General features: G+C 30.4%; 7 protein-coding genes and 2 long non-coding RNA genes across 16 annotated transcripts; 4 read left to right on the top strand and 5 right to left on the bottom strand.

Annotated features, from left to right (window-relative positions):
- Nucleotides 2,210–5,358, top strand: LOC109352593 (laccase-17-like). The gene is made up of 6 exons (XM_019594694.1): nt 2,210–2,409; nt 2,492–2,643; nt 2,734–2,978; nt 3,093–3,221; nt 3,551–4,519; nt 4,970–5,358. Exons 1-6 carry the CDS (start codon nt 2,281–2,283, stop codon nt 5,098–5,100), a joined length of 1,755 nt encoding a protein of 584 aa, XP_019450239.1. The 5' UTR covers nt 2,210–2,280; the 3' UTR covers nt 5,101–5,358.
- LOC109352759 (laccase-2-like) lies at nt 7,387–10,892 on the bottom strand. The gene is made up of 6 exons (XM_019594952.1): nt 10,776–10,892; nt 10,529–10,680; nt 10,168–10,412; nt 9,821–9,949; nt 8,415–9,371; nt 7,387–7,759 (listed from the first exon to the last, which is right to left on the bottom strand). The coding sequence occupies exons 1-6, from the start codon at nt 10,890–10,892 to the stop codon at nt 7,629–7,631; spliced, it is 1,731 nt and encodes a 576-aa protein (XP_019450497.1). The 3' UTR covers nt 7,387–7,628.
- LOC109352591 lies at nt 25,063–37,455 on the bottom strand. The gene is made up of 3 exons (XR_002108381.1): nt 37,372–37,455; nt 35,328–35,333; nt 25,063–25,077 (listed from the first exon to the last, which is right to left on the bottom strand). It is a non-coding gene; the product is annotated as an uncharacterized LOC109352591 (long non-coding RNA).
- On the top strand, nt 31,701–34,605 carry LOC109352590 (suppressor of disruption of TFIIS-like). Of its 2 annotated transcripts, none has more exons than XM_019594692.1 (9): nt 31,701–31,800; nt 32,581–32,655; nt 32,744–32,809; nt 33,061–33,158; nt 33,258–33,295; nt 33,389–33,476; nt 33,568–33,906; nt 34,191–34,256; nt 34,361–34,605. In XM_019594692.1, the coding sequence occupies exons 2-9, from the start codon at nt 32,595–32,597 to the stop codon at nt 34,511–34,513; spliced, it is 909 nt and encodes a 302-aa protein (XP_019450237.1). In that variant the 5' UTR covers nt 31,701–31,800; nt 32,581–32,594; the 3' UTR covers nt 34,514–34,605. The 2 variants fall into 2 exon arrangements, with proteins under 2 accessions (XP_019450237.1, XP_019450238.1); XM_019594693.1 differs by having other exon boundaries at nt 31,715–31,719.
- Nucleotides 32,224–32,574, bottom strand: LOC109352592. Its single transcript, XR_002108382.1, has 2 exons — nt 32,410–32,574; nt 32,224–32,360 (listed from the first exon to the last, which is right to left on the bottom strand). It is a non-coding gene; the product is annotated as an uncharacterized LOC109352592 (long non-coding RNA).
- On the top strand, nt 37,118–39,909 carry LOC109352589 (uncharacterized protein At5g02240-like). The gene is made up of 8 exons (XM_019594691.1): nt 37,118–37,439; nt 38,243–38,514; nt 38,600–38,636; nt 38,738–38,835; nt 39,005–39,066; nt 39,410–39,533; nt 39,637–39,820; nt 39,862–39,909. Exons 1-7 carry the CDS (start codon nt 37,172–37,174, stop codon nt 39,754–39,756), a joined length of 981 nt encoding a protein of 326 aa, XP_019450236.1. The 5' UTR covers nt 37,118–37,171; the 3' UTR covers nt 39,757–39,820; nt 39,862–39,909.
- On the top strand, nt 42,002–45,277 carry LOC109352587 (pentatricopeptide repeat-containing protein At1g12300, mitochondrial-like). 3 transcript variants are annotated; one of them, XR_002108379.1, is made up of 4 exons: nt 42,002–43,702; nt 43,797–44,348; nt 44,499–45,015; nt 45,055–45,277. XR_002108379.1 is itself a non-coding variant. In XM_019594688.1 (2 exons), exon 1 carries the CDS (start codon nt 42,102–42,104, stop codon nt 43,695–43,697), a length of 1,596 nt encoding a protein of 531 aa, XP_019450233.1. In that variant the 5' UTR covers nt 42,002–42,101; the 3' UTR covers nt 43,698–43,702; nt 43,797–44,491. The 3 variants fall into 3 exon arrangements, 1 of the variants encoding a protein (XP_019450233.1); XR_002108380.1 differs by having other exon boundaries at nt 43,797–43,937; nt 45,055–45,276; XM_019594688.1 differs by lacking the exons at nt 44,499–45,015; nt 45,055–45,277 and having other exon boundaries at nt 43,797–44,491.
- LOC109352585 (telomere repeat-binding protein 4-like) lies at nt 45,793–51,157 on the bottom strand. 5 transcript variants are annotated; one of them, XM_019594684.1, is made up of 14 exons: nt 50,918–51,154; nt 50,648–50,683; nt 50,440–50,565; nt 50,210–50,295; nt 49,506–49,603; nt 49,129–49,406; nt 48,728–49,020; nt 48,368–48,541; nt 48,192–48,254; nt 48,012–48,091; nt 47,623–47,861; nt 47,207–47,521; nt 47,050–47,113; nt 45,793–46,327 (listed from the first exon to the last, which is right to left on the bottom strand). In XM_019594684.1, exons 5-14 carry the CDS (start codon nt 49,584–49,586, stop codon nt 46,178–46,180), a joined length of 1,737 nt encoding a protein of 578 aa, XP_019450229.1. In that variant the 5' UTR covers nt 49,587–49,603; nt 50,210–50,295; nt 50,440–50,565; nt 50,648–50,683; nt 50,918–51,154; the 3' UTR covers nt 45,793–46,177. The 5 variants fall into 5 exon arrangements, with proteins under 5 accessions (XP_019450229.1, XP_019450231.1, XP_019450232.1 ...); XM_019594686.1 differs by having other exon boundaries at nt 50,500–50,565; nt 50,918–51,148; XM_019594687.1 differs by lacking the exon at nt 50,440–50,565 and having other exon boundaries at nt 50,918–51,148.
- LOC109352588 (oxysterol-binding protein-related protein 3B-like) lies at nt 55,571–60,045 on the bottom strand. The gene is made up of 10 exons (XM_019594690.1): nt 59,824–60,045; nt 59,291–59,378; nt 58,611–58,727; nt 58,420–58,492; nt 58,222–58,340; nt 57,987–58,108; nt 57,614–57,790; nt 56,639–56,783; nt 56,266–56,444; nt 55,571–55,977 (listed from the first exon to the last, which is right to left on the bottom strand). Exons 1-10 carry the CDS (start codon nt 59,937–59,939, stop codon nt 55,734–55,736), a joined length of 1,380 nt encoding a protein of 459 aa, XP_019450235.1. The 5' UTR covers nt 59,940–60,045; the 3' UTR covers nt 55,571–55,733.

The following is a 71,696-nucleotide window of genomic DNA, read 5'->3' as shown; positions in this document are numbered from 1 at the left end:
TTAGGGCGGCTGGACACATTTTCATGCACTGCCCGCCAATAAGTGCGGGCGGGCAGGCCCCGTGGGCTTTGCCCAAATTGTCAATAATATCTATCTCAAACAACGTCTCATTCCTGTTTGAGCCAATAAGAATGTTACTTTTTATTTTTAATTTTTTATTCATGTGACAATATCTGATTGACGTGAAATAAAGAGTGAAATAGCATTGAAAATTGAAAATATGTTACCTCTGTCCCTAAACTGATGAACCAATGTTTTATATCACAATAATATAATATTGTTTTACCATAAGTCCATAACTTCCAAGTTTTGCATGTTGTGAAATGTAAGAGATTTATATAATGAGTGAAAGTTACATAAGTCTTTATCTTCAACCCTAATATATATCAAATTGCATGCATATCTTCAATATAAAATTGTTTTAGTATCTGAAGCATCTTTAGTGATGCAAAGTTGCTGGTGTCTATTTTTTTTATACATTTCATCATGAAAATATTAATGCATTCAACTCATGCAAAATAAATTGTTTGATATCCTCTATCTTTATTTACTTAGTTTGATCCTATAAATTCTTTTTTGTTTTTTTTGTTATAATTTTCTTTTGTTTTACTTGGTTTGTATGTTGTGAATAAAGTTAGTCATTTTTTAGGAACGAATAAAGTATTATATAACCTTGCATGTTGAATTTCAAAACTTTAGTTTTTACATTTTAATCCGAACACAACAAAATATTAAACTTATGTTTATAAATAAAAGGAAACATTAGCATATTACTAAATAGATTTGTGATTTTTGTGAAGTAGCATAAGGTGTAACATCAAAAGCTGTTAAGTGTTTGCATTAGTATGAAATTAACAACCGACACATCTAACGAAACAATGTGGTTACAAACATTCAACTTTTCCAATTCTTCCTTTATTAGTAAGTTTTAATGGTAGGAGCCTGAAGTTTACGTCTCAACAAAATTCATCTAACCCAGTTTGTAATAATCAATCCCTTTCGGATATTAGGATTATCTATCATCATTCATTTGTATTACTTATATATTTATATTATCGATACAAACATTTTTATTCTGGATCATCACTACTGATAGTTTTCTCCGGAAAAGAATCATCTTCAATAATAAAAAGACAAATTATTAATTTCGTCATTATATTTAAAAGTAAAAATGTCATCACATTAATATAAAGATTAAAACTATCAACTGTCACATCATATAATTTTTTCCATTTTTTATGTACTTCTCTCTCTATTACGAGAGGATTCTGACTCGTTTTGTACAAGTTTTATTGGTTAAACAAAATTTACTTTGATAATCCATGCCTTAAAAATAATTAATCTTGAATTTTCAGCTGGGCACCCTTTAATATAATTTGAGCAAATTGTCCTTGGATCTCTTACGGTTAAAGATCTCATTAAATATCAATTTTTTTGTTATTATCCAATCTTTATCACATGTATCATTGTCAACCTTTAATTTTGACTAGGAAATGTTGATTACATTGATCAAAGAATGAGTTCATGTTGTATCATAAATTATGTTTATTAATAAAATATTAATTTTTAAATATTTCTTAATTGTTTCGTCCGGGTTGGCTTTCTCATGCCTCTAAAAATTAAAGTAAACTCCATTTAATATGCCCTCTTTGTTACATGTTATAATAGTCTCATTCACATATACTCAAATTACCTACGAGTGATTCTACCACCCTTCTATATTATTCTAATATATTGATTATTAATCTTATCTTATTGTCTGGCATGTCTATTCATTTAATACAATATTTTCATCTTTATTACATTAAATTTATTCTCTTATTAACATTTTATTTCCGACATCCAATTTCATATAGTATTACATGTCTTATTGCATCAAAGTAAAATTTCCTCATATATCATTGACTAATTGACCATTAAAAAAATCTATTGAGTTGGGCAATCTAATCATTACTTACTTGTCCAACAAGGGTCATTTTGGTAAAATAAAGTTAGAGAGTTAAGAAAATTACATTATTATCTAGCTTGAAATGTACTCTATACTCTAAGCATTACCAGCAACAAGCTAGTGTGGTGTGATTCAAATTTGGAACTTTGTTTCTGAAGGAATTAAATGTCTTTAATATTTCATTTTCAATCACCTAATTAACTAATCACACTAATTCAATTTCTACTATATAAACTGCTTCATTTTCCATTATATCCATCCAAAGAAAATAACAACTATAATTGTCTAGTGCAAAATCTTAAGAAGATTTTAAGAAGAAAAAAAAAAGGAAAATGGGTTTTGCTTATCTTAGCATTCCAAGTTTCTTGAGTGCTATTTTTCTTGTGTTATGTGCTGTGTCAATATTGCCAGATATAACACATGCAAAACATGCTAGAGTAACAAGACATTACAAGTTTAATGTATGTTTGTTGCATTTTATTGTCATGTTTTTTTTAAGACAAGTTTAATGTATGTTCATTGCATGTTTTTTCTTCTATGCAGATCAAATTGAAAAATGTCACAAGACTTTGCCAAACAAAGAGCGTTGTGACTGTCAATGGACAATTTCCGGGTCCTAGAGTCATAGCACGAGAAGGCGATCGACTCGTAATTAAAGTGGTTAACCATGTTCAGTACAATGTTTCCATTCATTGGTAATATTGTACTATAAGGCCTCACGGTTCAATTTGTTTCAATCGTTAAATTGTAGCACGTTTTTTTTAACGTCTGCTTCGTTTTCTCAGGCATGGAATTCGGCAACTGAAAAGCGGTTGGGCAGACGGACCTGCATATATCACACAATGTCCGATTCAGACAGGCCAAAGTTATGTATACAATTTCACAGTCATAGGCCAAAGAGGAACATTGTGGTGGCATGCACATATTTCTTGGCTTAGAGCAACACTTTATGGTCCTATTGTAATTCTTCCGAAAAGACATGTTCCTTATCCATTCCCTCAACCTCACAAAGAAGTCCCTATCACATTGGGTATGTTGAGAGCCTTTAAACTATGTCACATTTTATTATGCCCTTAAATATTAGAATGTACACATTTTCCTTCTAAACTTGCATGCTATAACTTCAGCATTGGATAAAATGCAGGGGAATGGTGGAAAGCCGATACGGAAGCGGTTATAAACCAAGCAACACAAACAGGCTTGGCGCCGAATACCTCAGATGCTCACACTATCAATGGTCTTCCAGGTCTTCTCTACAACTGCTCTGCCAAAGGTATGGACATAGTACTACATAAAAGAAAACTTGAATGCGTTTTTTATCTCCTAACTTAATTGCGAAGCTCGTCTCCCCGACTTTTTTCGGATAGTTTTGGTCCTCGAACTATTTCAGTTACGCAATGTTAGTCCTTTTGTCATGTTTCTATCCAAAAAACTGCGGACAAGCATAAGCATTGTCGATTGTTAGGACTTTTAGTCACGACAATTCCTAAGGATTAATCTCACAACAATGGCAGATCGATAGTAAAGAAATTGTCAACCCTTAACCATATATGATTATTGCTTAGCTGCATTTCATTAAGTTAACATTTTCTATTTCTATAGATACCTTCAAGCTCAAGGTGAAGCCGGGAAAGACGTACCTGCTTCGTCTAATCAATGCTGCACTTAATGATGAGATTTTCTTTAGCATTGCCAATCACACCCTCACTGTGGTTGAAGCTGATGCTGTTTATGTAAAGCCTTTCAGAACAAACATTGTTCTGATCACACCTGGTCAAACAACTAATGTCCTTCTGAAAACCAAATCCAAGGCTCCAAATGCTACCTTTGTCATAGCTGCAAGGCCTTTTGCTACAGGTCCGGCTACTTTCGACAATACCACAACCACCGGCTTGCTCGAGTACAAGACAACATCATCACCAACAAACACTAAATTAAGTAACAAACTTCCTCTCCTTAGACCTGTGCTTCCGAAATTCAATGACACGGCCTTCGCAGCTAATTTCAACAACAGAATCCGTAGCTTGGCCAACGCGAAATTCCCAGCCAAGGTTCCGAAAACTGTCGATAAGCACTTCTTCTTCACAGTTGGCTTAGGACTTAGTACATGCTCAAAAAATCAATCATGCCAAGGGCCTAATAACACAAGGGTAGCAGCTGCAATAAACAATGTATCATTTGTGATGCCTAACATTGCATTACTCCAATCACATTTCTTCAACAAATCCAAAGGAGTTTACACTACTGATTTCCCTACAAACCCACCTTTCAAATTCAACTACACTGGCACTGCACCTAGCAACATTATAGTAACAAGTGGAACTAAACTATTGGTGTTACCTTACAAGACAAGTGTTGAGGTTGTCCTTCAAGATACTAGCATTATTGGTGCTGAAAGTCATCCACTTCATCTTCATGGATTTAACTTCTTTATTGTGGGACAAGGTGTTGGAAACTTTGACCCTAAGAAAGACCCTTCAAAGTTCAATCTTGTTGATCCTGCTGAGAGGAACACTGCTAGTGTACCTTCTGGAGGGTGGGTTGCTATTCGTTTCATTGCAGATAACCCAGGTGAGTACTATACAATTAACAAGAGTTTATGTTCATTGTTACTTCATATATATATATTTCATAATTCACATTGGATTGCAAATATTTTAAGATTGGTTTGATAATGATTATAAGTTTTGTCTAGTGAAAGATTAACTTCATAAACTTATTGAAAAATACATGCAAAAATGATAAGTCCTACTATAGAATAAAATTGGTTTCTTTCTATCTTATAACATGACCCTTTTAAGTTACATTTAGGATTATTTTCTATCTTCACTCCAATTGAGAATTAACAAATCCAAATGTGTTGATTTCATATTATTAGTATAAGTAACATTATTCGAAAAAGATATGTGTATTGACAATGTAAGAGTTTTTTACGTTATCATTGTATTATATATCATTCATATTTAATCAAATATTACGGTAAATGATATATTGATGCGTATAAATTTTTACACCCGATAGGAGTTTGGTTTATGCATTGCCACCTTGAAGTGCATACAAGTTGGGGTTTGAAAATGGCATGGATAGTCCAAGATGGAAAACAGCATAATCAGAAGCTGCCACCTCCACCCTTTGATCTTCCCAAATGTTAAGAGATTGGTCCAAAAATGTTATTTTTTTAGTTCTGTTCTCATGCTGTTTTTTTAAGTTAGTGATATTTCTTAGGTGCTTTGTTCCAAAAAAACATTGGGCACTTTGATTTTAATGATTGTTTCAGAACCAACTAGGAAAAATTATGAGAGAGTTTTGTTTAGGTTACAGTATTCAATTATCTATTTGAATGTATGGTTAAAAAAAGTATTATATGCTTGAATGTAATACAGTATTCTTTTGCAAGAAACAGTATTTTGAGAAAGTCTATGGTTCTTTTTTTCAAGGGAACATGTGTATTTTTCTTTGGCAGTTATTAGAAATATTTAAAACATCAAATAAAGCTTCTAAGTCAGTTCCAAGTCTGTTTACGAGTGGAGGATAATGGAAAGAAAGGAAAGACTCGAGAGTTATGAATTATATTTGTGAGACTTTGAAATCTTCTATTTTCATTTCTTTCTCTCCAAAAGTTAACTTACAAACAAACCTATACTGTATATAAACCTGGTCACTGCACAAAAAGAACAATAAAATTAACTAAAATTTGGTTGGGTTAAAGATTATGCTTATGAAGTTTTTGCACTAAACCACATCAATTTTAGACGTGATGAATGACTAAGATTGCTATACCTCAATTAATTAACAAAATATTAAAATTTGATCTAGATTCACATTTTGGTTGAGAAGCCCAACCCAATTATAAAAAGGGTTCAAGTTCGGCTTAGAGATAAACAAATATAATAATAACTAGAGAATCTAATGTAATTTTTACAATAAAAAAGGTATAAGTGTAATTAAGTCTAATCTTAAGAGAACTAAGTGTAATTTTCCACACAAAAAATGTTTACTTAGTTTAACTTAAGTAACTTTTACAACCCTATTTTCTCTATTGGTTTTTGTTAAGTTGACAATGTTTTACTTGCTAAATTGAAAACCCTCCTTTGAGAAATTTTAATATGTTTTATAATGAGTAAAACATGAAATTAGGTCCACTAATGTATATATAGAGATAGAGAGAGAGAGGTGAAAATGGAATATTTCTAGTTGTACATGCTATTATTCTTTTGCATTAACATTTGTAAGCATTCTTTTCAGCTTCTAAATGGGGCAACAAAACATTTTGAGGTCAACTATATGATTGAACGATGTCATAATGTTTTATTATAAATAATATTTATTGGCAAAATCTTTCATTATCATTTAATCAATGGTAAGAACAAATTTAATCAATGGTAGGAACTAGTTTACAAATATCAGTACCTTAATTTTTCTTACTTTCATTTGACTCCTATTTATCAGTATTGTGAAATTTCTATTCAATTAAAGAATAATGAATGATTTAGTCAGAGTTTCTGCTCATAGTATAAGATGGAATTTAGGGATGTATAGGACTCGGCTCTACCCGCTCATCCAGTTTGACTTGGTTATGATCCGTCCAAATAGGGCTGGGTCTCATGGGTCAAATGTCGAGTTCAGGTTCAAAAATTAGACTTAGACAATATTTAGGGTCAGATAGAGAAAAAGCATGGCCCAACTTAACTGATCTCGTGGTCACTTACTTATCATGTTTGCATGTGTTTGTTTCTATTCAATTGTGTACATAATAAAGACATCCATTGTGTTGAAAGTATCATTGATTTTCTAAAGTTTTTATCATATATACATGATTAACAATATATATACATATATTATTTCATATGTCAAATCACATATTCATAATAATAATATGTAAAATATTGACAAGACTGTATAAGAAAAAGATACATTCTATTTAATCGGGTATAGTTCGGGTTCAAATGTTGTCTCAATTCATATTTGCGGTCGAGTTAGCTTCGGGTCTAGAGCCGGATCCAAGTTCAAAAAAATGACCTACCAATATTTAAGGTCGGGTAAGGGACAAACCTTTCCCGATCCATGCTGACCCCTAAGACAGATAAATAAAACAAAATAATTTATGAAATCTCTAGTTCAACTGTCCCTATTGTAGAATAGTTGTACCATACCATAATTTTCATTATGCATCTTTTTCAATTTAATAATGCCATAATTAGTATGAATTCTTGAATGTAAAACATTGATTAGTTCTTAAGTTTTAACAAATCATCATTTTACTTCTTATATATAAGTTGAAGATAAATGTGTTACTTAGACTTTGAATATAAGCAAAAACAGTGAGTAAAAGAAGGAATCATGATTCATGAGAGAAACTAATCAGAGATTAAGTAACAGACACTGCTTTTATTATTCAACCAAACCAACCAACCAAACATGAAAATAACATTAAGACTATCACAACTTATTCATTTTCCCTTAACGCATCAAAAAATGTCACAACTATTTCATTATTAACAAAAAATCTAGTAGTCGATATTTTTCGACTGACTTTACCTAACCATCACTCGACCCGGGGTCGATCAAACTGGTATAATGGTATAGTCGATCAAAAACAATATAGAAAGGGAAGCATTTCCAATATAACTAAGGAAATGAAGCAAAGCCAATGCATATGGACCCAAAGGGTCAATCAAAGTCAGCATTTTGGAAGATCAGAAGGTGGTGGTTGCAGCTTCTGGTTAGGACCAGGTCCATCTAATACTAGCCATGCCATTCTCAAACCCCAACTTGTATGAATGTCTAGGTGACAGTGCATGAACCACACCCCTGTTGCAACCACAAGAGTCATTGATGTGTGACAAACTAGTTCACAAACTAATGCATCATGAATGATAATGTCTCTTTATCTGCTATAACTATTTGTTACAAAAGGGACATTTTTGTTATAGAAAGTGACTAATCTGATTAGATTACTAAGTTTTAGACAAGAACCTTATACATATTATATTATATCTATCTAACTTTGGACTATTAAAAAATTATATGAAAGCTTAAAGTATAGCAGATTATTATTAATGACTCAGTTTTTGTCTCACATGCATGTTACTACACATATTGTTGTTTACATTAGCAATGATATACTACTTTTTTTACACACCTACTTTTATTGATCAATATTCATAATCATCTATGTCTTTTACTTTGAAAACAATGATGTATTAAATATTGATCATGAGGTTTACATAGTAGATATGAAAAAATATTAGTCAAAAAGTTGTGTGTGATGATCATTTTTCTATTCACGTATACTTAGTTGTGGGTTCGAGTCTCATCCACAACAAACTTAAAAAAGTAGTCATAAGGTGGTCTAATGATTAGGATGAAGGGTATAAGGAATTGAGTGTAGGAGATTGAGATTTCGAGTCTCGCCACAACAAAAATACTAATATTATTAACATTTGCCGATAAAAAAAATATATACCTGGGTTGTCAGCACGGAAGCGAATGACAATCCAGCCACCAGCAGGAACACCAGCAGTGTTCCTCTGAACAGGATCAACCACATTAAACTTTGCAGGGTCTTTGTTCTTATCATAGTTTCCAAAACCTTGTCCAACAACAAAGAAATCATAGCCATGAAGATGCAAAGGGTGGCTTTCAGTTCCAAGAATACTAGTACTCTGCAATACCAACTCAACACTAGTATTGAACTTCAACACCACCAACTTAGTACCATTGTTAACATTAGTATTATTAGGTGGTGTTCCTGTGTAGTTGAAAGTTCTCAAAGGAAAACTAGGAAAATCAGTGTTGAAAACATTTTTAGACCACTTTCCAGAATAATAATCTTGCATAATAGAAACTGATGGAAGTGTAAAAGATATGTTATTCACTGAGGCTGCAAATTTTGTAGTGTTACTTGGTCCTTGGCATGTTGTGTTTTTTGGACAAGGATTAGTTCCTAGTCCTACAGTGAAGAAAAAACTCTTATCCACTTTCTTTGGTACATTTATAGGGAATTTATCACTACCCAAGCTTCTAAATTTTCCTGTGAAATTTGCTACAAAGTTTGTAGCATTTATTGGTGGAAAAGTGGGTTTTAGAAGAGTTAAGTTTCTAATATGAGAATGGTGTTTATAGTGAAGTATACCAGATGTAGTGGAATTATCAAAGGTACCTTGGCCTGAAAAATAAGGCCTAGCAGCTATAAGAAAAGTGGCATTAGGGTAATATGGTTTGGTTTTGAGTAAAACATTTGTTGTTTGTCCTGGTGCTATGAGAAGTGTTTCTGTTTCAAATGGTTTGGTGTATGATGCATCAGCTTCAACAATAGTTAGAGTGTGATTTGCAATGCTGAAAAAGAGTTCTTCGTTGAGTGCAGCATTGATTAATCTCAGTAGATATGTTTTGCCTGGTTTCACCTTTAGCTTGAATGTATCTGCAAAATTCATGTATGAATATTAGTTGTTTATGGTATATGTGATATAGTGAATTCGATGTGCCGTATATAAGATAAATGAGAGAATTATGTAACGATCGACTCTTTAGAAGTACATGTAGTGGTGTATGATTGATTGATATTATGAAAAATATACTATACCAATGCAATAAATATTAAGTTGTTATTATATGTTGCATGATTTGTAGTAGTGTAAAGTGTACTTTTTTTTATACTACTAAGATATTTTATCACATCCTTTGGGGTAAGGAACTAATCTTTTTCAGAATATACGATTATCTTTTTTAATAAACATTGCTCTCAGGAATCGAACTCTTGAGTTTTGATCATTCAGAAAATCTAGTAAAACATTATGCCACTAAACTAATACCTTGTTGTATAGTGTTTTTTTTTATATGAGTGAAAATGGGGTGAATAAAATATGATACCTTTATTGGAGCAATTATAAAAAGGCCCTGGAAGACCATTTATGGTGTATGCATCTGAAACATTGGGTCCCCCTCCTACCTTCAAGGCCTGACTTATAACAGCTTCTGGATCAACATTGAACCATTCCCCTGAAATCCCACAACATTATCTATCATTCATCTGTATTACTGATTTTGAAGAGTCAAAGTCAATGACGATTATACATAAATAGTGGATGATGCAATGATAATGTATAAAACTCATATATTGTCGGTGGATACAACTTTTTCTCTACAAGACCTAAAGTTATTAAAAGAATTATGCATGGTCTTAGCTACTATTAGCTACTAAATATTAATTATTATACCTAAAATAATGGGGATTTCCTTATATGGTTTCTGAAATGGATATGGGTCATTGTGCTTAGGTAGAATTATGATGGGTCCATAAATGGTTGCTCTTAGCCATGATATATGAGCATGCCAAAGCAAAGTCCCTCTTTGTCCTATGATTGTGAAATTGTATGTGTATGATTGATTTGTTTGTATAGGACATTGTGTCACATATGCTGGTCCATCAGCCCAACCACTTCTTATTTGACGAATTCCGTGCCTGAAAAAAAAAAATACAGTGATAATATAAAAAATTCTTACATTATCGGTTTATACATTTTTTCTCTATATTAAAATGTACATACAAATGAATAACACAAGGGCATAGATACATACCAATGAATGGTTACATTGTTTGAGACATGGTTAACCACCTTAACTAGTACCCTATCACCTTCCCTTGCTACTAAGGGAGGTCCTGGGAATTTTCCATTCACACTAAGAATGTTCCTTGTGTGGCACAATCTTGTGACTTTAAGGTACTCAACCTTAAAAAGTAAAGAAGTAGAAAAATTATGAGTGAAAAAGAAAATGAAAATTTTATGAAGAAATAAAGTTTATGGAGCAAGAGTTTGTAATGTACATTGAATGTATAGTGCCTTGTTATGCTCATTGCCAACTCAGGAAATAAACTTAGTATAACCCATAAACCAAACATAAGAATTCTCATAGATGCAAATGAAAGAAAGTGAATTTTCATTTTCTTGTCTTAGTTCTTGTTTTGAAAAAATGGGTCTTATTTATAAGGAGAAAATGAGAGAATATTATACCAAAATAAGAAAATAGAATGAAGCATTATGATCCATTTTTGTGGTGGTAATGTAACCATGTCTTATAGACATGGCATTAGGTTTAGTTGAATTTTAGAGTGGATATGAAGTAATAAATGAGAGGTTCTAAGTATCACACTTACCCTTTAAACATATTCTTTTTTCCTACAAATAAAAAGTTCATACATAGTGTTGTCTCAAAGACAATATGATTGATTACATGCTAAAGGATACAATTTCACATCATTGTTGCTAAACAGTCAATTTTGTTCTAGATTAATACTAAATTATTATAAAATAATGTTATTTTGATAATAAAATTATGGCAATTTTAAGTTATCCTTTAAAAGGATAAGACTCTATTTTACTACAACACCATAATTGATATAAAAGGAGGACATTGGTCTAGTGCTATAAGATCTATTAAATCCATAAATATTACATTAGACAAAAGGTTAAAGTTTTAATTTTTGTGAGCGATACATATTAAGAATGACAATAGATATTAATTTCTTATTCATAAGATGAGAAATATCATTATAGAATGGAAATAATATTGTAGATATCAAATGGGATAGCATTCAAAAGTTTAAAATGTACCTTGATCTATGACTGATTGCTTTTAATATGAGTTATGTTTATGTGGTAGTGCTTCTTTCATGTGATTTTCTAAAAAAAGGTGGGTCAAAATCATTTACTTGTACCAAGTTACGCTAATGGTAATGAATGTCCTAAATTACTAATTAAAAATTAGAAGTAGAAATATAATATTAAGAGGAAAGTATGTATAGAAATTTGTCACTATATTATCAATCATTTATTTTCATTTATTATTCACTACTAAATATAAAAGTAATACAAATGAATAGTGAATGATATACTAACTGAGCATATGTCTTTACACTGTTAATACATAAATATTACACTATAAATATAATTATTATGAGGATTTTAATTCCTATATGTATCAAAGTTTCCCTAATCAACAATTTAAGTCACTAGTCTTAATTATAAGACATCCTTAACAGAATTATATGTAGCAATATGAGTAATTAATTTACTTGATTTTGAAAAAATAATATAGCATTACAAATTTTCCTTTCTAAGACTCAAATCTATATCCATAGACCAAATCACTCTGGTTCTCTTTGGTTGTGGACCACCAAATCACATTTTTTTTGTACGTTTAATAATAAAAAACTAATATTTTTTAAAGTATGTAACTAATCTCAACAAATATCGCCACCCGGAATCGAAACTTAACAATTCAACAGAGAACTTTAATGGTGTTGTATTCTATCACAACTAAAATTTGCATTAATCAACATATTCGTTCTGCTATGTGTATCACTTTTGTAACTGAGAAAAAAGATTTTAGAACAAAAATAGAGAATCATCATTCCTCAGCAACAGCATCAATCAAAGTGGTGTAGCAATATTACACTAAAAAATCAAAAGTGAAACTTTAATTTGCTAAATTATAAACCAAAACTCAACTTTTCTCACACCCTTTCGTTCCTTATGCTTGAATCATCAAACACCATAGTTTGTTGATTGGAAACACATGGGTGAGCATAATAAGACTCTCAATTCTCATGACTAAAAATTCAGTCTTACCCGTAATCGGAGACATTCTTTCCGATATATGAACATAAGACCTCGTAATCACTAAGCATTAACTTTACAATTTTGCCAATCAAAAAAATACCAAACAAATTACATTCTTCCATTACATTCCAATTCCATATAAATTTCATTTTCATAATTCCAGTGAGTAATTCACCTCGTAATGTTAATTTTTGGAGCATAAAAGCAAGTACAATGTTACATACTTACATTTTTAAACTACAACTACAAGAGCGTGTACAAAAGAAACCATAATAGAATCAAAATTGTAAAACAAGAATCTTAAAAGACCAAAACATAAATAAAAGACCACAACATAGTATAATGAGAGAAATAAATATACACAATCTTATTCTCAAAAACCGATATAAATGATGATACCAATTACCAAATATGGAACTAGGAGAGTACACATTGACATAAAACATATGTCATAATTCTGTATAACAAATTTATTTCACAAATTATTAACTAAAATAACATACTAAAAACGAATGCTTACCAATAACACTATATATAAATTATTCTTATTATAACAATATAAAATATATAAAATGAAAACTCTCTTTCACTCCTAAAAACTAAAAATCAAATTTATTTCCTTAACCTAAACTTGTTGCTACTTTATTACGCACATGCTTCTTTTCTAGCAGGAATAGCAAAAAAGGTATCTAGATCAGGTGGGTTGAAGTAACCTTCCTTTGGCGGAGAGCGTCTCTTTCCGGCGACCGGCTTCTTCCTAGGCGGCGGCGGAGGGCAAATAAACACCGCTGGAATCTGATTCTGTAACAACCTTGGTGTTCTGCACTCATCTTCCCACTCTCTAGAATCACCCATAGCACTAACCAAATCAAAATTTAACTGTATATTCAGATACCCTTTTGAACGTTCTCTCTAAAAATCCAAACTTTTTCTAACTTTCTTTTGATTCATGAACTATGAGTTTTTTCCCACAAAGGTCTCTATATATAATAAAGGATTAAAAAAATTGAGATTCTAAAATGGAATTTTCAAATTTTTGAAATTTTGAAAAAAGGGGGGATGAGTTGGGATCGTGTGTAACGAGGAGTGGTTTCAATTGGTGACAGCTGTACAAAACGACACGTGTCTGTTCATGAATGGATAGTATGCCACGCTGGCCACGTTTCAACGCGTTTTCTTTTGCGTTCAAATTAGGCGGCGCGGTGAGAGAGTCGGTGTTTCCGCGGGAAAGAACAATTTTTTCCGAAAATGATATATCATCCTACAATTCCTTTCACGAGTTCTCGTATCCACGAGAAAGTGAGATATGTCGAAATAATATTTACTTTTTAATGATTGATTACTTTATCATCGACTATATTTTAATAAGAGAATACATCATTACAGAATAAAATTTGGTCTTTGGGGAAGAGTTGAGAATGAGGTGAGTCACTGACAAGAGCAGAGGTGGGGCCAGGTGGGAATTTAATGGTGATTGATGGGGCTGTCGTTTGGAGAAACGTGACAGGAATGTGAGTTTAGTAGTGGTGATAATGATAGGGTGGGGCCTAGTGAGTATGGGTTTTGATTTGTCTTGTAGTTGTGAAATGGGCTCATATTTGTTTTGTCCGTGTAGTGCACGTCTTTCTTTCTCAGACACTCAACTCATTAATTATATTTTCGGAGATTTTTTATCAATAAGATGTTGGTCTAATAAATATTTGATCAAACTAAATTCTTAAATTAATGTCAAATATTCAATTTATGTAAGCGTTATTTATTAAGAGGAATAACCAAACATTTCAAAATAGATTAATTTCTTAATATATAATGAAGGAAATACCCTGATTAAACTAAATATAAGAACATTATTATGCTCGTACATTATTGGAATGGAATATTTAAGAATGATTCTTAGCTTTTAATTATCCATAAAAGGTGGTAGGAGAAATTGTTTGATGAGGAGTATAAGAATTTATTACTTTAACAATCAAAGATAAGGTGAAAAAAAGACTAAAAATAATCTGATTAAATACAAGAAAAATTAAGTTGTTCGATTTGGATTGTTGAAATAACACTATTATTCATTATAACCCACCTGCATTGTCTTCACTTGTAAATGTCATACATAGATGCAAAAAAAAAAAAATCAAGTTTTAAAATCACACGAGACCATGAGTTATATTTTTCTTTTTGGCCTAAGTGGTTTCTATCATCAATATTTGTCAAATTTTATTAGTGTCCAACCAAATTTGCCAACAAAAAATTATAGCCTCTAACGGTTGTTTCTCTCATCCACAAACCTTGTTATATTAAAAAAAACATGAGAATTGATAGTTATCATATGTGAACAATAACTAAGTGGACAATGATATAAAGCTTGGTCGACTTATGAAGCATTAGGGAGCAATCAAAACTGAATTTATGGTATCTAACCAAAATCAACTTTATATATATATATATATATATATATATATATAAATACATGTTTTGAGCAGGTTCAGGTTACATAAAACTTGATAGCTTCGAGAATGGTAGTATTATTTTCAACTTCGCTTAATTGGATTTCGAATTCTAAATTTCAGGTTTGGACAATGACAAACCAAGCCCCAATCTACATTGTTTCCATTTCTCCGAAACAAGCATTACATTGACTAAAGAGATGCATCATTAATTCATTGCAAAATATATCAATAATTTTAAGAATATATTGCCTCAAATACAAAAAAGAAAAGAGTAATTCCAAATTCAGATTCTATATGTAAAATTTTATAAATGATCAATTTATTATATCTAATATATAATTAATTAAGAGTAAATTACATTAACATCTATTGGAGTTTGACTTAATTATATTTTTCGCCTCTTTTTTATATAAAATATTATATTCATCTCTCATCTCTCTTATAGAGGTATTCAATGCAATATATGTATATAAATAAATTAGAAGTGACTTGTTTGAGTAAAAAAAGGAATGATTATTTGTATAATTTCACTAAGGAAATATTAAATTTACTATGTATTTTAATGATAATATATACCCAACTTAATGAAATTCAAAACTAAGTACATAGAGATAGTAGCTTTAATAATACAGTATAAAATATATATTTTCAAATTAACTAATTAAGCACATAAAAAACATAAAATATAAAAGAGTGAGTAGCATTCAATCATTTAAATAAAAGTTAAATCATGAACTTTCATTCAATATTTGACCTTTTGCAATTAAATTGATGATTGTTCACCAGCTTTGTGCCTAGATAATATCTATTTTATATATATATATATATATATATATATATATAAAATAGATATTATCTAGGCACAAAGCTGGTGAACAATCATCAATTTAATTGCAAAAGGTCAAATATTGAATGAAAGTTCATGATTTAACTTTTATTTAAATGATTGAATGCTACTCACTCTTTTATATTTTATGTTTTTTATGTGCTTAATTAGTTAATTTGAAAATAATATATATATATTTATTTATTTATTTATTTATATTTAAATCAAACAAGTAGATCACATCAGCTATTAACTCATAAAAGGATATTACTAAAAAGTAAGCACGTAAATATGCTTATTGTAAATCTGTAAATTATAAGACCCAAAAAAATGTGAATGTTGTTGTGGATATGTATGGAAAAACATAATTTAGATTTTTTTTTTGCAATTTATATGAAAATTTTAATTAAATACTTATTTGCAAAAGGATATTTCTTAAGTTTTGCCCCTGAACTTGTTAATTTACTAATTGTACCGCACATATATAGTGACATCAACTTTGGATTGTAAATTTGGGTTTTAAACCTAAACTTTAGGTAATCTAGCATTGCCAACCCTACTCACTATAAGCCATAATAACCTTCATTTAAAATTAGTTAGATCCTCTGTTTCAAAAAGTTGTTATTCTCATGTTTCTATCTAATAGTATTCTACAAAATAATATAAAATATTAATTTATTTTTTTAAATTAAATGATGTATTTTAATTGGCTTGGAACACCAATGGAAACAGGAGATCTCGATCCCATTTTAAAGGCTTATAAGGAAGATAAGACTTCTAAACAAGTAACTGAAAGTCACAGCTAAACTAATTTATGGCAAAATTAATTTGGTTAAACTAATCTTGAGATGCTTTTTATCTTCTAGCTATGTCACTACAATATTTAATAATGTTGCAAAAATTGTAAACTAATGGATACAGATTCATATGACAACTGTGCTTACTACTAATAGCACAATTGTATGCTAAAGACATTATAAATTCTCAACAAAATGTCACTGGAAAGTATAAAGTGGGTAATATTTATCATAAAACGACAAGAGTACTTGATGCAAATAACACAATTATATGGTAGCAATGTTGTATAGTTTATGGGAAAGGTGCATATTTATGTGGACACTTTATGTACCATTGTTAATGATTAATTCAACGTTGTAATGTCACTTGGAATTACAAATAATCTCATATATATATATATATATATTTATTGTATCACTTTATGTATCACTACTTATGATTGATTGAAAAATATATTTAAATTAAAAAATAATAATTAAATATTTTTCTCACCAATAATTACAAGTAGTAATGCATAAAGTAACACACTTTTTTGGGATAGAAGATGTCCTCCTAGAATAACAACTATATGCCAATAAGATTCAAAAGTTGTTGGGATAGGTGCATATGATCTTAAGTAATGAGTATCATAATCCTTATTCATAGGACATAAGTCTCCTATTATTTATCTCATTACATTGTAAATGATTTAGATATAAGTTGAATTATTTATCTAATTATCAATTGATTTTGAGATAAAATTTTAATATTTACAAATATCACGATCATGTAATATTGTTTATTGATATTATTTGTAAAATTTTAAATTTAAAACCCATGTAAAATTATTTATGCATTTATTAGATAAGAAGAATGACATCATTATAATTAAACTATTACTGAAATGAAAGTGTGGGAATTAGACTTTATCAATCTACCCCTTTACATTGATATACTCATACGTGTATTATATGAAATAACAATCTTTTCTCAAACATCATTGGAATGAATAACAAAGAACTAGAGTTATCTCCCCTATTTGAATTTTTATTTGAAAAAACAAAAAAAAAAATCAAAATATACAAAAATAAGTAATTATGTTCTTAATTATTAGTTTCATTCGAAAAACAAAAATTGAAGGAAACTTATATCTTTTAAAAAATAAGAATGTAATATTTAAAAACTATTTTAATCAACTTGCTACTTTTACATCGTTTAGAAAATGAAAGCAACTTCGAATAACTCATATACCAATTTTACATTTCAAAATTTTAATAAAATATGTAATTACCCCAAACTAAAAATATTTATTATCTGTGTGATTTATAAGTTATTCCTACATTTGATTATTATAAGAATGTAAAACTATTTTCATATTATATATTTTTAATGATGTATAGTGTCAAAAGGAAAGAATATTATAAACTTGTCCAGCTTAATTTAGAAAGAAAAAATATTGAAAACAACCAGAAAATATTAACATAAATAAAATATTACATGTCGAGTTATAATTAATCCAATTTTTTAATTAAAATTATCTATATGTTTAATTAATTCAACTATTAATTATTTAATTAGTAAATAACTAAATAAATAGAGTATTTACTTTTGAGCCAATTTTCAAAATTTAATTTTATTGAACGTACAGCTCTACTTCAATAAGCTATATATATAACAACTACAAGTTTTTAGCTACATTTGCAACTTTAAATTATAAACTTACACCTACAAACTTATAATTATAAGTTACAAGCTTACAACTATAAATTAGTTTTGTGTAAGATGCATAAGTTTCATTTTCTGCCAAGATATTAAATATTGTTGCATGGATCAGTATTGATTAGTTTTCTTTCTGGTCCATGTTAATGGTTATCTTCTCAACTCATTTTACTCATTATTTTCATAATCTTTTCATAAGATATACTTCATTTTTATATACTACTAATTGTTTTTTATCGTTTGATCTTATTGGAGTTTTGTAAGATATACTTCATTTTCATAAGATATACTTCATTTTCTCTTTCAATAGGACTATTTATTAAGGAACAGTATTAAAATAATATAAGATTATATTGTAATCTTATAATATATCTAAAAAATTAAGAAAATAAACAATTTTACTGATATGAACAATTTAGTTAAAAAGTATATGGTATTATATGTTATATGTTGATTTCTTATTTTTCATCACTTGATAATTATAAATTATACAACCTAATAAATACAACATTTGTTCTGCTCCATTGATATCTTCTGTATAATTGTTAAGATGAATTATTATGCTACATACATGATTTTCCGGTAGAACCCACACTTATTCTTTTGTGTGTGAATTAATTAGATTATATGATGAAAATAGATCTTGATATAAGATTGAAATGATGTAAGCCATTTTCTATATATCAATATATATGGTATCTGATTGTTGAGAGAAGGTCACATAACAAAAAATTGTTCAATTTTTTCATTTATAGATAAAAAAACTAATTTATTTCAGATGTATGATTGTCTCTCCTAACAATTGTTGTTTACATGAACTAAATTCTTGACATTTTAGTCTTTTTAGAGACTTAGCAGAACCTTATACTATTATATCAACACGTTCGGGGTAAAACTTGGTAGATTTTAATACACTTAGAATATAATAGGTTAAACCACATACGAGTTAAATATTTTATAATATAAATGTTACTTTTTACAACATAAAACTTAATTATTAAATATTAGGTTCAAGGTGAAGTATTAAAACCATTTTTGACGAGTACAATACAATTTGATTAGTATTGTCCATTTTTGACAGCTATTTGTAACTATGCATTATATTCTTAAATAAAGAATTATTATTATGAATCATATGGTCTTTGATTCTTATTATAATGTTAAAAATATTATCCGTATCACTCATTACATATCATTACTTATCGTGAGGGATTGGAAACTAGACTTTAAGTGTTAGAAACTAAGTATAAAATTTTAGGACTTGTATTGAGTATTCAAATTGTTATCCTTCACAGTATTCAAATTGTTATCCTTCACAAATGGTTTTGGTAATTCATTTAGGCTTTGTTTGGGAATCAGGAGGGAAAGGGAAGGAGAGAGATCAGAGGGTTAGGAAGGGAGAGGAAAGAAAGGGAAAATGAAGGAAATCTTCTCCCTTGTTTGGAAATATGAAAGTCAGATGAAATAAGATGAAAAATAATAAAATACACTTGTAAGATGTCTCCCAACACTGTGTCAGATATCGTAATAAACAACGGTCATACAACAGCACAATTTTGAACGACAGTGTTGAAAATGAGGCGGAAGAACATCAACATCGCATAATAAAGCAGACGCTGCCAATTTGTGTAACTTCAACAACGTATTCTTGACAAAGCGTGGTTGAACATCAGTAATATTAGCGCTAGCTTGAATGATTTATGTTTAACAACACATTTGATAAAAAACGTTGTTGATGTTAATATATGCAACAACGCATACTTAAGGAAGCGCCGTTGAAGATGACATAGTAATCGCGTTTGCTTAATTATACATTGTTGATGTTTTACGACGTTTTAAGCGTCTGAGATATTAATGGTGGAGTAGTTATGCGTCTCTTTGTTTCTTCAAATATTAATAGTTTAGTGGTTATGCATCTCTTGGTTGTTGAAATATTAATGGTTCAGTGGTTATGCGTCTCTTCGTTTGTTGAAATATTAATGGTTGCTCATCTATAAATATTATGGTTCATTCAATGTTCTATTTCATCAGTAAGAGTGTATGTTTCTATAGAAGTATGTTCAAAATGTTAAAAGTTCTAAAGTTGTATTTCTGTTTCAGAATCATATCAAGGAGGTCTTTAACATCTTTTGATTTGACAAACCCAAATTTCAGAAGGAAAATGACTGTTATACAAAATTTATGTTAGATGGAGATTTAATTTGTAAATTATTTAGTTCGTTGACCTCTTTCAATTTTTCCAGTTCATTTATTTCCCTCATTAAAATCTTTTGATTTTCAAAATGGGCCCAGATTTGAGAAAGAAAGTGACTGTTATACTAGATTTGCGTGAGATGAAGATTTGTGTAGAGGAGTCGATGAAAAAATTATTTCCTTCATTTAAATCTTGTCAAGGGAGTCTTTAACATATTTTGATTTTCCAAAAGGGTCCAGATTTTAAAAGAAAATCAATGAACTGTTATACAAGATCTGTGTAGAGGAGTCGAGGAAAAAATTGTGGAGAAAATTTATTTCTTTTTCATTGTATTCTTGATCTACCAAATTATTTTGGATGTTAATTTTTATTTTTGTTAATTATTTTCTTTAATACTTTTGTTATTCCTTATTAATAAACACAATAAACAAATTAACGATACTTAATAAATACAAAAACAAATTAACAAAATGTAATGTTTAATTTTTTTTCCAGTTTTGTATTAATAAATACAATTATATAGTAATCTACTTCATGGCAACTTCATGATAATTAACGTAAATTCATGTTGTATAAATATTTTCCAGTTATGTAAAATGTTAATTTAACAACGCATAACTACGAATACGCTGTTAATTTGTAACATAAGTTTAGTTTAACAACACATAATTACGATTGAGCTGTCAATTAGATTTTATTCAACAACACATAATTAATATAGCGTTGTCAATTAGATTTTATTCAACAATGCTACATCTTAGTAGCGATGTTGATGTGTTAATGAAAATAAGTAGTAAAAGTTGGACACATAATAACAACACAATCTTTAATATGTGTTGTTGAATATGTCAATACAACAGTGCTACTTTTAATATGCATTGTTGAAGATGTCTATTCAACAGTGATACATTTAATATGCGCTGTTAAATTGGTAATATCTAAAACATGTATTGTTTCCTCTACGCTCTCAAACTTAATCGAAAAGAAATCCTCATGCTCTCAACAAACCCTCATACTCTCATAAACTAAAAAACTTCATCAATAACTTCCCAAAGTGGTGATCATTGTTCTCACAATGGTGACGAAGCTACACCGACTCCATAAGACAAGTAAATCGTTGCTAAAAAACGACGTCCACGTGGAATGACTTCCACGAAGAATGTCATTCGGTCAAGAAGTAAGGATGTTAAGATAGAAGTTCAATGAAACTCTAAAGGTCAACCATTAAACTCGAAGGGTGGCAACACATTGGTATTGTTGTTAGGCAGAATGTGAAGCTAACATACAACAAATAGAGTGATGTAGGGAATACCGTGAAGAAACGTATTTGAAATTAAATAACAATAAGTTTATTTTTTCAGTTTTTGTGTTTTTGTGTTTTCATGCAATGTACGTATATGTGTTACGTTTCTATGCAATGTATGTATATACATGTGTTCTCATGCAATTTATAATGTATATGTGTTTTTATTTCAGTCAACTTTTGATGTTGGTGAGGAGCATAAGAATTATATCCTTAAATCGGCTGGCAAAACTCTCCGACAATTCCAAACTGATGCCAGAAAATTACTCAGAGATGTTGATGGCAATGTCAACCTAAAACCTCCAACTAAATATGCAAATATCATTGATAAAGAGTATTATAAGACTTTTGTCACCCTACGCACACAAGATGAGTCTTTCTTGATAAAATCATATTCTTTGTATTGACTTTTGTATATGATTGTTGATATTAATATTGTTTATTGTTTCAGAAATTAAGTAATGAAAACCGCAAGAGGGCATCCAAGCCTTTATGTCCATACTGAGCTTCTCGAGCGGGGTATAGAGGAATCGAGGAAAAAATTGTAAGTAGTGTTAATTTGTACATTATTGGTTATGTTTTGTATACATATATATCTAATTACATTATTATTGGTTATGTTTTGTTAGTTGAAGAACAAAATTATTATATCTTTCACATCGTTTTCTTCAGATTGCGCTGTGAAACACTTACCTTCTTTATATTTGAATGAGAAGTTCTTCCATATTGTTTCCTTAAGGTTGCGATGTTGATTAGGTATCATTGACAATGCCATCTTCGCTATGCGCTGTTGATTTTATATCATTGACAATGTCATCGTCATTATGCACTGTTGAAGATACTATCTGACGCTAAAAAAATAAAATGTTCCCGCATTCTCACACATTCATCAGCAATTCCAACACTCATTTACTCAGTAGCGAAACATATTCACTCTCAAAATCGACCTCGAAAATCATTCAACCTCAAAATTATTCACTCATTCAACACCGAATTCAAAAATTCTTCACCCGTTTAACATCAAAATCATCATTCACGCATTCAACACCGAATTGAAAGTGAGTTTTTCATATAGTTATTTGCTTTTTTAATTACATTATATTTAGCTTGTATTGAGTTATAAATATTTTCCTTATAAAGTGATTTTGAGTGAAAGTGATTTCACTCATTTAACTTGTATTCAATTGAGGTTTCCGACTCATTTAGCTTACATTATGAGTTGAGGTTCCGATCATAATAATGCATTTGCTATGCTTGGTGAGCTTAACTCCAAGCCTTAGGGATTTATGCTCATTATATTTTTTTGTTAATAGAAAATGGATCGAAAATGGATGAGTGTCAATCGATTGACGAAGGAGTATGAAGAATGAGTGAAATCATTTGTTAGGTTTGCAATTAAGAATGATGAAAACCCTAATAGAATTGTATGTTTTTGCTTAAGATGTAGCTACTCAAACCGAATTACTCCAAATGAGTTAAAATTTCATTTAGTGTATCACGATATTGATCAAAGTTACACATGTTGGACAAGACACAGTGAGACGATAGACATTATGGATTATGATGATGAGATGCATATGAAAGACAACTACACAAATACATATGAAGACGTCGTTTCGAGGAAATGACAAACATTATCGAAGAGGATCTTCAGGATTGTGCTGAGATGTTTCAACGGTTGATAAGTGATGCTGAGAAACCATTATATGATGGTTGTACTAAATTCACAAGATTGGCAGCGGTGTAAAAGTTGTATAAGTTGAAAACTATTAATGGATGGACTGATAAGAGTTTCACCGATTTGCTCACACTTCTGAAGGATATGTTGCCGGAAGATAATGTGCTCCCTTCTCAAACCTATGATGCAAAACAAATGTTACGCTCCATAGGCATGGACTATAGTATGATACATGCTTATGAAAATGATTGCATCTTATTTTTTCATGAGTATGCTTCATTAAAGTTTTGTCCTAAATGTAATGCATCACGATATAAGATGGAAGACTCAATTCCCAAAAAGGTTGTATGTTATTTTCCCATCAAAGCAAGATTCAAGTGTATATTTAGCAATGTCAAAGATGCAAAGAAGTTGATATGGCATGATGAAGAAAAGATTAAAGATGACAAGCTTTGGCATCCTGCAGATTCTCCTCAATGGAGAAAGTTTGATCACGGCTATCCTAATTTTGGTCAAGAATCAAGAAATCAACGTCTTGCATTGTCAACAGATGGAATTAACCCACATAGTGCTCAAAGTTGCTCCCACGGTACATGGCCAATGATGTTGGTGATATACAACCTACTTCATTCTCTATGCATGAAGCACAAATATGTGATGTTATCTATGTTAATTTCTGGACCTAAACAACCAGGAAATGACATAGACATATATTTGGCTCCATTAATTGAAGACTTGAAGTAAATATGGGAGACATACATAAATGTATATGATGCGTATAGGGAAGAAAGCTTCAACTTGAAGGCTTTGTTGTTCGGCACAATCAGTGATTTCCCTGCATATGGTAATTTGTCTGGATATAGTACCAAAGGACATTTTGCAAGTCCTGTATGTGAAGACAATACTCATTCAATGAGGTTGGAACACTATAAAAAAGAATGCCTTCCTTGGCCACCATAGATTTTTGCCTTCAGATCATCACTATCGACGATGGAGAAAAGAAACAATGAAAAAGGTCGTGCTCCTTTGTCGTTGACATGTAAGCAATTATTTCAAAAGCTAAAGAGTTTGAATACTAACTTTGATAAACCTTTTGCAAAAGAAATTGTCACAAGTGAGTGGAAAAAAAGGTCAATCTTCTTTAAATTTTTGAATTGCCATATATGTAAGACATTTCCTCGATGTTATGCATATTGAAAAATGTGTTTGAAAGTCTCATTAGTAACTTACTCAATGTCCCTGGTAAGACCAAAGATGGCTTGAATGCAAGGTTGGACTTGGTTAGTATGAGAATAAGAAAGGAATTGGGGCCGTTAATGAAGGGAAAACATACATTTCTACCTCTAACAACTTATACTTTATCGAGGAAGAAGAAAATTGAATTTTGTAAATTTATTCATGGTGTTAAAGTTTCAGAAGAGTACTCTTCCAACATTTAAAACCTTGTATCAATGAAAGACCTCAAGTTAAAAGGTCTTAAATCTCATGATTGTCATGTACTTATGGAGTATTTCTTGCCTATTGGAATACGGTCAATTCTACCTAAAAAAGTTCGAGGAACCATAACTAGGTTATGCTTCTTCTTCAAGGCAATTTGTAGCAAAATGATTGACCCTGAGAAATTATCCGCATTGAAAAGACAAGTTATTTTGACTTTGTGTGAGCTTGAAATGTATTTCCCACCTTCTTTTTTATATAATGGTTCATCTGAGCATTCATCTTGTTCGAGAGACACAACTATGTGACCATTCCTATATGAGATGGATGTACCCCTTTGAGCATTATATGAAGACATTAGGGTATGTGAAGAACCGATCAAGACCAGAGAGTTGTATTGTCGAGCGATATGTTGTTGAAGAAACTCTTAATTTTTGTATCGGATACCTTACAAATGGTGATTTCATGGGCATTCCAAAGCCTCGATATGCAAAAAAAAAAAACATTGGGTGAATGTATTAATGGGAATGACATATTGACTATAACAAGAACCAAATTGGAGCAAGCGCACTTATATTTTTTACATAATGTCGACGAGGTTGAGCCATATGTTGAAACACACAAGGAGATGTTAAGGAAGTGTTACCCAAGTAAGAATGAAAATTGGATTTCCAAAGAGCATAATCGATTTTTCATAAAGTGGCTAAAAAATCACATTGATGAGGAGTTGCATATAAATGCACATTCTGTTTCCGAAAGATTGAAATGGTTAGCCAATGGTCCAAGCCTTCATGTCTTATCCTACACTGTTTACCTAATTAATAGGTTCACATTTTATACGAAAAAACAAGATGATCAAAGTAAAATGCAAAATAGTGGTGTAACTCTTGTTGCTCAAACTTTACACATGTCAAGTGCAAAAGATAGAAACCCAATATATGCGAACATGTCATACTTTGGAGTGATTGAACACATATGAGAATTGGATTACACAATGTTTTGGATGACATTTTTTATTGTATATGGGTTGATAACAATAATGGCTTCCGAGTTGATGAGTTAGGGTTCATGCAAGTGGATCTTAATAGACCATAATATAAAGATGATCCATTTATTCTAGCATCACAAGCTCCACAAGTATTCTATGTTAGTGACTCAGCTGATATGAAATGATTCATTGTTCTTTTAACTAACAAAATAATCGTCAATAATATTGATGACTAAGAATATGAAGATCATCCTTTTTTGGGACATATCAGTCGCGTGAGAGCGGACCAACTACAAATGATAATTTATATACAAGAGATGATCACGATGAAAGGCATTTGATAAATCAATATGCTCCTCCAAACAAGGATGACCATACAAGACAAAAACAATCAAAGAAAATGAAAAAGTAGATGCAAGTAGTCTTTGTATTATTATAGCTTAATTTTGATTGTTTGTAATTTGTATAATATTGTTTCTTTGTAATTTGTGTAATTTTTTATTTGTAATTATGTATTCTGTCAAAGCATAATTGACATGATATTCATTGTTTGTATTTTATATTGTATTGATGTTTAATAAAACAAACTTCTGACCTGTATTAATGTGTCTATGTTATTTAGAATGTATAAATGTATGTGTTGTTGAGAATGTCTATTATTCTAATAAATGTATATGCAAGTATTAATTTATACAAATCAACAACGAATTATAGGGGAAGCTCTGACATGTGTTGTTGTAAAGGATAACTACAACAACGCTTTTTATAGAAAGCATTGTTGTACATTATTAACACAGCAGTGTTATGTGTATGATGCATTGTTGTTTGTATTAAGGTGTTGTTTGAGAAATTTTATGAATAATACAACAACGCTTTTCTGTTATTAAGCTGTTAAATATATGAACTTCAACAGCGCAACAATAAACGCTATTAATAAGACCTATAAAATGTGTTGTTTATGTAAGACCTATATGACAACGCTTTGTGGATGATGCGCTGTTGTACTGATGCAGTATATGATAATACTTTTTGTGTGTTGTGTTGTGGTATATAATCAATACAGCAATATTTGTGAAGTGCTGTTAATGATGACCATATACTACCGCGATCAAACAGAAAGCGCATGAAAGTGCTATTATACATCTAAAATAAACGCTGTTGAATAGCAACTCTGGCGTAATGCAAGTTTTCTCATTCTCTTTTTCCATCTAAAAATCAACTCGCAAATAGACTCATAAAATGTTCCTCCTACTTATGGTTATCATCCGTTCATCACCTACCCTAGTGGTCATTTTCCAATTTTGTAGTTTATGAGAATTGCCCACAGAAAAAGAAGTAAGGTGCTTTTGGTTCACATGTTTCATATATTTGATGGTGATATGTGAATTGTTGTGATCCCTAGTAATTGAGAGGAAAGTATCGTGTAAAACAATCTAAAAAATAATATATAATTATAATTATATCATTTTATTTGTATTTATAATGATATTTTTATTCTAAAAAATAATTGTAAAAATAGTATTTCTCTCTCCGTTAACAGATAAGGTCCCTATTCTACAAGTTGGTGGTAAATAGAACAATACACCACTATAACAATCAAGTTGCATCACTAGCTAGGTTTCATTAGAAGGCTGAATTAAATGAGTGGTATGTTTTTCTTTTTATACTATAAAGTGTATCCTTTTATCTTATAAGTAATGAACTAATCTGTTTTAGGATATATGATTGACCCTTCCAACAAGTGTCACTCTTATAAACTAAACTATTAACATTTTGGTCTTTCTAAAAATCTAGCAGAAATTTACACGATTAAATCAAAATGAGTGGTGTGTGACATTGTGACAGATGTATATAGAGTATGGACCAGTAATGAAGATTAAAGGTGTAATAAGTGTTGTCCACATTGATATAAGTCAAGAGCTGGGGTGTGCTCTTAGCCTCAAATTTTATCCGGAGGTGGTGTGAGCTTAAAATGGCACAAACTTTGATTAAAGATATAATATATTAATATGTATGTTCTTCATGGAGGCTAGTTCAATATCAATCAATGTCACAATTATTTGACACAATCAATTAAACTTTTCCTTTGTGGGGGTGTAACATTTATGTTCAATCTAAAGTTTTATATATAACCAATAAATTATTCACGTGGAGTAAGATGTGCTAAAAATATAAATATATCGTCATGACAAACACAAATTCCTTACATTGGGTTGAATTTATATTATTAAACTAAAATGATGATACATGTGAATGAAGTTCAAATATTAAATTTCAATTCTCATTATTTTTTAATAATAGACATTTTTCATAGTCTCTCATCTGTTGAGTGAATCACATGTCAGTTTTTTAAATACAAAATTAAATTTGGATCAGTATTTTTTCTATTTGATTTTTTAGGAAAATATTTGTAGTTATCATAATTGGAAATATTTTTCACAACTAATAATATTTACTAGTGTTGTGAGAACTGTACCATATTAGGTGGTCTGACCGGTTCACTAACCGAACTTGATAACAACTCTGGTTTGCAGTCTTAATCGAATTAGAGTTTGACCACTTTGAACCGGGAAAATTCTGGTCTGACTGTGTTAAACCGTGTTAAACTAGAATAACTCGGGGAAGTAAACTGGACGGTTTACTTCAAATTAAAAAAATGGAACACTACTCTAATCATTTTCTTTTACTCCAGTCTAATAAAACATTGAGAGATATTATTTTAATATAACTATACATAATTATTAATTATATAAAATTTTATAATTTATATATAAGTATACATTTATTGATAAAAATATTAATTATATAAAATCATTCGGTCTGATCTGACCGTTTAAAATGATTAAACCTTATACGAAACCTTTTTCATGTTTGACGTCTAGTTCTAGTTTCACAACATTGATATTTATTACTCATTTATTTTGGAGGATTTTGTAAATAACAATTATTATAATTACATCAACTAATTGATCTAATTACCTACTAATACAAAATTTTACATTTAATTACTTTTCAATTCCGACAAATTTTTCTAAAATTATAATATTATGAACTTTAGATTAAGGGAGTGATCTGTTTACACCCAAGTTCCATTTATACTAATTGCACTAAATCTCAGCCGTTCATTTTCTTAAATCTAATGGACCAAACAAGTGAGTGCAATAAGTTATTTAAAATTTCTCTTTTTCTCTCTCATCATTTATTGCACTCATCCATTTAATCTGTTAGATTTAAGAAAATAGAGGGCTAAGATTTAGTGTAATTAGTGTAAACGAAATTTGGGAATAAACGGCTCTTAGAATTGTGTTTGAAGTTATCTATCATTTCCATATATACATTTATTGATAGAATGAAATTTTTTATTTTACTTGAATTATTTTATGTTTAACACAACTAACTTACAAGCTAGGTAAAAGCTTATAATCAGCTATATAACTGATACATATGTCCACCCTACAAATAAGGCTATCATTTATTCCCTACACCCAAAAATTATATAATAAGCTTTTTATTATAAAAAGCTCAATGATTGCATTGTACTTTATTTCCTTCCCCTAATAATGAATGATATAATGACTATAAATATGTACACTAACAATCATAAAATAATTATATATAATAAAATATGGTTTTTTTTGTGTGTGTCTCGTATAGTTTCTATTGATGGAAGTAATATTAATTATTGTGCTAAGATCATGGTAAGCAGATTTAATTCAATTGCACAAGATCTGAAAAATAATTTTTATTCAAGATTATGCCACATTCATATCTGTACATCCTCTCAATCATTGATGGGTTTAATATAAAATTTTATGGATGATTATATGGTCAATGATATCGACATTTTGATCAAATTTTTTAATGTGTTGATGTTGGATTATTACTATAATAATCACCATTAATTGCATGCTATTATATATTATAGTTTTTGTAGGTCATCTACGTGGGTGCATTGCATTGTGTTGTAGGACTTGTCCCATAAATAATGGCTGCTTAGATTATATACATATTAGATATACCATAGAACTTTGGATTTTGGCTTATTTTTAAGTATTACTAACAAGACCAAGGAAATAATAACAATAATTATGTATAATGATTTGTGATGCTCCTAATCCATTAGCAACAATCATGGAAGAGAAAATGATAAAAAAATGGGACTTTTAGCCCCTAAGGTTTGGTTAACTTGTGAGAGTACTAGAAAGTGCACCATGCAAATATAATAATAAAATAATTACCTATTAAAAAAATTAAGAAGCTAAATAGAGAAATATATGTACAATCTGAATTTATGGATTTCTTCTATGTTAGAAATAAGAATGAATGTTTACCATGGTAAAAAGAATAATGTAAACTTCAAGGTACAACCTATGAGTGTGTCTTTCTATATATTAAAAAAAGTATGTATGTATAAAGTTTCAACATTTCATAGTTCTTTTATATAAAAAAAGTATATTCTTTTCTTTTGGTACATTCTTACCATTGTGATCTACTATTCTTACGTTAGTGACTTCTATATATCATTTATCATCAAGATTTATTTTATTATTATATTCACTAGAATGAGTTGAAATAATACTCCAAAACAAATGCTATGGAATGGGTTATATTACACTTGAATGACAGTTTAATTACCAATAAGATGTTTGGTATAGTGATATATAGTTCTGCTAGATTTCTAGGATGACCAAAAGATTAAAAGTTCGATTCCTATGAGCGGCATTTATTTGGATGAACAGTCAAACATTCCAAAAGAGATTGATTCCTGAGGAAATACACTTTGGTAGTAAAAAAACGAGAGTTTAATATATTCTCTTAGTTTGATGGGCAAGGAAGATTTGTATATTAATTATTAGTTGGCCATAATGTCTTTTTTTTCTGTTCACTAATAAATCAACAGATAAGTGATGATTTATATAAATATATGAGAACGGGTGATTTATATAAGATAGATTTTCTTTTTGTAATCTTAATTATTGGACTTTTTTATAGGCTTTAATTATTGGATTTAATATATACCCATTATTAAACATTGATAAGATTTGTTAAAAACTAAATACATGAGTTTTTTCTTTAAATGCACTATTGTAGTAACTCTTACTACATCCACAATGCTAGTGTGGAAGAGTCTTGATTATGGTTGGGGGACAAAATATAATGTGAGGTCTTTTAATTAAGACATTCACTTATTAATTCTTGTATGAGGAAAAAAATGTATGTATTAGTATTATATGAGTATTACATACTATTAATACATCATCAATTATACATATTTAATTATTATCGATTTTTTTAAAAATGTATATACATTTTTGCAACATAAATATTACACTCTTCTTGTATTCCCCTAATAATAAAATAATATTTGGTTGAGTTTTTTATTTTATTTTGGTGAATTTTATATTTCCAAGTAATTATAACTACACTAATATTTATTTTTATGCAATTTTAATTTATAATATTCTTGCATATAAATATATATTTTGAAAATATGAAATTTAAATTATTAATAAAATACATAAATAATATCTGCAATGAAAAAAAACTAAATTTTAAAAAATGAATTTATTATATTTGAAATTTAAAAACACAAATGAATAAATTAAATTTATGTAATAATTGTTAAGAGTCTTAACTCTTAATTCCTACGAATAGGAAGAATGTCATGTAAAATGTGAATGATTTGAAATTGAAATAAGTCTGGAAAAAATAATATTGATTTTACTGAAATACCCTGCTGCATAAGAAACCATTTGTTATATATACTCTTCTTTGGCTCTATGGTTCTTCCTCCCTCTCCACCTTGAATCCTTCAATACCATTCATTCTATTCTACAAAATTATCAATCTTTATACTTTTTGTGGTAAGCCAATGATTTTAGTTGTTCCTTTAATCTATTAGTATTAATTATCATTTTGGTGTGTTTTCTTTGCCAAGAATCCTTCTAAATCATGGTTCCTTAATGATTCAACAAAAAAAACCATGTAAACATTGAGTTTGTGATTTCAGTTTTGCTTTTTGAATTCTCAAAATTCATTAAGTACTGAAGAAATGTTTATTTCCTTATAATAAACATTTTGCAACATTTATCCCTTTATAATATGAGGCTTCAAAAATATGCATGGTTTTTATAAATATGTGTTGATTTTTATAAATATACAGTTCAATCAAGAAACTTTGCTAAATAAGTGATTCTATGATTCCAAAAGTTGAAGCATTTTGCAAAAGGATTTCCCTTGTCTAATGAACTATGTTCAAAGGACTATAATGAACTATGAGTGATTCTCTAGTTTTAATAATTGAATGCAACTTTTGAACTTTCTCTTATTTCTTTAAGATATGTGTCCCAAAGGGTCACTATTTCACCAATTATTTTTCTCAAATTCAATCTATTCCACTTGTTGTGGATTGTCCACTCATAATCTAAACAAAACCTTATCCCAAATTGATTGGATTAGCACCTTTGTTTTACTTTAAGATTCTTTAGCTTCTTTTGGTGCTAATCTGAGTCAAATAAGACATTTTTTTTATTTCAATCATGTATAGGTTGAGAACTACAATAAATTTTTCATATAAATTTTGGTTGGTTCATGTTGTCATGGAACATAGTTTTCACTTGCTTTTGTTGTCTTGTTTTCTTAAGGTTTTGTGCCTGAAATGGAGAATGAAAATCACTTCAGACAGGCCCAGAGACCAAAATATGATTGCCTTCTTTTTGGTGAGTTTTCTAGACAAATTATCATCAATTAAATCCCAAATTTGAAACTTAATTTAGATATGATTCTAACTATGATATTTTGATGCAGATTTAGATGATACTTTGTATCCATTAAGCACTGGCTTTCATAAAGTATGCACCCAAAATATTAGAGGTGAGAGTGTAGGAAAAGAGATCGGTCATTTCAGATCATGTCTTATATGTTATTATATGTTAATAAAAATTTGTTATGTCTAATAAAAATTTTAAATTTTCACTATTACGGTTGTTTTTGCTTTATTTTCATTGGTACGAGATAACAAATGAGACTCGATCTGAGACAACAAATCTATGTTTCTTTTTTTTGCCAATGGTTATTTGTTTATGGTTTTTTGACTTGTGTTACTTGGTACCATTGGTCTATAGAGTATATGGAGGAGAAGCTTGGTATAGAGAAAAGCAAAATTGATGAATTGTCCAACCTTCTCTACAAGAATTATGGAACAACTATGGCTGGTTTAAGGGTATGTTTTCCTTCATATTTATTTCTACTTTTAATTTATCAAAATGGGTTTTCATTGTTGAATTCAGAATACTGATTTTATGTTTCATTGTGAATTCAGGGAATCGGATATGACTTTGACTATGATTATTATCATAGGTACATATCTTTATTTTTATTTACTTATTTTTTCTTATCCTAAAGTTTACTTTGAAGTAGTGACATTTATTTTTCAACTTTTTTGTATTACAGTTTTGTTCATGGAAGATTACCTTATGAGAATCTAAAACCAGACCCAGTTTTGAGGAACCTCTTGCAAAGCCTACCTTATAGGAAGCTTGTAAGTTATTTATAATGAAATGGAACCAATATAATACAAAAATAATTGACCATAATCTTATGAAACCTCTTTGATTTTTTTTTCTATATAGATTTTCACAAATGCAGACAAAGTTCATGCAGTTAAGGCACTAAACAAGCTTGGATTAGAGGATTGTTTTGAAGGAATCATATGCTTTGAGACTCTTAATCCCATAAACAAGAGCACTGTTTCTGATGATGAAGATGATATTGAATTTATTGGTTCTAGCAAAACCAATGATCCAAACACATATAATGGTGCTAGTAGATCCAAAATATTTGACATCATAGGGCATTTTGCTCAACCTAATCCTCGTGCAGTTTTGCCAAAGACACCAATTATCTGTAAACCTTCGAAAAATGCCATTGAATTTGCTCTAAAGATCGCCGATCTTAACCCTCAGAGAACAGTAAGAAAAAAATCGAACTATCAAACTCGGAATAAAATCACTTATAACATTATCTATGCTAATTCCATAGGTTACTCCTATGATTAGTCGAAAAAATAAAGTTAATAAATATTTATCTCGAAAAAAAAATTTATTTTATCGACCAATCAACTAAATCAACATAAGAGTTGACAAACACATATGGTTGTGTTACAAATGATGTTACATACGATTCAACCTATGAATTAATTTTTGTTGGCCCAAATTTTCTTACATCTTAATTTGTATATATTTGTCATTTTCAGATGTTCTTTGAGGATAGTGTCAGAAACATACAAGCTGGAAAGTGTGTAGGACTTCACACTGTGCTGGTAATAAAATCATTGGCTAATTTTGTTGTGTAATATGAAATGATTATTACCTTATGGAAATTAATAATTAATAATTAATATTATTGATTGGTATATAAATTCAGGTAGGTACATCTCAGAAAGTTAAAGGTGCAGATTATGCCTTAGAAAATATCCACAACCTTAGAGAAGCAGTGCCTGAATTATGGGAAGCTGATATTATATCTGATGTTTCTTATACTTCCAAACTTTCTGTGGAGACATTTGTGACTGCTTAGGACTTAGGATTGTGTATAAGGAACCCATCAATAGTTGTTCAAACAAAATTCAAGGAAAAGGAAAATAAATTGTCATTTAAGTGTCATTTTCGTAGTTTATTTGTACAACTAATGATATTTTTTCACCTTATGAGTAATCAATCATTCTCTTTTTTCAGAGTCTTTTTTTGTATTATTAAGGGTATCATCTCACCTATCGATAAGAAACTAATCTCTTTTAGAGTGTATATGATTGCCTCTTCCAACAAGTGTCGCTCATAAGAATCGAATCTTTAACCTTTTTTCATCATCCTAGGATTCGGGACCTTACATCATTAGATCAATACATTGTTGATGTCTTTATAAGAGTTTTAACACAAATGGTTAATTTTTTATCAAATGTATTCTTAACTATCATTCTAGATAGAGAAAAATTAATATAATTGAAAGAAGTATAATAGAAAAAATTAATAACAATTTTATTAAAAAAGAAGTGATTATGTAGATTTATATAAAATAAGCTAGGACAAGTGATTATGAAGCACTTGCTCCAATGCTATTAATATGAACTTGTTAATTACATAACAAATTGATAACAAGGATTGAGTTTGGGAATCACAATCTAAATTGATTATCTTATAAATTTGTCAATTGAGTGTGGTATATAAGGTGCCAAAATAGATGAATTCCATGTATTTTGAGTAAGATTGTAACATATAATAAAAAAAACAATCTAACTAATCCAATAACAATTCACTAAAAATGCATTAAAAATTCCTATCCATCCATGTCCTATTTAATAAAAACAATCTAATTCATCCATTATTCCATTTACTAATTTCTAATTGATGGAATTCAACCTATCCATTTAAAAAAATATTATACTGAAATTTTGTTTAGCCTTTTTATTGATATCTCTTAAAGGTATTATAAAAATGTTTTCATGAAAGCTTTTTACTTGAAAATGCTAAAAAAAACGTTTATAATGCAAAAGTTTAATGATAATGCATTTATAATGAGTAGACATATCTTTTCATATACTTTATATCATTCCATGTGTGAAAGTGTGAGATAGGTTAAAAATAAAATAATTAATGATATTTATTAAATATCTAAAACATTATGATGTTTTTTCTGAATATTATAATGACTATCATAAGGAAGAGAAGTAGTTTTGTGATAGAAAAATGAATGTGATGGTTAAGAATAATTTTTTAAAGTGGGTATGAACATTCCTATTTATCATTTTTGAATAAATTCTCATATTGTGCATGTTTTAACATGGGACCACATCACATACATTTATCAATAATTAAAATATAAAAAAACCATTAAACAAAATAAAAAGAAATTTAATATAAAAGTTGAAGACAAAAAATTAATTTTTTGATATATTAAATGAAGTTAAACAAATTATATTATCACAAATTTAACTTTTTGAGTCATTATATCATAATTTATTAAAACAAAATACGTATGTCATGCTTAAAAAAATTTGATAGGACCATAGACATTACCACTTTTGCCCTCACTTCCTAACTCAATAGATTGTGTTAGTAAAAATTAAAGCTATTACAGTTGTCATGTCATGCTCTGAGATAGAAGTGTCAAAATTGGTGAGTTGGGGTGGGCCAGCATGCTAAAACCCGAAAATTTATAAGGCATAAGTATTATATTATGTATTTTTATTGTATTCGAGATTTTTAGTTCAGACCAGTTAGACTATACTAAAATCAGATTGGACCTAGACTTATCCGGACAGATTTCTACTATCCGTTTTTTCTTATTCTTTTTTCATTTTAAGCACAATATCAAAATATGTATCAAATCAAATGAGAAGAAACATTAAATCATATACATTCTACATTTTCTTCTTTAATTGTGTATTTAATTAGATTATATTTTAAAACAAAAACATATTAAAAACAATAAATTACAACAACACTAAAATACAACATAATTGTTTAACATAAAATTTTTGCACAACCAAATTTAACACGTACTAGTTCACAATAAAAGTATTGATAATAAGCTTATGAGCATTCAAAGAATCTTCATATGAAAAATAAAGAATAATTATCATATATTATGATGATGATTATACTTCAATATATAGAACTTCTTCTAAACTTGAGTATATGCTACCATTATATTACTTTTGATAGTGTGTAAATGTATATATATTAAAGTGAAATCATAAATTTTATTGTGTTAGAATGTGATACTCCAATAGAAATTAAAGGCTTAATAAACAAATTATACTAAAAATCATATAAGTGGATTTGATTTCACATCTTAACTCAAACATAATGCATTAGATGAGTTTGTTTGAATCAGGTATAACAAGTGTGTTAAAAAATTATACATTAATTTTATAAAAAAAGATAAATATTTTAAAATTTAAATAAAAAATAATTTTTAATATTACGTGGATCGACCCACCACAAACTGCAACCCACTTCAAGCAGATTTGTATTGTAATTTCATAAATATAAATTAAATTTAAAACTTTTTAGCTCGGTCGAGTTTAGCCCGATCTGAACTAACCCAAACGCGTCCATCCAGGTATCCCATTTTCACAGCTATTTATGTGATAAGGCAAAGGATAAGAAAACATGTACCTTAAACTATTGAAGTGAAAGTCACAAGTATCTTCCCCAATTCTACCATCACTCACAAATGGTTATGGCTACACGTGCTCCATTTATGACCTCTACCATTCCCTCTCCCAACCAACAATGCCATAAATGTTGTTGGGTGCCACAAGCTTCATTTTCTTCTTCCTCGTTAAAGTTTCAATCTTTTCCTTCTTCATTGTCTTTGGTTTCATTTCCAACAAGTAGGAGTAACCATAAGTGTGTGAAGAGGTTGATTGGAACTAGTGTTGTAGCTATGGCTGATTCCTCAAAGAGCACTGTTCTTGTTACTGGAGCTGGTGGTCGTACAGGTTAGTTCATTTTGTTCTATGATTTCATGTCTTTTTTTAACTTAAATGCAGTGTTTTAAATTCTGGTTGTGATTGGGGTTATGGATGTGGTTACTATAATTACGGTCATTGCGGCAGTTGCGACGCGGTCCATGCAGCTCGATATTATCCGATGTGGTTGCATCATGGCCTTATCATTGTGATTCGGTGTCATACTGCAATTGTGATGTCATGCGATTGTGGGGGTCACCGCAATCACAATATTGCAGCCACATCACGTGATGTGATCCGCAATTTGATTCACAGCTTGTATGCTTTCTTGAACTAGAAATGAAAACAAAAATGAACAATAGGGTGGAGAGAATTTGGACCAGAAATGATATTTCGGGTTTGAAGTAAATGGTGAAATTAATAATGTATAATAAAAGTGGAGGTAATATTAGCTTTTGAATGATGTAAATTACTTATAAGGTATGTGAACTTGCATTCCGTCCGACGATTTAATTTGTGATCCACGGCGATTTCCGTAGTCTTTGCAATCAGATAAGGGTTGTGTCAGCTGCATTTTCCGCAATTTTGGTAAATATAGTGGAGACTATAACTACAACCGTAATTTAAAACATTGATTCTGTCATTCAAATTAGATAGTTCTATTTGCAACGACTAGTTTATACGATGCAATACACGTTGGGAACTTCTAGAGTATTTCTTCGATCTGAAAGTTGAAATAAATTCAATTCATGACTGCATGCCTTGATTGAAAGTAGCCAAAAGAAGATAGAGTTGTCCTTCTTAATGCGGTCTAACCGGTGTTACATTTTCAGGACAAATAGTCTTCAAGAAGTTAAAAGAGAGGTCGGATCAATATGTTGCTAGAGGTCTAGTTAGAACAGAAGAAAGCAAACAGAAGATTGGTTCTGCAGACGATGTTTTTGTTGGGGATATAAGAGACTCTGCAAGTCTTGTTCCTGCAATCGAAGGTATCGATGCTCTCATAATTCTCACTAGCGGGGTGCCACAGATAAAACCTGGATTCGATCCAACCAAAGGTCAAAGACCTGAGTTCTATTTTGAAGATGGTGCATATCCTGAACAGGTGCTACATCATTTTTTCTTATGCTAAAGTATCTTTTGACATTTATCTCCATTCTATTCATATTATGGTGTTTGTTTCATATCAGGTTGACTGGATCGGGCAGAAAAATCAAATAGATGCCGGTGAGAATTCAATATCATATCTTCTTTCCATTAACAATAGATCATAATACTACTCATTCATATGCTTTGTGATACTTAAATTATTTCTTCTAAATGAACAGCTAAGGCTGCAGGAGTGAAGCAAATTGTGTTGGTAGGGTCTATGGGTGGAACCGATCTTAACAATCCTTTGAACAGTTTGGGTAATGGGAATATATTGGTTAGTCATGTTTTCTCCATTGCTTTTGAACTTCCTCCTTTTATAGCACTCTGCTCTTAGTTATACGTGAATAGAGATTGTATTTCACTTTAGAGAATGATGTAAAGATAGCATGTTTTTCGTTCCTCATGTGATAGAATGAACATTTTTTTCTTTGATATGATTGCAGGTTTGGAAAAGAAAGGCTGAGCAATATCTGGTTGATTCTGGTATTCCGTACACGATCATAAGGTACACGAATTTCTGTCCATACAACGATGGTTAAGCCTTACTCACACTAGGTTGGGTCAGCTACATGGATTGAACGAAGCCATAATGTTTTATCATAAATCGTATCTCAATACCAAGACATATAGCTGTTCTTGGTTTTTTCTGTTTTGTTTTCCTGTTTTCGTTTTTTAAATCAAAGTGCATCATATTTTGTACGGCTTGACCATTTCCTTCGAAATTGCATTTTAAACAACCCTACAGTTTCAGCTATACCCGCTTGTTTTTGGATGAAACACTTATAGATTTGTAGGTGTTATTTTCTTAAAAACTAAGGGAAACATTCTCACTTTCTACGCTGAGCCAGGGCTGGTGGCTTGCAAGATAAAGAGGGAGGTATTCGGGAACTTCTCGTAGGGAAAGATGATGAGCTTCTCAAGACTGAAACCAGAACCATAGCTAGACCTGATGTTGCTGAAGTCTGCATTCAGGTATCTTTATTTATGAGTATAATCTGTGTAGGGAATCAAATAAAACAGCTCCTATGTTTTTTTGCTGAGATTTGGATGTTCCTGAATTCGATTTCTATAACAGGCACTAAATTTTGAGGAGGCTCAATTTAAGGCATTTGACTTATCATCAAAACCTGAGGGAACAGGTTCCCCAACAAAGGACTTCAAGGCTTTATTTTCTCAGATCACTACTAGATTTTGATTTTCGAAGGTTGTCGTCGTGGTCTAAAGTTCTTCTTATCTATGTTTGAGATTGTAATATGAAGCTGTTAATGCTATCTAAAGCAAATTACATCTTCTCTTGACAATTAAGTAAAAGATTGTTGAAAGCAAATTAATGAAGTGTATGTGTTTGGAAAATCCGACAAGAAAGTGCGTAAACTGTTCGCCCCCTTGAACCCTGCAACAACCGCCGACTATCTTCATCGATTATTAGATCCTTGTGGAAACTGGACATTACTTTCTGCATTGCTGTCTGTACTATCTCATGATCAAAAGCTTGCTGCTAAAATCCAGCCCTTATAACAATGACCCTCATCGAATTTGCGGAAGATTTCCTTGTGATGTTCGAAACTAAATCTTCCTGAAGGGGCAAGCAGCAATGTATAGATAATAAACTTTCAGAAAATCAGCAGCTGATGTTCTATTATAAATTTGACTTCCAATACCGGCCAAGCGCGCCTCAAGGCCATCTGCGAAAATATGAACCGATCTTCGATTCCCAAACCAGATTTCATTCGAAAAACCACTAATCCCGTGAATCCATTTGATCCATTATCATCTACTATGCAAGATTTTTAAAACAAAACTTCAAACTTTAGTCCTAAACCATCTTCAACAATAGCACTTCTTCTCTATAAACCACTAGCCTCTCATTCAGAATCAATAAACATGGATCTCTTATTACTGGCCTTGAGTCTTGTAATGCAAGAGTTATATTCCAAAGTGGGTATCTTGCATTGTTGCTTGAAGATGAAATCATTTCTGAAAGTGCCATATTGCAGTTGAGGAAAAATCATATGCTCTTATTAGGAAAATTTCCCTTTTCTTTCCTCTTTGCCTTTAGGAAAGGGACAGGGAAACCAATCCAGAGCTGTGTCCAATTCCATATATGGGGCCGACGACATATTGCTACCTGAATAAAAGAAAATTTTCTAAAAACAAAAAGTAACATTCTAATTGGCTTGGGACACGGAATGAGATACCATTTAGTGTTGATGTAGAAGACCCATAGAGGAAATATAATAGAGAAAATGACATCGAGAATTTAATGTGGTTCGACAATTTGCCTACGTCCACGGTCGTAGAGCATAAAAGAGAATTATAAGTGTTTCACTCACTTCCCAAAAAAACTAAGTACACCCAGTTTCACTTTCACTTAAGTATTTCTCAAACACTCAAATATTCCTCACAATATTAGAATAAGAGAACAAGAAGAGAGAATATGCACTAAACTAAGTATTTGGTGTGTCTGATGACAATGGCTTGTAACACTCATATTTATAGTCAAAGCTCTTGAAGATTATGTGGCCAAAGGAAAAGAACATTAATGTTGGTTTCACCTTAACCACTTCTTTTACTTGGCTACAAATTCTCTCTTTCTTCAAGATAATCTCTAGCCACTTCTTTAGGCTATAAGAAAGTCTTTTATCATCTTTTTCTTTTAGCCATATTCAATATTTAGGATATGGGATCTTTGTCGAAAGTAGGTGATCAAACAATATAATGAAGTTAGAGTACAAACAAGCTTTTTTATGGTAGCTTCATTATATTATTATAGTCAACAAAACAATTTATATTTAGAGGGACAAGTGGATGAATTTGATGAAAAATGAATAGTAATGTATTTAGAAAGCTATCTACCAACTCATATAAATGGATTATATGGATTTAATTTATCTATGATTTAAATGAATTGTGAATATTTTTGTTATCTCTACTTATAGTCAATCTAAGTTAAAATTAATAGTCGGAAATAGGGATGACAATGGAGTGAATCGATGTCGGGTTTGTGCTTAAACAATCCAAAAGCAAAATTCTGTACCTAAACTTGAACGAAACAGAGTTAAAAAAAGGCTAACATCCTCGCTCCCATTAGGTTATGAATAACCCAAACCCATATCAATAAGTTAAAGGAACATATTTATTCTTTACTATATATAAAAATAAATAAATAAGAGGATAATTTTATAATTTGATTTTTATTATTATTATATAAATGGAATTTGAGTCGGGTTTAGGATTGAATATCATCTATACCAAGTTCAAATCCACTATTTGAAAATGGGGAAAACACAAACTGAAAGTTAAAGCGGGTTTCCCAGTTGACTTCAAACGGATATCCACTGGAGCATATATGATGTCCCACAGTTTGTCTCACTCCATGTGTCATCATGAGTTTGACTTGCTCTTACCAATTAGGGTTACCTTGTTCAGCTACTATTCACACATCCTCTGCTAGAATTACTATATGTTTAAAATTAATGGTTCATTGTGATAATTTCTACCCATTTATCGAATGATTGTGCCACACTCACATTTCACACTATGAAGATTCTGCTGAGTCCAATTAGGTATTCCTTCTTCAATCTCAGACCATACACTAATTCTACTCATGATGCTGTTTCATCATTCAACAATATCATATATAAACCTCACTCTCCTTCCATTATCATTGAAATCAACAAAATTTTGGGTTCTATTGTGAAGTTGAAACAATATGAAACTGTTATTTCACTTTATAAACAAATTGGGTTTTTGGGTATCTCACCATCAATTATTACTATGAGTATATTGATCAATTGTTACTGTCACTTGGGTCAAATGGGTTTTGCTTTTTCTTTGATTGGGAACAATATCAAGAGAGGTTTTCAATTGGATGTAGTTACTTTCAACACTATATTGAATGGACTATGTAACAATGGTAGTGTTAAGAAAGCTCTTGAATTTCATGATCATGTAAGAGCACAAGGGTTTGTGTTTAATCAAGTTAGTTATATTACATTAATCAATGGGCTATGTAAAGTAGGACAAACAAGTGCCGCCGTCGAATTGTTTCTGAAGGTGGAGAGACTAGCAGTTAGGGCTAACTTAAAGATGTATTCTGCTCTCATTGATGGCCTCTGTAAAGATAGACTTGTAGCTGAGGCGCTCGATTTGTTTTCGGAAATGATTGGCGGGGGGATTTCTCCGGATGTTGTCACTTACAATTCTCTAATACATGGTTTGAGCGTTGCCGGTCAATTAAAAGAAGCAACTCAGTTTCTAGACGAAATGCTTCGGAAGAACATCAATCCTACAGTACGTACCTTCAACATAGTCATCGATGCACTGTGTAAAGAAGGGAGGGTCGGAGAAGCCCGAGATGTGTTTGATATGATGGCTAAAATGGGTTATAAGCCTGATGTTTTTACTTATAGTGCCTTAATAGATGGATACTTTTTAATGAAAGATGTTAAGAAGGCATCACAGTTATTTAAGAATATGGACAAAAATGGTGTAGAACCCAGCATTCATACCTATAACATTATGATTGATGGGTATTGCAAGGTTAAAAGGTTGGATGATGCCATGACACTCTTTAACGAAATGCGTCATAGAAACGTAGTTCCGGATACTGTAATTTACAGTTCTCTTATCGATGGCTTATGCAAATCAGGGAGATTCTCATCTGCACAAAATCTTGTTGATGAGATGCATAATAGTGGTCAACCTGTTGGTTTAATCACTTACACTATCTTGATAGATGCTCTTTGCAAAAGCCAAGATCTTGACAAGGCAATTGAGTTGTTCATGCGAATTGTTAACAAAGGAATCCGTCCCGATGTGTGCACATATACTGTTCTTATCGATGGCTTGTGCAAAGGTGGAAGACTAAAGACCGCGAAAGAGTTTTTTCACCATATCCTCACTAAAGGTTGCCGATTAGATGTAAGAACATATTACGTTATGCTGAACGGACTTTTTAAAGAGGGCTTGTTTGATGAAGCAATGACCCTACTTTCGAAGATGGATGACAATGGTTGCCCCCTTGATTCCATAACTGTTGAAAAAGTTATTTCCACTCTTTTAGAGAAAAATGAAATTGAAAAGGCAGAGAAGTTTATTCGCGAAATGAAAGCCAAAGGCTCGGTACATGAATAAACAATGTGAGTCACTTCAATTTCTATTCTGGTTTCACATCTGTTAATTTTTATTTATTTATAAGAATAGTTTTACAATCTTAATTCCTTTTGTTCATAGATGTTGAATTTGCATTGGCCTCACTCTAGCAATAAAAATGAATGATTAGTATTGCTATCAGTTTTCTGAGATGGAGATTTCTATCCTCTTCAAGTTTCGATTCCAAGTCTTCCTTGCATGGAAGGTGGAACATAATGGAATGTAAGTTCTGTTCATTTTGAAGATAATGGTGGATCTTCTTTATTTATTCTGGGATAGAAGAAGAAATTTTATTGAGGAAGAAGAGAAGAGTACAAATAGATGATAAGATATCCTCATAGGAAATAGTAAAAAAAAACTAGGTGGATAAAATCAGGCTTAAATTCTCTGTTTCTCCTCTGGTGTTAGGTTAGTCAAACAATATTTGTGCATCCCATAGTTAAATGCTGAGTTGTTGGAGTATGCTATGAGTGTGCAATTTTTTATTTTGAAGCATTATTGTTAGTTAATCCCTTAACATGGAGGGGCTTAAGTTTCGAATTGTTAAACCATTTGTTTTCTATGACCTGAAGATTGTTTGATGAAATAAAAGTGCTAAAACTAGAGATATTCAACCAATCTGTTATTTCACAGGTTACATAAACTAAATAATCATTACTGCAGTTTTTGGTCTTTTTACTGCTCAGGATTTAGTTTCATTGCTATGTGTCTAAAATTCTACGTGTTTTTGCATACCATTATACATAGAAATCCTTCTTATGTAAAGTTGTATATAATTTGCAGCCTTCAAAAGGAAACATATCATATCATATCATATCATATCAAGGTGATATTTAATTTCTTGGATTCTTATCTTCCCTATAACTTTTTGACACCACCTTACATATTTCTATCAAGAAGTTATGCTTTGTAAGTGGCAAGTATTAAGTCCATGTATAAGAGTTTCACTAATATCTCTCCAAGCATCCCAAGTTCCCTACTACAGTTGATCACTTTAAACAAGTTATCCTCTGTATAATGGTTTCCTGAAGTAATTACTTGCTTCTTTTTCATAACTTTTTTTAAAGTTTGGTCTTCTTAGTATTATTATTATTTATTTTTTGGTCTCCCTTTTGTGGCCCTGGATTTAGCTATATGCAGACTATCTTCATTTGATTCCTAGGAACGACATTTGTTGGGAGGGGCAGTCATGCACTTCAGAAGGGATGGCATTTGAACTCCCTCTTTGTGCACTGAGATGGCATTTGCAATGTTTATATTGGTGCCACTGTTTAAAAGCATGTTGGAAACTACCTTACTTGTCAGACTTAGAATGTAGTGATCATGTTTGCCAGTCAAGAACTGCTATTGATCCAATACTAAGGCTAGACTAACATCTTGTCTATTTAGCATTATTTATTTATATTGATAGCACAAAAACTCTCATATCAATTTTACAGAACAGAGTTTCCATTAGATCTTTGAAGAGGAGGAAATTTCATGTTCTTTGTTAGTCTTTTGTCAGCAAAAGGCTGTGATGTGGTCTTGTGGAATGCTGTTGGTATTTGTATGAACTTGGTATTTGTATGAAAATGATCATGTTCAGTTACATGCTCTATGTTATGTTAGGCTTGTGATTATTTTGAGTTTAGATTTACAAAATGTGTGAACATTGAACCAAATGAAGACAAATATAAGAACATAAAATCAAATGCATAGGTATTTTATGTGTAATGTTTTATGAAAAGCAATAGAAATATCAAATATGTTAGCCTTGTAGAATTTGTGGTACATCATTTCCACATGATTGAGGAGCACATATAATGAAAAAATGAGTGCTATTATATGCACTTTTCAGGTTAATAAGACTAATTTGCCCCCATAAACCTACAATTGTTTAGGAAATGTCTTGTTGTGATGTACATACAACATTTTTAAATCAGAAATATATCAAATCCACTTTTAGAAAAGATTTAAGGGACCCACTTTTTTCTTTCTTATATGTGTCAGTTAACTTGATATCACATGTTATTAGCAATGAACTATATCATGAAATGTAGCCAAAGGAAACAGAAATAGAGAAAATCTCTATGCAGGGTATGTTTAATATATGACTTTTATTTATGGTAACTCCAAAGAAAACACAATTTAGTAGTACACAAATTCAGAAGAGATTAACTTCTATATGAATTTCTTCATTATTCTAAGTCTGCTTTTGATAGCATGCCAACTATTGAGTATTGACCACAGGGGATGGAAAGAGTTATACCATACTCCCATTTGGTCAAACAATCATGTACAAATCACCAAACCATTTTTCAAGGATAAGGCAAAGTTAATTTATGGATTCACATATGTGAACATATTATGTAGATTTACATACTATCAACTTGTTGCATAATTATACTACATCATTCTGAAAAAAACACTATACTTTTGCAGCAATGTACTTGTTCTTCTGCACTCTTCAATATTGAAAAGGCTCACATTGGTTTGAGTTGATGCTTACATTGTTGTTGAGACCAATAAGCATGAGCAGTTAAGACCCTGTCCAGAAGCTCCTGAGGAACAGGTTCTCCTCTCCGTTGCTGAGGGGAGATTCTTGCTGTGTGCACCAATGTCTTCCACTTATCCTGCAACATTTCGGTAGTCAGAGTAAGATTTAAAAGAATGCAAATATCACACACTTCTCAACTGCTATCAGTTTGATATCTCACATAGTTACCAGATTCTCTCATTAACCCTTTGTACCGCATATCGGGTTCATCTTAAAGAAAAACCTTGTAATCATATAAAAGATGAGACAACCCAAATGAACAATGTACCAGTACCCGTACTGCACAGTTGGTAACTATGCTCTCTCCTTTCTCTGTGTGTTTGTGTGTGGAGAGAATGAAACAGTCCTAGCACTACAAAATGTTTCCCGACACGAGCCATGGAAGTACAAACTATTCAATTCTATAAGCTATCTCTTCCACTAATTGGCAGGAAAAAAACCTTGCTTTTCTGTGAATGCGGTTAGATAGAAAAAAGGTAAGCAATTTCTGAGAAGAAAAGTATCATTGGTTAGACTAGAACAACAACAACCAAGCCATAATCCCACTAGGTGGGGCCGACTACATGGATCTATCCCACTAGGTGGGGCCGACTCTGTTATAAATCATGTTCATTGGCAAAACATTTATCTCTAAATCTTTCCTATTGTTTTGCTTATGATTTTTCTTGGCCTTCCTCTTCCTCTAGAAGTTAGACAAACCTCCGATTAGTTATATTATCATGCAAGTCATAATATTTTAGCTTCTTGTGGGAGGTTTCACCACCAAAAATCCACAATGCATCATTTGGAATTTCTCACCTTCAAATCCACATATGTTCGATGCTTCGCGTTGTCAAATGCACATTGTTTGACATCACGCCACCTACAACGCACAGAAAATGTTTAATAATATACACTTCTTATCATTATTACTCATTAACCAAATCAAAAAAGGAAAAAATCTCATTAATTAAACCTTCCAGTTCCAAGTTTTTCAACTGCCTGCACCAGTGCTTCTACTTCTAGAACAGAAAAGGGCCTCCTGATTCGGCGTTGTGAGAAGTCATGATTCCCAGACTTGCGGCGGAACGGAACCATAGCTAATGCCCCCATGTTAATGGCTGGAACTGCTACCAGTGTGCGACATTTCGACGAATTATTGTTAGCTGAAGTATCTGTTAGAGAGGATACCACATTAAGATCACTTTCAGCACAACTTTCAATTTTGATCAGAGAATGCTCTTGTGATACATTATATGTTCCTTGTTGTAACATCAGAGATGTTGATTGCCTGTTTATCGAAGACAAAAGATTTAGTAAATGGATAATTTATTGCTTGGTTGAAAGAACCCGTAAAAAGATGTTTAAGTTATCGCTTGGTTGAATAATTACCTCGATAGTTTTTGTCTTGGATAAGTGGTTAGAAAACAAGGATCTTTATTGTATGAAGGTGGAGAAATTTGATTATGTCTTGGCTCCAACATGAACCCCAACCTATGACGTTTGTCATCTTGAGATATCCCGGTCTGGAATAGAGTTTTGTTGTCATCCCGGATTTTCTTTCCCTGAAGAAGGATGCCAACGTGTAGTTCATCACCAAGTACAGCTGTCACAGCCTCCAATACTGTCCTCTACAAACAATAATAATAGGGTAAGATGACTAATTAAAGTTGTTTGGTGTTAGGTATAAAGATCAGATTATGCTGTAAAACAGTCCATCGATGGCGATTTAGTTTCTTTTACGGTAAGCTTCCGATGCTTCAGTCAAGTGTGATGCATACCTTCAATGAACCAATAGTTGCAGTTTCAGGTATATCAATAAAAAGCTCTGGGACTTTAAAGGATTTTATGCTGAGCTTCACTGCAAAGTAACGATGAAAACCATGTCAGAACCTTATGTAAACAAGACATCAAACTACATTAGGATTAAACATTGACAATCATGTCATTAACTTTCCTACCATTGCAGTCCTTCGACCCGGGATGTAATCGTTGACCAGCCATAGAGGATGATTCTTCAATTGCTGCATGTTATAGTTTGGATCTTTCAGCTAGAATTGAATATATTATCCCTAAAACCTAAAAGGGAACATAGATCACAAAGAAGAAAAAACAAAGCAGACATGCATCGCTGCACCTGCGCCATGGTTTGCTCCATTAACTTTGGTGTCGGAAGAATCAAATATGCCTTGGCAGTGAGACCCCCTATCAGATGCAGATGATGAGGTCTGATTGAAGAACTTCCTCTTCTTAAATGGATACATTCTTTGCGGATCATCAAGCACAGAACTATGCCTACTATTGTTCTCCTCTATGACAACACAACAATTCATGCAACTGTAAATAGTCATATAGAATGTGCAAATTTTTAAAGTTGATTGACCATTATGAATACATGTACCAATAGAGATAGCTTGTTTCATAATTAGGAACTCATCAAACTCGTTATGAGACTCGTAATCTAAATTAAATATATATTACAAGTAAAGCTACATACCACTTGTAAAAAGACTTATATCCTTCAATTTTAGCATATCCGGTGGTGGACCAGATATCTTCTTATTCTTGGAACTCAGTTGAGTACACCTAACGAAGTTTTCGCCATCATCTCTAGTAACTAATTTCCTACCGGTGGAACCATCGGGTAAAGAATCAAAACTTCTGTGTCTTGGCTCTATTAATCCACCAGAGTTGCCTTTAATGTGGATCATCCGTTCATCTTCCCTCTCGAGGACATTTTGTCCTTGGCCTTCAAGATTATTTCCATGCAAAGATGATTCACCCATGACCCTGATTGAGGTTTCATAGAACATAATTGGTGATGAGTTTTCAATAACATCAAGCTGATCATTGAACTAATTTTTTTCATTATCAAACAAAACGACGGTCAACAAGTACCTTTGGTTGTCATGTTCCCCTCGAGAACCAGTGAGGCAGGTAGAGACAGTTTCAATGCAGGTTCCATTCTCAAATAGTCCCCCATTGAATGACCCTCCTCCGTCATCTTTTGTGTGTTTTATGTTAAGATCGGTGAAATCATGATGATCCTTTTCGGAAGCAGCATTGTCGAGAATGGAACTATCATTCTCCTGCAGGAAGTTTCCTGCTACACTAGCCAAAATTTCAAAGGCCTGTATCTCACTGTTGTCACACCTTTTTCTGATTGTACCTCTCCCCTAAAACATTTATCGTAATTATGAGGAATTTGAAACTACGAAGGATACACATAATACAAGTGTCGGACAATGTTGCGAGAAAAAAAATCATTTGATTACCCTAGCTGATCTTGAAGCTGTAGGAATGGTAGGCACCTGAAAGCCATTAAAACCATAGTTCAACCTCTTCTGCAACACCATATCTCAGACAATCATTCCTACAAGTCATGAGATAAAATATAATCAGCTTCCTTGAACTTTGTAGACATCGGAAATCAGAACCTATAAGTGCAGTCGAAATATTAGTCTATCGGCGTTTCATTAGACTGATGATTGATGAATCTCAAGAGGCAGCATTGTGGCAAGCTGCATATGCAAATGCTTTCAGGGGTTTAATTCATTTAGTTCGAAACCAGTTCCAATGCAAAGGATCAGCATTGCATTTTGGCAAAAGGCGTGCGAAGTAACAAGCTTCTTTCTGTTCCTTATTAGTATAGTTAATCAAGAAAACTCGCAAACTAGAAATTTGCTGTAATTACGTTTAAAAAGTAACGAGGATAAGTGACATTCAAAAATAAGATCATATTATTAACCATTTAAAGGAAACATAAGTGGAAGAGAAAATATAAATATTTATCAAAAACTTGAATGATTAATAGCATGACATCACATTCATGACAATAACATTTTGGGAAAGGGTTGTATGATTATGACAATGGCAATTGCTGCAACCTTGAAGCTCCGAGCCGAGATAAGGTTCGACCATTATAAACTGATCACAAGAATATTAGCAAAGAAAGGTACTGAAAGAGTGAAAGGCTTACATATAAGTTGACATTAGAAGAACACCACTTCAACCCATGTTGAACACACTTTCATCAGATTTGAAACTCAACCAGATAGCATTATCCTTCAATATTTCAAAAATCAAATCAAATCAAATAAGCATAAGATGAACAATAAGGGAAAAAATTAACCCTTTTTAGTCAATTTTGAAAATACACACCCAAATTACATTGAACATTGTAAAACATAACACCAACACAACAATGACCAAATAAAACATTGAACAAACCAGATGAAAGAATATAGTATAGATCATCATTTTTTTTACTTAAAAACATGTTGGCTAGATGGATCTTCAGTTCAGACCCTTGATAACCCTTTTAGGAGACAAAACCTGAGAAGTTAATAGATTTATTGTCTGCATGTGTGTCTGAGAGAGAGATCATTTTTTGTTAAGAAAAAAGAACAGAACTTACATTAAAATAAGATGAATCAAGCAGTGAAAAAGAAACCTGAATGATCAACAAAAAGAATTGAAGAAGGGAAACATTAAGCAATGCAAATTCTTATATTCCTATAGTAACACCATAAATGATGAAACTGACTCAATTGACAAAAAACCATAAACTAAAACAAAAACCTTATGTACACAAAAACAACAACATTTGATTATGTTTTTTGTTTTGTGACTAAAAAGAATTGTTCTTGTTATTGCTGATAAAATGCAGACTATAAAAAACTCTCACCTACAAATTTGGGGTATGTCTGAAAAAACAAAAAAACCCTGAAAAACACCCTAAGGCTTGTGTTGTTCTTAAACCCCTTCCCTTCTCTCTTAGGAATGTACTAAACCGGTTAACAACATGTGAGTATAACCTGGTATAGCAGGTTATGTTGGATTAGACCATTTCCCTTTGTTTGGGGTGATCCACTCAACATGCAACTTCTTTGTTTCCCACGTGTAACACTCTCCACTCATTTTCCTTCATCTTATCTCATTCACATATATGCTTTCAACCTCTTCACTTTTTCTTCATATTTGCTAACTAGTCCCTTAATCTTTCATACCCATCATTGATTATGTAATATAGATTACATTCTTCACTTTTTTTTCTTATGATTGGTCACTATTATTGTAAAAGATTGGAACTTTATTTATGCATAATGTTAAATTTTGGATTTTGTGCTTTAGAGATTTACATGAAATTTTTTTTTAGTCTCTCACATTTATCTCGCATTGGAGGCAATCTTGTCCGAGCCGAGAACATCCATAAATATGTGGGACTAACTATCCTACCGAGTATTTTTTCCATTTACAAGACTCGAACCTGAATCAATACTCATCGGTAGATTTACATGAAATTGTATTTGATACATCTTAACTAACATAAGATCAATGTTTGCTTTTTTGTGATAGGTTTTAAATGTTTTATGCATTTCATACTCAATGTCAAGAGTTCGATTTCTAGGAGAGACAATTATTATTGGAAAGAGCAACTACAAACCCCGAAAGGGTTTAGTTACTCATTTATAAGGTAAATATATATCATTGATAATACAACAAAATATTCCATCATGTATAGATTTTGAATATTCTAAAAGAAAGAAGAATATTCCATTATTAAATGTTCCATCAAATTCAATAATGTATGTAGTACATTTTCAAAATGATAATGACAGAAATTATCTCTCTTTATAAAAGTGATGCTTAAAAATATCTGTGGGATTTCATTAACAGTGATACAATTCTTGGTAGTTTCTTCATATTTGTTTTTATATGGCTGAAAAATGAATGCTAAACATCTTACATATACAAGTTATCAATGGTAATATATAAATATTAGAAAGAAAAAGAAAACCAAAGAAAAGATTAATAAAAAAATGAAATTGAAAACAAAATGGTCAAATTTTTTTTGTTGATAAAATATAATATTACGCTTAGTCAAAGATCAAAATAGATCACTATTTTCTTAAGAAACATAAAAACTTATAGAAGAAAATAATGCACATATAATCTTATGAACTTTCTTTAAGGTATATATCCTATTTTAAAAGGGTAACTATTTATTCTCTCTAATATGGATTTACTTTTTCATTCTCAAAATAATTGTTGGTACCAACAAGACATTGGTCTAGTATAAAGCCTTATTAAATCCCGATATTGAGGGGTCGATTTTTTGGATTGACACTTGTTATTGAAAGAGGCAATTATAAACTGAAAATGTATTAATTCCTTATTTAAAAAGGTAAAAAAATACCCGTATAAAAAAAAAAGTAATTGTTGGTGAAAATCTAGGATTGGGTTGCAAGTCACAACATTGTATTAAAAAATTGTTTCAAATTTATATCCACTTATAATTTTCAGAAAGTATTAAATTATTATTTGTCACAGTAATATTCTCACGGAGAAAGCAAATTATGAGAAATAATATAAAGTTTAAATTTTTTTAAGAGAAAAATATATATACATCGATAATGAAAGAGTTTTTACACTGCTATTGTATAATCCACCGTTCATTTTTAATTATCATTGACCTTTCAAAAAATAATAATAATCCAAATGAGGGTGAATAATGTACTAACTATATATAATTCTTTACATTGTCATTACATAGATATGACATTATTTTTTAACTATAATAAAATGAATTACATTTGTTTTTTCTATTTTTGGAGGTGGTTTTGAAAGTAAAAGATACTTAGGCAATAATAGAAAAAAGGGTCCTAGGATTGGGTTGGTTTGAGAAATGGGTACCTAAGATAAGGGATGATAAAGAGAAAGTATGATAAAGCATTGTGTGGTGAGACATGAGAAGTGGAAAGTGAGTGAAGGGAAGAAGATTATGATAGTGAGACTAGGAAAGTGACCACTCTCTTAGCCTAATCTTATGTAATTTAATATCTAACAAAAATGTTAATTTGTCACTAAAAAATAAAAGTGTTTAATTTTTTAAATTTATTAAGTTGACAACTTCTCATCTTGTGTTGTCAAATATACTCCTACAATTGTGTGTCTCCACCACCAAAAAAAAACAATGGTACTCCACTTTCTTTGCCTAAGTACACTTTTCTTCATTGCTCTCTTTCTTCTCTCAACCTCTCCCTTTTAATGCATTTTTCTTTTGGCAAAATTATATGAATTTTTTTTTGTATATTCAAAGTTATTTTCTCACCTTATGAATAAGACTAATCTCTTTTAAAGTGTGGTTGTTACTCCCAATAAATATCGTTTACAGAAATTAAACATTTGGACTTAATACTATATGAGATCTAATATGAGTTTTACATAATTAGACGAACATCTCGTTGATATATGTTGTTTTTATGAGGAAATTATTTGAAGTTTTATTTATTGTTATTTTTTTTTAAAATAAAGATAGATATAAAGTTAGATTGGGGTTTATCAGGACCGATGCTTTCATTGTTTGTGGAGAGGAAGTAATAAATTGGGGTTTATCGGGACCGATGCTTCGGGCTTCCGGAATACAATGGGATTTGCGTAAAGTTGATAATTATGAGTGTTACGGGGAATTTGATTGGGAAGTTCAATGGCAAAAAGAGGGAGATTCATTAGCTCGTTATTTAGTTAGAATTGGTGAAATGATCGAATCCATAAAAATTATTCAACAGACTTTGGAAGGAATTCCCGACGATCCATATGAGAATTTAGAAACCTGCTACTTTGACAGAGAAAAAGAGCCAGAATGGAATGATTTTGAATATAGATTCATTAGTAAAAAACCATCTCCCACTTTTGAATTGCCAAAACAAGAATTGTAGAAAGCTGCGACAGGTATGAGAATGATGCATAATTTTTTCCGTATCGGAGGGGTAGCGGCTGATCTACCTCATGGTTGGATAGATAAATGTTTGGATTTTTGCGATTATTTTTTAACAAGGGTTGTTGAATATCAACAACTTATTACGCGAAATCCTATTTTTTTAGAACGAGTTGAGGGAGTAGGCATTGTTTGTGGAGAGGAAGTAATAAATTGGGGTTTATCGGGACCGATGCTTCGGGCTTCCGGAATACAATGGGATTTGCGTAAAGTTGATAATTATGAGTGTTACGGGGAATTTGATTGGGAAGTTCAATGGCAAAAAGAGGGAGATTCATTAGCTCGTTATTTAGTTAGAATTGGTGAAATGATCGAATCCATAAAAATTATTCAACAGGCTTTGGAAGGAATTCCCGGCGGTCCATATGAGAATTTAGAAACCCGCTACTTTGATAGAGAAAAAGAGCCAGAATGGAATGATTTTGAATATAGATTCATTAGTAAAAAACCATCTCCCACTTTTGAATTGCCAAAACAAGAACTGTACGTAAGAATTGAAGCGCCAAAGGGAGAATTAGGAATTTTTTTAATGGGTGATCAGAATGGTTTTCCTTGGAGATGGAAAATTCGTCCACCCGGTTTTATCAATTTGCAAATTCTTCCTCAATTAGTTAAAAGAATGAAATTGGCTGATATTATGACAATACTTGGTAGCATAGATATCATTACGGGGGATGTTGATAGTTGAAATGATAATTGATACAACAAAATTGCAATATATCAATTCTTTTTCCAAATTAGAATCGTTAAAAGAGGTCTATGGAACTCTATGGGTACTTACCCCTATTTTCACTCTTGTATTGGGAATCACAATAAGTGTACCAACCATTGTATGGTTAGAAAGAGAGATATCCGCAGCGATACAACAACGTATTGGACCGGCGCCTCACTTTTTTTTTGTACAACATGTATCTCAAATTTAAAGGTTAAAAATCAAAATAAAAACAGGAGGGACATATAATTTTTAAATTGGGACATTGTAATTCATTAAAAAAAGTTTTTTATAGATAAATAGACAATTTTATTAATAAAACTAGCTTGAATATCAAAAGCACTTATTATTAATAGTTTATCAGCTAGGAGCACAATATTCTTCCATATTTTATTATATAATACAAATTATATGTCTTTCCTTTGCTTGCTATTTATTTTATTGGTAAGTTCTGCTAAGCTTTACTTAATGTGATAATATAATCTGTCATATAAAATTAAGTATATGAAAATCATTAGTATTCACTAGCTTTCATTAATTCTAGTACTATGTTTCTTTAAAGAATATTTTTTTGAAAATATCTTGTAGTGAAAATGTAAAAGTATATATAAATAAACAAATTATATAAATATTAATTAAAGTCAAAAAGTTAATTATGAGGAAAATAAGACTTTTTCATCAAGGTATTTATCTATAAGATTCTACTAGATCTTCAAGATAACTAAAAGATCAAATGTTCGATTCATGAGAGCGACACTTGTCAGAATGGGCAACTACGAACCCCAAAAGGGTGAGAGAATACACTTAATAGTAACAGAAAAAATACCTCTAAATATTGAACTGAGCAATAAAAATGAAGTAACATGGTTAAATATTTAATTAATCAAACACTACAATAACAAAACACAACAAAAACATAAAGAAAAACAAACATTTGTTCATGTCAAAGATACATTACAAACTTAATAACAAAGTGACATAAAAAATAGAAAGAATTTCAATAGAGGATGCTTATTGAGCATCCAAATTATCAAACTGCCAAGGGTTGAACTCAATGCTGCTGTCAGGCTCCTCAATGCATTCGGAACTATCGATGGCTGCGCGATGCGTAGTATATTTACCGTTGTATCGGTAAACTTCCAAGTCACCCCAAGGCGTAGCAGTTACTTCATCTGTTAAATCAAACCATCTAGGAGTGAACTTTTGACCCTTGGCTTCTCTATTTCTCTTCTCAGCTCTTTGCCTCTCCTCCAAACTGAAAAGTAAGTTTAAGCACACATTGTAAATAGTTAAGCAAAAATGTTACTTGAAGTTCTCGACAACTTCGCAAACAACTTTACTTCTTACGATGCAATGTACGTATATTACACATTGTAAAAAGTAAATTGGCATATGACGCGTTATAAAAAAGGTACAAATTTTCGATAACACCTTTCATAGTTAAGATCTCTCGAGTAATGATTACAAATTTTCGATAACACCTTTCAACCGTTGTGTGTTTCATCTTGTGCTTGTGGAGAGGGTAAATGGAGTGAGTAATTACCTGCTCTTCTCATAGCCGGATGTGGATAGGTCACCTTTCTCAAGGGCCAATCTATCAGGACGTAGACGAGAATCCGATGCCAACAACTTCTTAGGAGCAGTGTCAAAGCTGTTGATCTTGTGTGCAAAATATGTGTACTGGAATTTGTCCTTTTTCGGAATATCAGCAACTCTCCAAGACTGCACAATGTAATAACATAGTTCACAAAAGTAACTCGAAAAGAAGGAACAATTAAAGGCGGTCAGTGACAAACCAGAGCATCCGAAATCACACGAAGTGACAAACAAAGGCACTAAGTAAAGATTTATAACTCCATGGCATCTATAATCCGAAAAATTGGACATAAATTACATAACAAAGTTGAAAAACAAACCTCTTTCAGTTCAGTGCCTGCAAGTGGCTCTCCCTCTGAGTCACATTCTTGATAGTGCATAGCTTCATTCCATTTTCCCGTCATCAGTATCTTGGGCTCGTCAGCAGAATTATATACATATCCATCCACTTCGTACCGACCAGCTCTGCAAATGCAAATTCCTTGTAAGTCGGATCATATATAAAACAGCAGCTGGAAGAATTTATGGAATTACAAGTACGCAAACTGTGCAAGAGTCGTAAACTCGTAATTGGCAGTCAAACTCAAACATGAATTACATTTGTATTAGATCGTACAAGATCGTTTCTAGCTTTTAGGCGAGTTGGTATTTTACACTGTTTAGGAGTTCAATCCCTGTAGTGCCGACTCATAGTTAAATTAAAACCTAGCACAAGGTAAATAAAGTGTGTATGTGCATTGTCTATGCTTCAAGCCCAAAGGGCCACTCCGGAGCCTCCATCTGATAGCTTTAGCTTTTAAGAGAGCTAATTCTTGATTATTCGGAAGAAATAAACAAAACTCTACTTACTGAATGCTTAAGGAAGCTATGACCAGAACATGTTTATCAGTAAACAAAATACATAATAAATGGAATTCAAGCAAGTCACATCGTTGATCCATATCATAGAGATTCGACAAAGTTTTACGTTAACTGACGACTACCTAACACAACCTTCACCTTTTATCCAGTTTATGACCGTCTATGTATAGCATCAGACACACAAATAGAATGCAAACAAGTAAATTGGAAATTCCCTAAAAGCAAAGCAACACATGAAAGAGAAACAGAGTATATCAGAAAATCAAAAACCTTTTATATGAACATTAATCGAAGTTGCGACAATATATATAAACTTGGGTCCTTTTAAAAAAAGACCCTAGCTGATACAGTAAGAAATCCACAACATAGAGTATAGGTTACAAATGAACATAGAAGGATAAATAAAGAAGTTCTTCAAGAGAAAGTAGACATACCCGAACCAACCACATGGTTGAAAGTACAGCACCACTTTGTCCCCGGTTGTCATATTCGTCAGGATCATCTCCCCCGGTGAATCAATCCAAGTTCGTCCAAAAATCAAGTTGCTAACTTTTGTAGGAGGAGGCACCAAATCAAGGACTACACCACTTCTCTTGAGGGTGACACGTGTTCTGCATCCAATTTAGTGAAAGCATGTTACATATGCATGCAAATCAAAAAATGCTTACTAATGAACTTAATTGCTTCCAGCATTACAAATGAACTAAAATTATTTTGTAATATAAAGTATAAACATATGGAACATTATTAAGTATAAGATACAGTGTAAGAATCAAGAGCCGGAGAAAAAGACAGAATGACTATTACCTTCCAACAGGATATACATCAACTGAGTTGCCGAGAAATTTTGTTTTCAATTTTGATGTCACGTCATAAGTGAAATGTTCATTTTCGGCATGTCCAGCACTCATCGGAGGGTGGTGACTGATCTGCAGCAATTGGTTTTGACATTTAATCACAAGTCAGGATCATACTTAATATGGATAGACCAAGTCATAAAAAGTGAGAACTGGCAGAACAATAAACAGTAACTTCAACACACCTGTTCCGATATGAATGATATGCCGCCATGATTCACCATTTCATAAGTCTCACCGAGAATTGGATTGAATGGCTTCCATGTTCGTTGGTAAGCATAATACACAGATATGAAGAACGATGCTGCAAAAATCACCGGTAAGGTCACATGCCAAGGAGTGCATGCTCAAATGAGTAGAGAGAGTATGAAAGTAACGCTTACAAGCATATACTAGTCTCATATAAGGATCCTCAGTCTCATCTGCCATATCTAACAGGTAAGAGTACTCCATAAGCTGCGAAATTACACTACGGTCAGTACGATTCCGAAGACAGAACACTAGCTAAGTAATTAGCGTCAATGTAATAGCGAAAGAAGATGCACCATATTTACTTATGCGGTAGAAAACATACCTCAGCCATTTTCTGTAGCATTGTCATTGGCTCAAAAATGATAACCGGAAGTGTCACCATAGATGTAATATCAGAGCCTACATACTTTTGCATCATTTTCCAGTAACCATCCCGTTCCTGTGAAGTACAAAGGAGGAACATTTGAGCGATACCATGCAGAAAAGTACATTATAAATAAAAAGGGCGGCCCAGTGCAAGAAGCTCCCACCTAGTGGGTCTAAGGTGGGTAGATGTATGCAGCCTTACGCTCAGAAGTGAAAAGACTGTTTCCAGGATTTGAACTCGTGATCTCCTCCATATCACAAGGCAAACAACCTTATCGTTGCGTCAAGACTCACCCTCTTAGAAAAATACATTATAAATACAAAGAAAAATAATAATTCTCTACAATCCACCATGAGTCCATGAGATAAATATAAACTTTTATCCAGGTTATCTGAAGATCGCGGAACGAGTTAGTGAGAAACATGCCTCAATAAACCAATCATACCTCATATGTTGAGTGGTTGACTAAATTATAAAAGGGGGGGAACATCAAATTTCAATAGAAAGTTCCCCTGTCTTGTCAAAAAATGATATGCAGTAATTCTATGTCCATAATTGAATCTCGAATTCTAGATTGCTTCATAAAAAGGGATCAGATTCATCAAATAATACAAAGATGGAAGTAACTAATATACCTCTTGTTTCCATCGTCCCTTTTTCGATTCTTCTTCGGCATCTTCATTTCCTCCTTCTGGATTAATGACTTCTAGTCCTTCATCCAAACTGAGTAAAAACAATACAAAAAGTAAATCTAATCAACTCATGAACTAACTCAAATTGACTCAAACAAGCTTCAACAAGTAAATCTAACAATTCTAAAACTCATCTCCAACATGGTGAAATTGAAAAAACTGAAACTACAATAGCTGGACTTTGACATAAACACAACACAGTTAAGAAACTTTTACATAAATTACACATCTAGGAGGTTTAAAAAACATAATCAAATCATAATCTATGCAACAACAAAAACAAAACCAAATTATAACTATGATCATAGAAATCAAGGAGCCTCAACTAGTGTTGAAAGAAAATTGAAAGTCAGTGCAGATGATTGATCTTTAATCACCCCAACATGAATGAATTTACCAAAAATATTAAACAATAAGATCAAAAAACATGTAAATTTGACAACTTTGAAAACTAAGACTGCAAAAAAGATTGATACCCATTTACAGATTTGGACATGGAACTGCCAAAATTGGACAAAGTAGAAGCAATAGAAGCAAAAAAACCACCACCACTAGCAGAAGCAGCAACTTGCTTGGGATCTTTAGGAGCCATGGCAATGAAAAATTCAAGAAACTATGAAGACCCAAATGAAAAAAGATAAGATTTTTGGGATCAAAGTTGATCTTAAGAGGCAAATTAAAGGGTACTAAAGTTTTGGATTATTATATTGAAATAATTAATTTTGTATTATAATATTTATACAACGAAGAAAAGAAACAATTGTGGACTTGTAGTTGGCCGTTTTTGAATTTGAAAAGTCCAACATGGGAAAATAAGAAAGATATTCCTTTTTTTTCTTCTTTTGATTAAAAAAGTGATTTTTCAATAACTGATATTTTATATAAATATTCTAAAAAAGTGATTTTTATTTAATTGCTAACTGAGAAATTGACAACTAAATTTGGTGTGAAAATAACATTTATGAAAAGAAAAAAGTAATGAAAAGAAGAGGTTGTTGTGCACGCGCTTGGGGAGAGAGTGGGGTAAGTTGTGATGAGTTGTGTTGTGTTCAGAGAATCCAAATTGGCGGCTTTGGTGTGAGGAACAGCTGTTGGAATGACGAGGAGGTCACTAACCTTGTCTAGCCACATAAGAATGTTCATATAATCGGTGTTCGGTATCACCGGTAAATCGATCCTTATACTAATATGTTACATTAATTATATCAATTATAAAATTATATCAATTATAAAATTATATTGATCAAAATTGATTATATTAGCTAGTTTTTATTTAAATTTTAAACTGTATCAATTGTCATGGCTGGTTTCTATTTAAAAATATTTTTTACAAAAATGATTTAATTTTTATCAAATTATTGTTATGGAGAATCAAATACAAAATTACTACATATATCTCTATTTCTAAAATATGATCTATTACCAAGTTAACATTTTGTTTTGACAAATTGTGTTAATAAAATTATTTATCATATTCTTTATTAAATTTTGAACATTAATATTGATATAATATATGTATATTTTATTTCACTAATATGTTATTTAATTAGCGAACTATCGAAGAACTACTGTACTACCATACGAGTAACCTGATCGATTTGATGAGCGATCTAATATTAAATAATGTATATAACTCCTATTTTTCATTTTAAATTTAGAGGTAATATTTATACATTATGGTTATAAAGTTTTATATATAGTGAGTAAGGGTGGATGCATTCATATGCTAGGGTGTGCACATGTACACCTTCAAAAAAATTCTCATTATATAGTTAATATAGGTCAATAATAAAATTAGTAAGTCACTTAAACCTTAAAAAATTATTAAAATTTTATAATACTACCTAATCACTCAAATCAATAGTCCATGTCTGCTCCTTTTTAGTCATGGAAACTACATCTATGTATACATTTATGTATCAAAGACATAACTTTTAAATATTTTTACTAGGTTTTATGTCTTAAACATATATACTTTAAAAACCATTCAATGTGTTGAGTATAATATTTATAGATCCTTTGGTATTAGGAAATTAAAAAAGGATACAAACTAGTAATTATGGGATAAGACTTTTTTTTATCAAATATTTAACATAAAATACTATCTGATCAAAAACTCTTAAAATTATTCTTAACTCAAATTGCAAATTCTTGTACAATATCAGGCTGTGCTACATAGGTGAAGAGGATTTGCCTTTTTGTTCTGTAAATTTGTTGTACATGCAATTGTCACGAATAGTGTCTCATTATTTGTTTCAGACCAATAATATATTGTCACATGAATAATTTTTTTTTTTTAAAAACAACAAATTATATTTTGATTGACTTAGGATAAAGAATAAAATAGCATTTGAAACAAGTGATTCTTGTCCTGAATCTTTAGTATATATTGTTGTTGTATAAAAGTGTGTTACTGAAGGTGATATTTGTTATGATAGATTAAAAAATAAAGATTGAAAACTATTTAGTCAAATATTTATTAAATTGATATTTTTAACCAATTAAAAAAAATAGCTCCAGAAAAAGATTTGTATAGCAACAAATGTTCTCCCATTCTACCTAGTTTTCATAAAATAAATTCGAGAAATTATGCTAGAAGAAAAAGGTATGTTTCCTTTCTAGAAGAGTTTCCCCCTTTTTGTTTCCAATAGAAGAATTCAAGATGAACATGTCAAAGAAGTTTGAAGAAAATTTAAGTATTTTGCATAAGTCAATCTGTGTTTTTTTTTATTCTTCCACCATCTAGACCAAAATATAAAGCTGGTATTTTTTAATATTTATATTTAATATGGTTACATATAGAAAACATATGTTTATCAATTAAGACCCAGCAAGGTTTTTCTGTACACATGTTGAACTTTTATGATTTTATTTACGTAAATATTAGCAAGTGTAGTTAAGAACACTATTTAAGAAAAATAAATAAGAAATATTATTTTCAAATATTTGTTTTCATAGTCCAAAAAAGTGTTGGGGTGATTTATCAATCTTATTTTATTTACAATTTCTTCAGGACTCTCCTAATTTCAATAGTCAAAGTCAATTAGCTAGACAAATAGAATCACTTAGGCAACTCTATTTCCTATTGCAATTTATTTATGGTGACATGATGTGTATTTATCTATTAACATTAATTATTCGAATAAAATTCAATGTAATTTATCTATTAACTATACTAACGCGTCGACAGATATGAATTGTTTGTCAATTCGTATTCTTATTTTTCTGATATTAAGTATATAGATAAAGTTTTTATAAATTTCTCAATTTGCATCTATAAATTTCTCAAGAGTTTCCATAGAGAAGTACATCATTTTCCTTCAAAGTTTTCACTTAACGCAAAATTTTCTTCCATTCTGCTAAGTGGAATTTCAGTCAGTTACTGACATAGCTTAATTCTAGAGTAGGAAAATGTATCAAATTCAATTAAATTACATTTTTTATGTTTTATGCAACATGTATATTATAAAATTATTTGCAACATGTATATTACAAAATTATTTGCAACATGTATATTACAAAATTATTAGCAAATTGTATATTACAAAGACAAACATAAAAACATTGAATATAGTAAAAGGCAAAATTTGAATATATAAATTATATATGTTCACTTACATATTTGCTCCTTAATCATGTTTTGACGTTATATATTAGTATAAACTAGCAAGTTACCCGTGCATTTGCACGGGATGATATTACATGTGCATTTATGATTAAGAATATGTATGTTGCTCGTGCATTCGCATGGTTAAAAACATATATGTTACCAGTGCATTCATATTGTTAAAAATTATTAATTATATATAAAATCATACGGTCAGACCATACGGTTTAACTGTTTAAATTTAATACATGACCTCTTCTAGTTTAACGTCTTGCTCGACTTTCCAAACATTGTTTTTTACAAATACATAACATGATATAGTTAGTAGTATCCTATTAATCAAAATAAATCCCAATAAATTTATAATTTCATTATTAGGTGACTCTAAAATAAGATTAGTATAAAAATAAATATTATTATTTGACTCTAAAATAACTACAAACAGTATGTTATGATTCATATTATTATTATTTTAATATTGTTATAGTAACATTATATTTTAATATTGCATAGGTAATCATATTCCTTTTATTTTTAAATAAATCACATACATTATAGAGTTAATTTGTTGTATCATCATCTTATCATATTTGATCGTTTAACTTAATTGATTAATTGTGTAAAATGTCATTTTTGTAATTGATCCTATATTTATTTATGACATTAAAAATATAATTATTTATTTATCAATATAATTATAATTGTGCATTAAGTTTCTAATGTTAAATAATTGTGTAATATGCTCAATTAATCATGCACGTTATGCAATTCAATAAATCAGAATAAATTATAGATTAATGAATCCAAATATAAACACATTATCGGAAATGATGTAAAACATTAATGAGTATATACTACTCAATTAATATTTCATAAATTCATTAATTATAATACTGTAAATTTATATTTCATTTTTGTAATTGATCCATAAATTCAAACAACAAATTGAATATAATTTGAATTAAATATTAATATTCCGAAAATTTATTAATTACGATTCGGCAAATATATATCAATAATAAACATTGCTTAAAATTAGAGTATGATAAATAATTTAATCAAAATATAAATCAAACAAATTAATTATCACAATCAAATCAAATTGCTTTAATATTTTGATTGTCACATCCTATTAAAGATTAAATAAAAATCAATCCAAAAATGCAATGAAAAATCAAATCAAACTAATTTGAGAACAATTATTTAATTTTTAGATAACGGAATAAAATATATTCAAAGACAATCATGCCTAATAATTTTGGCTTCTAAAATGTAACTAACAATTGATTAATTGTATACAATATCATTTATGTAACTGACTGAAAAATGTTGAACTTTTATGCTTCTTTATGACATTATTATTTAATTATTTCTTTATCAGTATAATTATAAATATGCATTAAATTTCCAATGTTAAATTAATCATGTAATATGCTCAATTAATCATGCTTGTCATGGAATTCAATGAATCATGACAAATTACATATAAATATAAATTGATCCATAAATTCAAATATTGTACTTGACCCTAAATTCAAACAAACTAGAATATAAATGGAATTGAATATAAACATATTTCGCAAATTTATTATTTACAATTATGCATTATATCCATAATGAGCATTGATTAAAATTAGCGAATCATAAATAATTTTATCAAAATATAAATCAAATCAATTAATTATCATAATCAATCGAAATTTCTTTAATATTTTCATTATTACATTCTATTAAAGAGAAATTCAATCAGAAAACACAATAAAAAATAAAATAACAAAAATAATTGTGAAGGACAATTATTTAGTTTTTAGATAATAGAGTAGAATACATTCAACGACAATCATGTCTACTAATTTCAGTTTCTAAAGTGTAACTACCAATTAATATTACTCAATTAATACATTTAAAGACATTAATGAGTAATTATTACTCAATTAGCATTCCACAAATTTATTAGCAATAATTATGCAAATTTATATCATATTTTTGTAACTCATTCATAAATTCAAACAAAACAGAATATAAATAGAATTAAATATTAGTATTCCATAAATTTATTACTTATATAGTAGAATATAAATGAAATTAAATTGTCTTTGGTGATTATGACTGATATGATTATCATATTTACTAAGATTAATTAGATAAAATATACATATTCAATAATTAAACATGTCAAATTATTTATGATGAGAATAAAAAAATTTAAAGATTATTCTTACTAATATAAAGTTGACACATTCAGATAGTGAAAAAAAATAACTTCGAATGAAAAAGAACAAACACATAATAAAATTAAAGAACTATTATTCTACACTCATATAATGAATATAACCTCTAATTGTTGTATTATAGGATGTGAGGTTTCTTTTCTGCGAATGTTGAAATAAAGAATATGGTCAATTCGTATTTCCTACTTTAGAAAAATAACCACACAGGAAAAAATATTTTAACAAATATCATGTGAGAAAAAATAATCAAATTTATTTGTTGTGCAAATGAGAATAAAATTGAAGATTTCAGTAAAATAAGGACACATAGACATAACACTAACCCGTAGATATGCTTTAAGGGATAGTCAAACTGTAAATGAAAAGATAAGATGATAAAAGTGAGATAAGATGAGAAGATAAATAAATTCATAACAGCAAACAAACAAATACAATATTCTAACTTGTAACTAAATGTGTGTGTATATATATAAATGGGGATCGAGTACAAAATATAGTTATTAAGGGTTTAGTCATTGTTAGGGATGAAATCTTTGTAAATCAGACACTAGATTATTGGAAGAACAAATCTACAAAATAATGAAATCAATCGTACCATCAAAGAAAAAATAACAATACACATACATAATAAACAAATAAGAACATATCTAAAAGTAAACAAATGTATGAAAAAATCAATAAAAATGCACTTTAAACAACATATTGACAAAAGAAGAACAAATCTACAATGATGAAGATTGAGTAGCGGGATACAGAAGCCATCATATTAGGTTAATGAATGAAAAAATCAATAAAAATGCACTTTAAACAACATATTGACAAAAGAAGAACAAATCTACAATGATGAAGATTTAGTAGCGGGATATAGAAGTCATCATATTAAGTTTAAACGAAATGAAGATTGACAGATGAAACATTGGATTGTAGACATGTGAGAGAAAATGAGATAAATATGAAATGAAAGGGGGAGAAGAATATGAATATATGAAATGATAATGGTGGAGAAGTAATTCACATGTGAAAAGGGATTCAATTCCCTTTATTGTGAGATGTAATTTCTTCATAGAATAAAAAACATATGGGCCATTAATCATTAGAATTAAATTGTACAATGAACAAAAAGAGAAGATTGACATGTTTTGGAGGGAAAGTTTTGATTGAGAGATTGACACATGTCATGAGGGACCTTCAGTTTTGATGAGAGATTGACACATGTTATGAGAACTTGAGAGATTGACACATGTCATATAAAGAAAAATTATATCAAAAGAACTTGAGAGATTGTTATATCGGTAATAGATACATAGATATTTATATAGTCTATAAAGAAAAATTAGAATGTAATAGCCTTTAGTAGTACATTAAAACTAATCTATTTTGGAGTGTATAAATGTTTCTTCTGCTAAATATTACTCAAAGAAAATGAATAATTAATCTTTTAGCCTTTATGAGGATCAGCAAAGCGAAGTTTTACATATAAATAATTTATTGGTTGTGTACTAGCACATTTCATGCTGTTCTACAGGTAAATGAATTCGTGAAGTGTTTATGCTAAAATATGATTCAGTGATAGCTTTAAAACCTCATACAAAAATAAATGTTTAAAATTAAAACACAATCATATTTTTTAATAAAAAATCATTTTTCATGTACGTTTCAAGTTTCATCCAACCTGTGTTATGCTCATGTAGGTCCAAATTTGTATGTTACGCTTGGAATCATGGAATCAGCCAGCTTCAACAATCACCCATTCATTCCTATGTATCTTTATATATTTCATGCATTCTAATGACAAATATTCATATTTCTCCCGAATTTAATATTTATGTATTATTAGTATAAATCTTTTTATATAGTCAGTTTATTAATCACATTCTACATATATTACTTTCATTTATAAGTCAATATAATTAAATATGAATAATGTATCGAACTATAAGTTTTCAGATAAAAGTAGTAGTTCATGTTTGATGTATAGGATACAGAATATGGGGGTTTTGGTTGTGCACAAAGTGGTTCACATGCATCAGAGTTGGCACCTCATCAGTTGCATGTGGTTACATGGTAGGGTATTCCATCTATTACCAAATATGTATGGTATTTTAGTCACTATGATCTGGCTTCAGAAAGAATTTGGGTTGGTTATGTGTCATATATTCAAAATCATTACTTCTTGTTCGACCTTCCTGTCCGGCTCATCCGACTTATCCACGAAAGAACACTCTCGATGATTGTATATCAAAGTTTGAACAAAACAGAAGGTCCAAACAAACTATGATAAGGAAAAAAATTAGTATCAATTGTATATAAAAAAAAATAATTATATATTATTTTTCCATTAAATTTTGATCAAAAAGATCTCACACAAATAATCTTTTCAGGATATTAAATCGAAAGTCTTTTTATCAACTTCTCAATAAACCTTAAACCATCTCTTACTTTAAAACCCTCATTAATCATGGGTCCTATGCCTTTGTGGGCATAAAAATTTTATTCTTTTCCTGCTAATAAATTTTGTTCTATTGAGTGATTTGAGTAGAAAAGTGGAATACAATGATAAAGTTAACTAAGATGCTTGGTTTTGATTGGGGGAAATAATCATTTTAATTTCCTACTCCTTACATTATTGCATGCATAGCTGTATTTTTTTTGGTTTCCCACAGGTATCCTCACACTGGAGGTAATCTTGTCTGAGTCGGGAACATCCACAGGTACGTGGGGCTAACTCTCCCAACGGACATTTTTTCCATCCACAAGACTCGCATGCATAGCTGTATGTTACATTGTTTATTGGACTATTATTTGTCTTTTATGGATTTGTGGGGCTATAGTTTCTGCTATTTTCATTCAATCAAAATTCTATGTTGGTGCTTCTGATCTATATATGATAAAAATGTGCACATTAAATTGCTCATATGTGAAGTGTGAATATCTCCAAAGTAAAGTTTTGCACTTAAAAGCAAAGTACTAGAATTCATTGTTAAGATTTGTTTTCTTGTGTTTGTCATTTATGAATCTAGATGTGGGGATTAATGTCCCACATGTGGACAATTTTGCTCATATTTGAGGGTTCCTTTAAGGATTATTAATTTCATCTTGGACTTGTGTTTTGGATCTATCTACAATTTGAATGTGTTAAGTAACATTATGCTTTCCTATGAAATTATTGAGCAACATGTGAAATCTAAATAGAACCAATATCTTTGAAATTATTTAGGAGCATGTGAAATCTAAATAGAAGCAATATCAATACAATACATCTTATGGTTTCTTTCTCTGATTCTTCTAATAGCTGGGTAAGTGCATGAAGTCTCATTTTTGCCAAGAGCAAGTTATATGCACCCAATTTTTTGTCACATTTTTGGATTATTGTCCCAAATTGTATCAAAAATTATGTCTCGGATCAATGATATATTGAAGTAAAAGTAGAAATAATGAATGCTTAATTTTTTGAATTGGCATGACATATTTTCATTTGTACGAAACATGATTTGAAACACAGTTTGAGACATCAAATCTCTGTCTCACATTTTTGTCAGCTTTATGAGCAAAGCTAAACTTGGTGTAGCATAAGTATGTGAAAGTGGAGACCTGAGCATTATTCACTCTGTTGGCAAATTGATGAGATTTTGGTTCAAAATAAAATCACAATAATGCACAATTTATATTTAATGATTAGGTTCTAGGGTTATAAATATTTATAGATAATCATTGGACCATAAGTCATTTATTTGTGTTACTTTTATTTAAGAATCAATAATGGTTAAATATGAATAATAAATAATAACTAACATTTGAAAAGTTTTACATTGTCGATATTTTTTTTTCTCTGTTTGGAAATGTCAAAGATATTGCAACCATAACTAATCTCAAAATGGTAGTTTTGTATGTGTATCAAAATGGGCTAAACTAACCTATAATGTTATCTCATACCAAAGCCCAATTTCATATCCATTTATTATCCATGTTTAATAATAGTAGGCTCAATAATAATATTAATCACTATTTAGGCTAAAATAATGTTAACTATTTTAAGGATTCATTGACATCCAATGTCAAACCTAACCCTAACACCAAAAATACTTAATAGATCATATTATAGAGCATAAATTAATTTTTGATAGCTTATTTTAGAGCTTTATTTTTTTCATGTATTGTCCAATAGTAGTGTTTGTGGATCAGTTTTGTGTCATTTTCAGCGAAAAAAAGTACATTAAAACATCTTACCTAATCTGATCCATAAATTATAGGTGGTTTCGAATCGATCTAGTTAAAGTTCTTTACATTAAAAATTATTATATTTTCCCTCATAATACATATCTAAAAAATATTTGGCAGTGCAAGTACACTTCAAAACCTTATAAACATGTCTAATACAACTCAAGTGTCATGTTTACAAAAAAAAATTAATTAATCTAATTCAGAACTTCAAATAACAAGTGCAGTATACTTTCTAAACATATTTAATTCAACACTAATATAATTAAGATATACTAGTAACAAAATAAAGAAATCAACAAACAAAATTAAAGACAACAACCCAATAAAACTAAAAAACGTAGCATTGCAAAAATAAACACAATAGCATTAGCATAGTAGTAGCACAACAACACCACAATGTTCAAAGGCCAAAATACGAAGTTTTGTGCATATTAATATAAATTTGGTTTGGTATCATTCTTGTTCCTAATATTAGAATAAAAACTAATTAAGTAGACCGATTTTTAAAAAATAAAGTCCAATATTATCCTACCATTTTTTGTTTTTTATTTTTGAGAGTTTCAGTTTCTTTTATCGATTTTAAATTTTTTGGACCGGTTTATATCTTTCATATTCTAATTTTAAGTATATGAATTAATTGAGTAGAGGAGAATGAGATTGAATCCATAAATATTGAGGGGAAAGAGAAAGATAATGATTCTCATAACTTAAATATGATTTTGGAACAATACATTTATGGATTTAATATGTATGCACTGATAATGTAAGAATTTTTTACATTATCAATAAATCATTCGTCATTGATTTGTTAATCTTCATTGACTCTCAAATAAAAGTAATACAAATTAATGGTGGATGATATATTAGACAAATGTAAAAACTTTACACTGCATAGATTTTAAACTCTACATCTATTTATTAACAAATTTAATGGGACTAACTACTCCCTCCCTTTCTACTTATCTATCTCATTTGGAGACATTTTCTGTTCTTATTTATTTTTTTTATTTAGATGATTTTGGGTAGTTTTATGCAAATTAAGCAAAGTGATTTATATTGATACTAACATTAAATTTGTGAACGTGAGATGTACTTTTATGCAAATGATATTATATTTCCAATTAATTAATTAAAATACTCTTTTCTCTAATGATATTGAAGAAATTTTGAGACTGCCTAATGTCTATTCCATCAATTAGCTACTAATACAAGATTCCAAAGTAGAAATATATTTTAGTAACAAAATCAATTAATTAATATTTATGAACTAATAATATAAAGGTTTATACAAGTCACTATATAATTCAATATTCATTTCTATTTCTTTTATTTTAAAATCAATGATAATTGAAAATAAATGGTGGATCCTACATTAATAGTGTACAAAACTCTTACATAGTCAGTGACAAAATACATATATATTTTTTCTCTTTATTGAAACTTTTAAGACTCTTATTACTTTATTCATTCTATTTTTTATGTTTTAATTTTTCTATATTATTCCAAATATTTTGATGTTTTCAAAATACAATGCACATTTATAATTTTATTATCCAATTATACATTTATTTATTACTCATCTTTTCACCATATTTTCTTAGTTTTTGTAATCTAGTTTTCAATGTGACTGTTATAATCAAATTGTATCAAATTTTTATATCGGTTAATAATTTTTTAAACTATGTGCATAACCTTACACATCAAAAGATGTGGAATACGGAGTATATATTTTTTAATTACTCTCTTCACTAATAAGCAAAACATCAAAATCAATTAACGAGTGTCTCTTTTGTCGAGGCAATCACACATCTTCATAATAGAATTTATTTCTTTATATCTCAACATAATAAATTTTCTTCATCTTTCTTATGGTATTGTTGAAATAATTCGACGATGGGTAAATAATATATGATTTTGGGATAAAAATTGTCATTACTTGAATCTATTGCAACCTTAATTAAATAATATAGCACTTGTATGTTATTAATTTATTATAATTTTAACTTTTTTGGAAAATATTTGCAACTACATAATGCATGTTATGACTTTTTACACGTCTTTGTGATAGTTAATAACTAAGTCCAACAATTGAAAGTGTTAAATATATGGTTGGCATAAAATTCATTGGAAAAATGCAAGTATCAAATATATAGGCACCCAACCCTAAGAAATTATTGGCTTAACTACTTTAGTGATTAAAATTTAGAATTTAATTAATTGCAAAAGTAATTTTCATGATGTGTGAGTTTAGAGTGAATAATTTTGAAAATAAAAATGATAAGAATAAACA

Source organism: Lupinus angustifolius, chromosome LG07 (genome assembly GCF_001865875.1).
Source record: "Lupinus angustifolius cultivar Tanjil chromosome LG07, LupAngTanjil_v1.0, whole genome shotgun sequence".
NCBI classification, from domain to species: Eukaryota; Viridiplantae; Streptophyta; class Magnoliopsida; order Fabales; family Fabaceae; genus Lupinus; species Lupinus angustifolius.
This window is presented reverse-complemented; position numbering and strand designations above follow the sequence as displayed.

Excerpts from the sequence above, each read along its gene's own strand:
- LOC109352593 (XM_019594694.1), top strand. The coding sequence starts at position 2,281 with ATGGGTTTTGCTTATCTTAGCATTCCAAGTTTCTTGAGTGCTATTTTT. Across the intron at positions 2,410-2,491 it reads CAAGACATTACAAGTTTAAT|ATCAAATTGAAAAATGTCAC; the intron begins GTATGTTTGTTG and ends TCTTCTATGCAG. Across the intron at positions 4,520-4,969 it reads TTTCATTGCAGATAACCCAG|GAGTTTGGTTTATGCATTGC; the intron begins GTGAGTACTATA and ends TACACCCGATAG.
- LOC109352759 (XM_019594952.1), bottom strand. The coding sequence starts at position 10,892 with ATGAAAATTCACTTTCTTTCATTTGCATCTATGAGAATTCTTATGTTT. Across the intron at positions 10,413-10,528 it reads AACAATGTAACCATTCATTG|GCACGGAATTCGTCAAATAA; the intron begins GTATGTATCTAT and ends TTTTTTTTTCAG. Across the intron at positions 9,372-9,820 it reads TTATAATTGCTCCAATAAAG|ATACATTCAAGCTAAAGGTG; the intron begins GTATCATATTTT and ends TGAATTTTGCAG.
- LOC109352590 (XM_019594692.1), top strand. The coding sequence starts at position 32,595 with ATGGAGAATGAAAATCACTTCAGACAGGCCCAGAGACCAAAATATGAT. Across the intron at positions 32,656-32,743 it reads ATATGATTGCCTTCTTTTTG|ATTTAGATGATACTTTGTAT; the intron begins GTGAGTTTTCTA and ends ATTTTGATGCAG. Across the intron at positions 33,477-33,567 it reads GCCTACCTTATAGGAAGCTT|ATTTTCACAAATGCAGACAA; the intron begins GTAAGTTATTTA and ends TTTTCTATATAG.
- LOC109352589 (XM_019594691.1), top strand. The coding sequence starts at position 37,172 with ATGGTTATGGCTACACGTGCTCCATTTATGACCTCTACCATTCCCTCT. Across the intron at positions 37,440-38,242 it reads TGGAGCTGGTGGTCGTACAG|GACAAATAGTCTTCAAGAAG; the intron begins GTTAGTTCATTT and ends TTACATTTTCAG. Across the intron at positions 38,637-38,737 it reads GAAAAATCAAATAGATGCCG|CTAAGGCTGCAGGAGTGAAG; the intron begins GTGAGAATTCAA and ends CTAAATGAACAG.
- LOC109352587 (XM_019594688.1), top strand. The coding sequence starts at position 42,102 with ATGAAGATTCTGCTGAGTCCAATTAGGTATTCCTTCTTCAATCTCAGA.
- LOC109352585 (XM_019594685.1), bottom strand. The coding sequence starts at position 49,586 with ATGGTGTTGCAGAAGAGGTTGAACTATGGTTTTAATGGCTTTCAGGTG. Across the intron at positions 47,862-48,011 it reads CAACTATTGGTTCATTGAAG|AGGACAGTATTGGAGGCTGT; the intron begins GTATGCATCACA and ends TATTGTTTGTAG. Across the intron at positions 47,522-47,622 it reads CCAAGACAAAAACTATCGAG|GCAATCAACATCTCTGATGT; the intron begins GTAATTATTCAA and ends TTCGATAAACAG.
- LOC109352588 (XM_019594690.1), bottom strand. The coding sequence starts at position 59,939 with ATGGCTCCTAAAGATCCCAAGCAAGTTGCTGCTTCTGCTAGTGGTGGT. Across the intron at positions 57,791-57,986 it reads GATGTATATCCTGTTGGAAG|AACACGTGTCACCCTCAAGA; the intron begins GTAATAGTCATT and ends AATTGGATGCAG. Across the intron at positions 56,445-56,638 it reads CAGGCACTGAACTGAAAGAG|TCTTGGAGAGTTGCTGATAT; the intron begins GTTTGTTTTTCA and ends TACATTGTGCAG.